At 36.8% G+C, this 72,089-nt stretch overlaps 1 protein-coding gene across 3 annotated transcripts; it reads left to right on the top strand.

The window, feature by feature from the left end:
* The first annotated feature begins 15,576 nt into the window (after window positions 1-15,576).
* On the top strand, window positions 15,577-38,955 carry PEX2 (peroxisomal biogenesis factor 2). 3 transcript variants are annotated; one of them, XM_064706252.1, is made up of 3 exons: window positions 15,577-15,834; window positions 33,932-34,010; window positions 34,493-38,955. In XM_064706252.1, exon 3 carries the CDS (start codon window positions 34,512-34,514, stop codon window positions 35,424-35,426), a length of 915 nt encoding a protein of 304 aa, XP_064562322.1. In that variant the 5' UTR covers window positions 15,577-15,834; window positions 33,932-34,010; window positions 34,493-34,511; the 3' UTR covers window positions 35,427-38,955. The 3 variants fall into 3 exon arrangements, with proteins under 3 accessions (XP_064562322.1, XP_064562324.1, XP_064562321.1); XM_064706254.1 differs by lacking the exon at window positions 33,932-34,010 and adding an exon at window positions 31,491-31,630; XM_064706251.1 differs by lacking the exon at window positions 33,932-34,010 and having other exon boundaries at window positions 15,578-15,834.
* The last annotated feature ends 33,134 nt before the right edge of the window (window positions 38,956-72,089 follow it).

Below are 72,089 nucleotides of genomic sequence, written 5' to 3'. Positions count from 1 at the left end.
CTGCAGCTGAGCCAGTTTGGGTAAGAGAGGATGGGTGTCCACTGCCTCTCACCAGAGGCTACTTCACACACCCAGAACCTCTCCTCTTCCACCCTGGGCTGGGAGGGGAGTCTGTGCAAACCTGGCAATGGATAAGTCCGGAGCTGTGGCTTCCACCCAGAAGCTGCTGGACTTGGCCTTCCCAGTGCTCTCCCAGCCTTATCCATTACCATCCACAACTGAGATGCTTTGAACAATAGTGTCCCCTTTTCTTATCTCAAACAGCCTTAGGCAGTTTGACTCACAGTTCAGGGTTTCAGTCAGGAGGCCCATTCCTGTTGTACTTTCATGGGGCAGCTTCGTTACACAATTTTCCTATAATAGGCAAACGCCTCATAAAAATGTTTAAGCCATAAATCAAAACATTCCACTCTCTGTCAATTGGAAGGGACCTTCAAGATAATGTAGCTCAAACTCCCCTGCCATGGGCAATGACACCTTCCACTAGACCAGGTTGCTGCAAGCCCCATCCAGCCTGGCCTTGACCTCACCACCCACACAGCAGAGAATTTCTTCCTAATATCTAATCTAAACTTACTGTCTCATCTCAAGACACTTTTTTTTTTGCATTGCTATTGTAAATTAATGTTACATATGCTTCTCATACAGTGTAAAGCAAAATCAAAAACCTATGTTTTCTAAACAGTGTTGCATATTTAACTACAAAGCTAAAATATTAAATTTAATTGCACATTTATTATTTATATCTAAGCAAAATGGATAAAAATATTATCTACTTCCCTTTGGAAGCTTAAATATACAATTTTTAAAAATTTATCAAAAATATGAGATGTGTGACAAGTGAAAAAATACTGAGCAAAATCTCAAGTTCATATTAAAAAATTTACAAAAGAGGTACACAATGAGATTATGCGTAGCACCTTGTTCGAAATCAAGAAACACTAGAACTCCTAAAATAAATCTTCTGATTGTCTTAAAAGAAAAGCAATACAGGAAGAAAAGCTATTATAATCTACACCAAAAAAATAGTTTACTAAACCAAATTGCTATAAAAATACAGAATAAACTAAAATGGAATAAAAATGAAAACCCAAAATTAACTACTTAATTTATCTTTTCTATTTACCACCTGGGAAGGTTAAAAGAAAGCAAAATAACTGAGATGTTATCTTGATTTTTAACAGCACGTATTCCAAATTACTGTATGATGTTAATTATGTGCTCCAGGAAACATTCTGCAAGAAGCAATATGCAATATGTCTGGCTTACAACAGATGCCAAAAACAAACAAAAAAAATTACCACTCACAACATACAACATGTAACAGAAAGTCTTCAGCTTTGTAAGCACAGGATGAAAATTATCTTAGTTTTAACATATTAGGAAGAAGAACAAATGTTGCCATGTTAAAACTAAACATTAAAATAAATAAACTAGCCATGTCTTGGTTTGACACTAAAGAATAAAACTACCAATTTGTGTAGTACCATATTTTCTGCCCTTGATTTTGCTTTGTAGAAAGGAACACAATCTCTTATGGTATCTCATTTATATATACTGAATTCCAAGTATAAATCACAGAAATAATAGATACATTTATGTTATTTATATAAGTTGTGGCGAATTTAAAATGCATTTAAAGTTTGAATTAATATTTTACATACAAGTTTTTAACCTACTTGTCTTTTAAATGAAGGGACCTAAAGGAATGTTTCAAGTTTTAAGTTTTTTTCAACATTTTTTATATTTTAAGTTTTTCTAGACTTCAGGGCTGAAATGGACAAGCTGTTTTCTTATGCAGGGTATTGCCTTTGTAAATCCATCACTCCACCAGGATAGCTGGCAAAGCTACCTCCTATAATTCTAGAAAATGGTCTCAGGGTAGAAACATCAGACATGCCCAGGAGTGATACACTACTTGTCAGTTCAGCTAAAATTTACACAACACACAGCTAGACCTAAAGAAAACTCTAACAAATTATATGGCACTTGGATAGCATACTCTATCTAGTAGTTTATAAGCACAATGAAAATTGCTTCAGATGGAGAAAAATTTACCTGTTTATGTTTATGGTATTTCAGTTATTTTTATAGATTCTTGTGTTCTTAGCTCTTCATTTTGAATATTTTATTTGAGGAAGCCACATTACAATTAAATGAGGTAGAGGTAGGCATTGGTACCCTTATACAAATGCAAGTCAAGACTTCTTTATAATTTTTTTTTTTGAGACACTTCTAAAAATATCTATCATCCCTTATTCACATTTTGTTTTATGCATGTGTAAAAGTTGTTGAGATGCTGCAAGACCTGGCTGACTATCGACTCTTGCTGCCTCCCCATGAAGAGGAAGTCGTTGTTTGAAAAAATAAAAGTGCCATGATACATTTAATTGACGTTTCTTCCTTGCAGGAAAAGGAGAAATTCCTAAAAAATAAAATCCTTCCAAGAAAGTCAACTGCAACTCCAAGGGCACAGTAAGGCCATGCAACACAATGTTCACATTAGAGACAACCACATTAACACTACATCATCAGCTAATATATATACATGCCAAATTAAAATAATATATAGAAGCAGTAGTTTCACTCCTAATAACTTCATTAGTAGCACATCGTGAATAGGCTTGCATTGCAAGTTGCAGATATGCTTTTGAAATCCCCTTGCATGTCCAATTTTCAGTATCTTCCCATTAGCTGAGTGCCATACCTATGGAACATCATTCTGAGTAGCTATCTAAGAAATGAATGACAGGTCTTCTGACACGATATCATTCATCATTCACAGGTCTACTGTGCTCTTCCTTTACTTGCCTTGATAATTATTTTTGCTCTTTCTCACACAGGTAAGAGGTCAAATTGTAGATTTAGAGAACCTAAGGCTATGAAAATCATCATGACTATCTATGCTGACCTCCTGAATAACGCAGACAACACAATTATATGATTCCAAATTAAATCTCTAAAATCCTCCTAAAGGAACAGTTTATTCTACTGAATGACTTCCAAGTCCTATTTAAAGGACTTCAGATTCTAAAGAGCCTATCATATTCCTAAACCATTTTTCCCACTGGTTAAGTACCCTGAATATAAAATTCTTACCTAAATCTGCTGAATTTCACCTAACATGCATCAAACTGCTCAGCTTTCTACCAGATGAAGGACCCTATCCCCAGAAACCTGCTCCACGCTGCAGTAAGTTTTACTTCACTCTCTTCGTAAACTTCTTTAGAAAAATTAGCATTCTAATTTATCTCAGTCATGATGATAATATTAATCCAATTGAATAAATACTTTTGAGAAACAGTGAACCTAAGCATATGGAGAAACATATGGGCAAAACATACATATCAAACACCGGAGCAGAAAGACAGAACAACAAGCAACCATAAAGCTGGAAAAATTATCTTACATTAGTTATCTAGTGTCAGGAAAAATCATTGAAGGGAGCAACTTCATCATACTATTCTTGTCTGTTTCAAGCAGAATTGTATTTTGATCATTTTAGGTAATTTATAAAGACCTGAAATATTCTTACTCACAAACAAACTGAAAACAAAAGAAAAAAATAATTTAAAAAGTCCTTCGAAATTTTGGCATTTACCATGATTTAATACTCTCATTTGTTCCTAATCTTTCAACATTATTTCATCACTCCTTTCTTCCTAATTGTCATAATAAGCATGACTTTGTAAGTTAATATGTACTGAAAAAAACCCAACTAAACAGAATGAAAATATTTCAAAGGTAGCCCCAAGGAACAGCTTAGGAAAAGGGCAAGGTTTCATACTTTTTAATAAAAGTTTAGACTAAACTACAGGTTAAAGGTTCTGTAACACACTAACAATGTGGTTTCCGTTAGGGTATAGCTTTTGGATGGTTACCAAGACAAATTTTAGCTCCTTGTACAAGTCTAACCCTGTTGGCTATACAAACTTCTTTGCCTCATTCAGCTCTTTCCATAAACTGATGACTGCCACCAACACTGGAAGAAGTAAAATTATTCTTCTAATTCACAGTGAAAATACAATATTTATCATTTTCTGCAGCTCCATCCTTTTCCCCATGTGAACAGGATTTTGTCTCCTTTGCAAAGCACCAACATAATTTCAAGCGTATAACGAATAATTACTATATCAGTATTTTAAAACTTGACGTCAAATGGCATTTTATAAATTTCCTACAAGTGAGCTAAAACAGTATTGTATTTGACCAAACTAGATTTCCATGAAGCTAATAACTATAAAGAGTTAGGCTTGAAGACTAACAGGAATACCTTAAATTTCAATACAGTGACTTAGTTCTACTAAATTTGAGAATGTGAGTTCACAAAGATATTGCAGCTGTTGTGGTAGTCAGTAAATGGGAAGGACCAGGGGATGGAAAAGTGAGAATAATCTCTATTAATTCCCTGACTAATGGCAGGACAGGGAGAGTAGATGTTATTCACTTTGACAACAACCAGCAGCTCATGCAGCACATGCATTCTTTGGAATAAGTACAAACACATGATGCCTTTTGCCCAGCCAATAGAAGCAAAAGGAAGCTGAGGGTATTACAAGCATAAGTTTCAAAAAAACATGAGAAAGATATAAACAAATGCAGAAGGGTTCAAAGTATTTCACAGTGAATATATAAGGATATAAGCAGTACTGGTTTAGAAAGCTCTAAGGAGATCTAAAGGTGCTACTAAAAGATACTAAAGGAAGAGGGAGGTAGCAAAAAGCTGGATTTTACAGTGTCAGGATAGAGAAGATATACAATACTCATTCCCTGCCCCCACCCCAAAATTAAAAAAAAAAAGGTAAAAGAAAATAATTCATTATTTTTGATTGAACAAAATATTACACTACTCTAACAATGGAGAAATAATATAGAAAAGGAGAGGTATGGGTTATCTTGTCCATGTGAATATGTATGCTTTAATTTCATGGTGCTCTGTCCACAAAGGATGGGTAGACAATGGGGTACCACTCACCCTTCCTGCAGCTGCCAGTGTTAGTAGTCAGGAATGCAGGACACCTGGGACCAGGCATGACACCATGAGAAGGCTGCTTTCACATCTTTGCTCCCAATAATGCTTACTTAACTCTGCAAGATCCACTCCTACACTCTCTAAGATTTCACTGTGAAAATGTCAGAAAGTTATCTTTGATGACAATTATGGCATCTTTCTTCAAGACTCATTTGCAATTATTATTTTCTAATAATTTTGTTACTACAGATTCTACCCTATCGGCAAGATACTCCTTATAAGACTCTGTTACATTCTTGCCTTGTACTGGGGGGAAAAAAAAAGAAAGTATTTTACGAATAGAATATTTTAACAAACTAATTAGTATGAACTTGAAAGCTATTAACTTGTTGAAAAAGCTATTAACATATTTTCATTACACTATCTTGCAAATTAAATATCTATGAGACTCCAGAATCAGGTCTTTTTTCTGAGAGGAAATGTCTTTGCTAAGGAGACTAATTTTTTTCCTTTTAATTAGAAAAATAAGGTAACGACGAATGTGTATGTTTCTCTCAGACATATTTGTAAGTGGTGTTCATTGCACAGTAAATGGTTAAAGACATCAGACTTTAACTTATTCTAAAACCTAATACTTCAGCTCCCCAAATAATAAAACCTTGCTTTTTGGCATGTTTCTATGCTCATGTGAGATTACACTTCTCCTTTTTGTTAAAGAAAGAGTTACACATATGAACAGCAAGAAAATTTTTTCATTTACTTAAAAATGTAGTAGGAAGAAAATGCTTTGTCCTTATCGAAAGTGAGGAAGTGTTTTGCTTAAAACAGTAAACCTCATCACAATTTAACACAGAAGTTTAAAAAAGGGAGTTATGGGATTAACTATCTCAATACTGTGCTTTCATGAACCCTGCAAAAATTCTCCCACCTTTGGACAAGCTGTGAATCTTTATAAATTATGTTTTGCATATGCTCAGCAGAAAGTTCCTTCCAAAAGCAAAAGTCTCTTAAAAAAAAAAATCCCTTCTGAATACTCTCCAAGCTGGAGATGAAGGAGCTAATCTAGCCCTTTGTAGTTGCCTCTGTTCCAGGCTCTTACAATGCCAAAGACAAGAAGAGACAGCAAGGGAACATTTCCTTCTGTGCCTTTTGTTCCTTCACTAATTGAGTACTGAGAGTTCATAGATGAGAGAAGCATAAAAGAGGCAAGGGAACACCAAAGACAATTAGGTAGATTAGACAGACAACTGCTATTGGAACAATGATACAAAAGGTCAGAGGGGAAAAAAAATCATCAGAAGGGGAAAAAACTAAGATGAGACAGTTTTAGACCTTTATTTACTTATGAAGGACAATGAGCAAAATCACGACACAAAGTAAGGTGGGTATAATGTCAGGGAAAGAAAAGCTGTGTTAAACAGATGTTGCCAGCTGAGAGGAGGTAGAGGACAATTCTGTACCAATACAACACATCCTGCTCAGAAACTGGGACTCAGTCTGAGTTTGCAAACTCAACCATTGCCAGTGGTCAGCAAAGAATGGCTTTTAACAAACTCTATAAGTTGGCCCCTGCACAGATGATTGTCATTAGTGCTCTCTCAAATTACATACCAGATGTCTGTGTTATCATAAGGAGCTATGTGAAGATCAAAATAATTCCACATCATGGATTTTTTTTTAATTGACTTCACTTTAAAACTTAGCAGTCTATATTGATAAAACTACAATTTTTCTGAGGGATCATTTTCTAACTGGATAATATTATATCCCAAATTACTTTTATCCCTTCCTTCAAATCATCAGTCACTGCTAGAGAAGTACTGGTATTACATCTAAAACTGACGAAGAGTTGAAATGGCACCACTAGTAATGGGGTAAATATTCTTTAAAGATCTTTTTAGTGCTTTGCAGGAAATATCATCATCACTGTCCCAAGCCAATAAATAAACCCCTGTTCCATAAAACATACACTGAATTTGTCCTTCTACAGAAAAATAACATCTTGTTGAATAAATGTGACATACCAAGATCCCACTGATCATACATAAAGAGGTGAAACAAATAATCTATTTAATTCCCTTACCAAATACAAAGTCATTTAAGAAAAATATCTTTAACAGTAAGCCAATTTAAACAAGCAATCTATATCGTAAAAGCAATCTTTGTATTTATCATGTTTTCTTTATCTAGATAATAAAAAATATAAGAGGTAGATGTGTTTTGATCAACGTGACCCCATTTTTTTCCATTCAATTCTTTCTCTATTTTTCATTGTTGGGAGGTTCATAAAAGAGTATACTGTCTTCCTTAGCTGCAACACTAAACTGAGGTTTACAGAGAAGTTTGGACTTGATTGGATATTAATCTTTTTATTATCATCAAATTCAATGCAGACACGCAGTACTGCCCCTGTTCTTGTGAAAACTGACACAAAGTAGGAGACACCTGTATAAAGTGCTGCAAAAGTATGCTAAGAATTCAAAATGAATATTTTAAAATGAAAAGGATGGTCTCCCCAAAATGAATGAGATCCAAATAAGAAAAAATAAGAAAATATACCTTTCTTATCTCTAGCTATTGTTCTGAAGAAGAATCTTAAGTCTAATTTCAGAGAAATGTTGACTGCAAAGCACAGAAAGCATATTTGTTGCATTAATAGGTACCACTTTACACAGTTACTTTCTAGATTAAAACTGCATTTTACAGTGATGCAAAGAACTGCAAAGCTGAAAAGAGGGATTATAAAGCAGAAAGAGTAGTCTTCAGTTTAAGAAATATTTCTATTGCTCTCTGAGGAGATTTATTTCATCCACCATATAGCATGTGTCAAGAGTTATGCTGATCCTTCACTGGGAGCTAAGTACCCAGATAGTTTTTACATTACCATGCACCACAATAGCAAGCCTTGACATTGGTTTTAAGTGTCAGATGCAGCCTTCATTAATTGTCATCATCTTTAAGACATAAAAGAAACCCTCTCTTCTTGAATGTTATTACACAAAAAGTGTACATGTTATCTATATACAGCAAGAGCAAAAAATGTTTTGTATTGTAATAATAATCATTTAGAATATATGGGGTGGAAAGTGTACTATTGTTAAACTGTCAGTCAAAACCCTTGTTATACAAGGATAGAACATCACATCCATCTATAACAGCCTTTTCTGTCAGTCAAATGTGTTGTTCTATACAAATCTAGCATCAATTTGATTTTTAAATTGGCAGAGGCTCTAAAACATTATACTTATGTGATACCAATGTGATCTAAGTTGCTGTTGATATCAGAATATAATGCAGATTTCCTCTAAAATCTAGTTCTGCTTCTGCTTTTAGACATCTGCAGAACATAAATGATTTTGCATATGTAAGTACATGAATAGTCAATTTAAATTTTTCTTCCAATATGTTCCAAAGAAGTGTTTGGTGATAAACTCTAATTTTAAATAATAATTTGAAAAGTTTGTATAAGAGTGATGAAATTATTATTACTATAGACCCCACAAAACCCAAGAAATACTACTGTTTATCTATTACTTACCTTCACTCAGAATAAGATTAGTCCCTTTATCTCAGCTGTGTGTCTTATGAAAATGGAGTTTAAAAGCACTGAAGTTCTTCAACAATTTTTTGTGAAATTAGCTGCAGAATGAACTGAATGGGACACACTATTCACTCACAAAAGAATGCAGAACTGGACTCTGTTCCTTGTCCCATGGGAAAAATGAACAAAAATAAAAAGCACAGTGAGATTTAAATTTTATTGTATAAAAAATACAAAATAGTAAGACAAGCTCTGGTGCTTTTTAGCTTATTCCCATGCACACCCTAACATCTACCATTTTTCTACAAAGTTACTAATTTTCCAACCTGGGTTCAACATAAACCGGAGAAATCTTATCAAATCAATCTTTCCATAGACCACTAACAAATTTAACAACCCCATTTCTCCCATCTCTGAAGTGTGAAAGTAAAGGTAGTAAAAATACAGGCTACCAAAAGCAACAAAAGGTTTAAGGTTTTTAAATGATACTTTTTGATTATTTTTTTTAATTTCATACAGGAATCATTAATCTAGAGTGATTTATTAGCATCCTGAAAATTATTTGAACATATGCAACATATAACACCTTTTCCACAGCCATAATCAGTAGCTTTTAATATACTTGGTATTCACAACAACTCTATGGAATACTACCTAAAGAAAAGGTTCTAAAATCTTCAAGAGCCCTGTGGGCAAGTGCAAACAAATTGCTATCGAGATGATATCACCAGTCGCTTTTACACTTGGAGCAAGTTCAGATGGATTGCTAGTGAGATGGTATCAGAAATCTGTTTTCCACTTGCACTGTTTCAGTAACACCTACAGTCAAAAGTCAAGGGTGCCAATGCCTGAATCTTTTCAGAACACTAAAGCTCACAACTCATAGTTAAGGCACAAAATGCAAGCTCACACTTTAGTTTACCAGCCCAGCTACCTTTTTAAAGAACTGAGGTAAAACAGCTGGCCACACTAACCCTCAGTATATCAGATACAAAACTAAAATATATACAGAATTATTCAATAGTAGTTTTCAAAATCAGTCCATAATTTAAAAAACTCCCAATATCTTCCTTTTGTTCTTAGCTTCAACATGCTAACTTTCCAGTAAAGGACCTAGTATTTCCATGATTCCTTTAAAATTTAACACAAAAACTCTCTTATAAGGTCTTACTATATCATTCACATCAGAACTGTGAATGCTTACTACAAAAGCAGTTTCTAAGGCAATCAAGAGTTTACACATAGAAAGTAATCATGTATAATTAACCCAATTAATATTTACAGCAGTATTTACTTAGGTAGCGTGTCAAAGGAGACTAAAAAAACCAGGCATACTGGTACTATGTACTGTCTTTCCATTCTGAAAAAACTGTGCAAGCACGTTGTATATATGCAATTGTTAGTCTTACATTTCATGTGGCCAGGAATGTTACATTAACTGCTTGAGTTTATGCGCTTTTGAATTCAAGACTGAGTAGTTTTTATCCGTATCTCAATTATCATTTGAAATATCTGAACTGGTATTTGAAAGTTGATCTACAATTAAAATGTGTCAACAAGTCAACTACATAATTTAGAGAATCATGGAATGGCTGAGGTCTTGTCCAACTCCTGACTCAAAGCAGGTCGTAAACAGCTGTGTCCAGTTGAGTTTTAACTGCATGGAGACTCCCTAACCTATCTGGGAAACTTGCTCCAGTATTTGATCATCCTTAAAATACGAGGAACACAGTAAATTACTCACTTTCAGTTAACCATTATATTGACAATTCTGGAAAAAAAAAACCCAAACAACCAAACAACAAAAAACTAACAACCATTTTTTTGGTGCTGTTGCTTATTCTGCTTAGAAAATTGATCTTAGATAGTAGCAAAGCTTGGAGTTTATTTTTCCCCAAAAGAAGCTTCAGTCATAAGAGTGCAATTTTTGATATTGTAAAAATATATAGGACACACCTCCTATTTCTGGAAGTTTACAATATGTCATCAAAACAGAATTTAAGTCAAAGAATCTTAACAAACAGAAACACACATAAAACCTTGTTAATTCATTTTCCCATAGTTGCAAAATAGAACTGTTCATTCTCTTCTATGGATAAGCAAGAATATAAAACTGAAATTAGTAAAGGTTTGTTTTAACTTTCAACTTTCTTCAAAAATATCTTACACAGCCTAAAATATAACACTAATAAGATTAACTATTTCTTCTTTAAAGAGTACTGGAGAACTAATCACAAATTATAAAAAACCCCAAGGAAATTAATGTTTGAAATTTACATCAGGAAGAAAATTTTGATCCATATATTTTACACACTGGAGTCAAATGTAAGGAAATACATTTACAAAACCATTCACAAGATTTTTCCAGGTATTTTAAATTACAAATCTAAAGACATTACCACCACAGTCTCAGTAGATATTTACTACTTTCTACTAGAAACTATGAAATACATAAAGTAAAAAAAAAAAAATTATATTATCAAAAAAAACCCAAAACTCCAACAAATCAACAACAAAAACCCCCAAAACAGACTCTAGGATCTTTAACATCTCAAATAGTAAAACTGAATAGTGAAATTGAATTTATATATTACCTTAATCTGAAAAAAGCAAAAAATATGCCAAGTTTAAAAGTGAAGGTTAGCACATAAATGCTTCTTCTTTTCTGGCATGTAAATATGAAGATCCATTCTTTCCCTAAATTTGTATTTTTAAAGAAAACTGCATCATGGTTGATTTTCAAATGTACAGAGACAGTCACACAATACGATGCACGGATCTCCACACTGACCATCAAGTTCAAATTTTTATTTTGATTGATAAAAATGTGAAACGTCTATACAATGTCAATTTGCCTGTGTACAATCACTTTCACTGAAAAACCTGGCCCAAAAGAGAGATTATATGTATAAAATACCAAAAGTTTTTCATCACCAACACACTGTTTTATGCATCATAAACTATGGAACAGAATCGTTCCTCTCAAGAGATCTGCATCATCACCAGAGCTTCTGCCTGGCTGTATCAGATTGTTACTAAGATTTTTTTCCTCCTTTGGTACTTCAGTGATTATGCCAGCAGAATACAGTTAAAACATACCAATCTTAAAATTTCAAAGCGCAGAACAGATAATAATTTATGTCTGCAACACTAAGAAGCAAGCAGATATTTTACATACCTGGAAATCAAAGAAAGGTGAAGTGCTTTGTCTAAAGGCTCTTGGAAGAAATGAGTAACAAAGCCATAATTAAAATTCAACATCAAGCTTCATGTTAATCCTCTAGACCTAACTGTCTTTTTTCAAAGTGCATGATTTGGAACATCAAAATAAGAATCAATTCAGTCTCTTTTCTCAATACATGCTTTCATGATAAAATAAAAGCTTCTTCCTACATATTCACACGAACAATCATCTTTCTTAGCAATCAAACTCATGAATTCACTTTGGATTACAAAAACAATTACAAAGAAAGTCAAGTCACATGTAAAATTTAAATTCCACATTTGATTTGCCTTCTACCTCTGTGCACTGAGGGGCCCACAGGAAAACACACATACGTGCCAGGTATGCTAGTAAACCAACTTGTACTAGACCAATTTAATTAGTTTGCTTTCAATGCAAAGGTGCAGCACCTCAGCAATTATGAGATCGTTAATACAAGAGAGCATAACAGCACCTTTAGAGATCTTGCCTAACCTCTAGGCACACATAGAACTCCCATTAAGACTAATGGGAGTCACATGTGTGTATCCAAGGGAGAAGAGACCCATTAAAACTGATACAACATATCCATTAATCTTCAGGTCACTCTTAAGGTCAAACATTATAAAAATGTTTATGAACAGTACTTGCTAGGTATTCACAGTGGCTACTTTGGTTTGGTACAGACCTGTGAGCAGTTAAGGCCATGGAAAATGTCTGCATTAAAAGCATCACAGTGTTTCAAGTAGTGGCACAGAAATTTGAGAGTGCTTTTCTATAGTCAGAGGAGACATTTTTCTATCATATCCTGAAAGAATTAGAAGGGTAGAAATGACAGGGAAGGTTAGACACAAATGAAAACCTTGGACAAAGGTATGCTTTAGCTTTTCATTTTTCTTCCATCCCCCTCTCTTTCTTCATATTTCAGTCCCTTAGTTGTGGTTTTCTGCTTCAGGAAGAATATTAACAGCAGTGACTAAAATTCCCAATCTGTGCAGCCTACTACAAAGGCACTACAAATAACATTTTGATAACTGAACCACCAGCAAACCACAATAATTTAAGTACTGTTTGCATGGAGGAAGAGGTGTTTGAAGCGTTTCAAAGAGAAAGGTAATCTTAGTTTGATCTCTATTTCTTTAGAGAGCATACCTGAAAACTCCCTTTTTCATCACTTAGTATATACTACTTTAAGCAAGCATGTTCTTTTCCAGTTTCCAAAATAATGAGTTTATCCAGTCTGTAAAACCAACCTGTTCAGCAATGAAATTGCTGTACTCATCCACATTCAGGCCTGAGGAACGACAGAATTCTCAGCAGCATTAAGGCCAGATGAGCTCCATATGAACAGAGCAGATGTAACAGCAGGAGGAAATGTGATGAGTACAGACATGAGGAAACACTTCAGCTACGAAGTACCCCTATTCGTTTACTGCTTATTTCAGCAACTGGAGTAAACAAAAGGTGTCTTCATCAAGAGTTACTCATGGACTGCTCTGAAACTCAGCCTCCAGAACTCATGTTGAAACTCTTACTGTCCTTGTAAGTCTTGTTCAGCACTGCCCTACGATACTCCCTGTTACGGGGTCTGTAAGTATTCCATGCATTGACAAGTTAGCCCTGCAAGCTTTTGTTCTGCCTCTGCAGTGTGAGGTCAAACAGAGGCAAGGATTCCCCGAGAAAGCATGGCTCCCAGAGACAGCCACAGCACCAGCCTGTCCTGGATTGACTATATGATGCTTCTATCCCCAGTCGTCTCATTCTGTTTATGTTGTACCTTTAAAAGTGTTCCAGAGAGTGAAGGGGGGGAGAGAAGAAGCGCGCACTTCGTTTTCAGACACTGCACTCATTCCCACACGTTCCTGCTCCTGACTGTGTTGTCTGTGGATGAACAGACAGCGGGACAGAGAGCTCTTCTTTTGCTTTTTAGTTAGTTTTTAGCTAGCTGAGGCAAAGAAGTTCCCTGGACTGTTTTTTTTTTCCTTTTCTTTGGACCTCTTGAAACTGCTCTGGACTGCACACCCAGGAGAGCACCGGCAGCTGCAGCTGTGGCCCACCGGGCCGGGCCTGGCCTGCGACAATTCCAGCACCGGAGGGCTTGATCAGAGACTGAGTGAGCTGAGCTCCAACCCAGGGTTTTATCAGTTTGTCATCTCTTTTAGAGCGGCAAGGGGTCTCATTGTTTGATACTGTTTTAGTTTTACTGTTTAATAAACAGATTTTTTCCACCTTTCTCCAAGGAGGTATTTTTTTTTCCCTCCCGGACCAGTTGGGGGGAGGGGCCGATTGGATCTGCTTCTCCCACCGGAGCTCCTTTGGGGGATTCTTCCCCAGATTTGCTCTAAACCTGGACACAGCCCCACCAAGAAACAGCGCCTTGCTTCCCACCTGAGCTGCAGGTCCCTCTACTGCCTTCCTCAGCTGTGCCCCCCTGACACAAAGACTCACTTCACAAGATCTTACATGATAAGCTCTCCACAGTGCCCCACACAAGGAAGTGTTTTCTTTGTTCCTAATTCAAATATACAAGGATAAAATAATGATAATTAATTTCATGGGTCAATTAACTACTTCTGAGCAGAAGGAAATCATTACATGGTTTTGTTTTAAAAACAAAGCAAAAATTACCCTAAATATCTTGGTGTACATAATATAGTATTTAAATATTTGGGGGTGATTGTTTTTTATTAGTGATAATAAGTGTTCCACCTCAATGTCTTTCCATTAAACAGAAGAGTCTTTCTAGCTCAAAAGATAGTTACCTCATTTTGCTTAAAATGCACTTTTCATACAAAAAGATCTAATCCCCTTTTTGTGAAATCATGTGAATTAGCCCTATTCACTTCAAGCAGGTATTCTAAAACAGGAATTACTCATTATTCACAAAGCTATGCATCTGTTTTGCCTAATTGCCTTAACACTCTGAAAAACTACATGTAACTATTGAACAGAACTGTTTTTTCAGGATCCTGATATTCATAAACGTCTGCATTTTGTTTTGTGATACCCGAGGTAGTCCAGAGTGCTATTTAATTTGAGTTACAAAAAAATAGTACAGAACCCAACAATATGTGCCTATGGAATGCCCCCCCCAGCAGAGATAACCTCAGGAAGTTATCTGAGGAACTACAACCCTTAATGTTACCTGTGAATCTGTGCTCATGAATATGTCAAAACTAAAGATAGTTATGGTTTGGAAATGAATAAATCACTATTTGAGTATTTTTTAACTTTTATTAAATAAACATTGACAATTCCCCCCCCCCAACCTGTTCACACAGAGTTCTTTAGTTTGCTTTCCAGAACAGTAACAGCCAACTTCACAGCGCAGTTTGCCTCAGCTAAGGTGCCAAATTCAAAATCACCTAAATAATAATTTAACTGTATCACCTAAAGCACTTTTGAGCCCGTGAGGGAAGACCTGACACCGATGCCAGGTACTAATCGAGCAACCACGTACGGAACAGTGCAGCTGCTGGAGAAACACCGCCTGCAGTGCCTTTGGGCTGCTGCCGTGCTCCTTCCCCACGCTGCTCGTTCCTCCCCTCACAGGCCTGTGACTCCTGCCCGCAGGCCTCCCGCCTCCCCATGGACTCCACCCCGACTGCCCTCGACTCCAAGCCGCCCGGTGATCACGCCACCCCAGGCCAGGAGTCTCCTCACGCCCACACGAGCAGCCCCGAACAGAAGCCGCTCCAGGCGCCGGCCCAGCCGCAAACGGCGGCACCGCCGCTCGGATCCCACAGGGCCCGGAGCCGCCCCGCCCCCCTGCGGCCATTGGCTGCTGCTCCTCACCCCGGGCCACTGATTTGTTGCTTAGGCTGTCAGTCAAGCAGCTCGCAGCCCGCCCAGGCGCGGCCGCTGTGCGGGAAGCCCTTCCCGCGCGCCGTCCTGGTGTCTCCCGGAGCGCTTGCTGCGCAGCCGCGCTGGGCGCTGGCCGGCGCACTGCGCTCCGTGCGGCCGCCGCTCCGGGCAGCTGCCGCTGGCACCCGGCTGCCGGGACGGCTGAGGGGAGAGCGCCCGAGGGGGCTCCGGCCGCGCAGAGCTTCGCCGGGAGGCTCGAGGCTGAGCCCGGCGCGCCCGCGGAGTGGCGCACGGCCGGGCCCGGCAGCGGCGCAGGTCAGTCGGGACGCGGGGCGGGACGAAACGGAGCGGCTGCGGCGGGCGGGAGCCGCTGCAGGGGCCGTGGCCTTCGGCGGAGCCCATCCAGGCGTCTCCCGCGGCCTGGTAGGCCGGGGCAGTAGCTTCGGCTCAGGCCCCGGAGCTCATGCAGGGCCTGCTTGTAAAGACTTGTGTTTGGCCTCTGCACTCCCCGGCCGCCCCCGTTCCGTGAGTCCCGCTGGCGTTCGGCCTCCTGGTGCCGCAGAGTGCGGAGGCGGGGAGCGAGCTTTCCAGCCTGGCCCAGGCGTGCCGAAGGATGGGACAGAGCCTGGTGACGACCTGTGCGGCGAGGAAAGGCCATAATATCCTTTCAGAGGGGTATTATGATCTGAGTTGTGATATCAGCTGAGAGACTGAAACATTTATAATCTTCGAGGGTCATTCCTCTGACTCCCTTCTATAGGTGGCAAAGAAATCCAAAAATGAGGGTGGCAACTTTCCACTTTCTGTTAATCCAGTTTTGTGCAACCTGTAAGTTACAAATCATTGGTTCACTACAAAATAAGTGTGGATGTATTCTGAATGGCCAGTGTGTTTGACAAACAGACAAACTCTACTTATGATACAGTCCATACTGGAAACCCCAGCACTGTATTTGTTTTATGATCTTTCACCTGTCAGTGTGAGGGAGGTGTTCCCTAAGGTCAAAGATGTAGTATGACTAAAATGTGTACTAAATGAAGTGAAGTTTGTACTAAAATATGAGTCCAAAATACTTTGCCATTTGATTTCATTGAAAGTTACTTGTTGTCAGACTATTTTGAAGCTTTACTGGGACATACAGTTTAGCAACAGTTGATAAAAGTTTTCTTTTTAAGACTAATACTATTTTTATTCTTTTTGAAGATGTGTTTTATCATCTTTTTCATCTTCAAATTTTTTTTCATCTTTCTGCTGCAGTTCCTCCTCAGCAGCAGCTTGTTCTTCAGTTCTTGGCTGTCCATCATGACTAGTTTATCTAATGAAGTGATTAGTTGTAAAACAACTGAAAGTGTCATTGCTGGTACTTATATAGAGTAGTAAATAAGCTAATAAAGGGAGGAAAAATTAATGTTTTGGGGTTTTTCTTCAGTGTTTGTTTATACTGCACAAAGTCATCAATATCTGTTACTTGCTATGGGGTTAAATTCACATCTATAAAATGTATAAATTGGCTCATTAAAAGAGAGTACAGAAATAAATGATTGTGTCAGTATTGAAACATCTACTTTGGTGGCTAGTGCCTCTAGCATTAGGTGTTAGTAAGAATACTTTTGTAGAGTTAGTGCTATGTTGATGGTTGGTCTTGATTTTCTTAAAGGTCTCTTCCAGTCTTGATGATTCTAGGATTCTGTGATTTACTCTTTTAATTACCATGATGATTGTAGTGTTCTCTATATTGTAAAGTTTTTGATTGAGTCTGTGAATTAGAAAGTGGAATACATTTAAAGCTGTTATCTGTGAAGGTTTTGCAAGGATCTTATATGGCACCCACTTTCTTGCCTGCTAGTCTAGATTTTTTGGAGAGAGTCTAAAAGAGGTGGGGTGTTTGGGCATTTTTATGTAGTGAGAGTTTGTGTGTATATCAATATTTCAAAAACCTCAGTGTTATGTATACATATTTGCAGTTTTTAAGGTAGGAATTGAAGATGTTTATTATTGAGTACAGCGTATTGCGAAATTGCATTTATCTGGGGCCAAGGCAATTGAAATAACTCTGCTTAGCATTTTGCCTCTATTTTTACATCCTTTTAACTCCTAGGCTTATCTTTGTGCAAACTGGTAGGTTTTTATTTGTCAAGAACATCCTTTTCAGCAAATGAAAAGATCAATTCCCATTAATGTTGCATTAAGTAAATAATTAAAATTAGATCTCTCTGCATGAATGTCAAAATATCTTTTACTTTTCTTAGAAATGTTGAAAACTGTAAAGTAACAGTAGTGAACTTGCGTGTATTTGAATCAGCTCATGCTTATGTATCTCATAGATAATCCTAGAACTCTCAGTATAGTAGTACAGACATATAAAATACCATGTTATTAATTTATTTTTTTAAATATTTATTTCTTAGGCAGTGGGCCTTTAGATGCATTATGGATCTACCCACTTGCTAAAGGGCTCCCACGTAGCTAGAATGGCATACCTCAGTTCATGTTTGTAGAGTATTAGGGACTAGGCTGCACATATGTCTGTTCTGTGCAAGGAGGTGTTTAGATTTGGGAGAGAATGTTTTGTTTGTTTGACCGCTCTGTTTGTCTCCTGTTAGATTCTTTCATTATTCACCCGTGTTGGTAGGTAAAGACTGTAGGTTTAATTTCCTTAAAGACTGTAGAAAGGTTTTGATGCTTAAGATGATCCAAGACATGTAAGAAGTAAATGTTCCTGTAATGGACTAAATTAAATTAAACTAAAACTTTCAAACAAGTATCATTAATATACAAAGACTTGATTGAACCGTTCATGGAGTAGAGTAGGAAAGGTAATTTTTATACTCTGATAGTTTTTGGCACTATTACTAATCGAAGGACCTTAATTTGTTCTTTGACATCAAATGCTGTACTGTAAGTCAAGAAGGACATTTTACTTTCTCCGTTTATAGTCTTTGGAGGTGACAGTCTTGAAAATGGCTAAAAACTGCTACTTAGAGGATATTTGGGGAGGAAGGAAACAGTTTTATGGCTACATAGTATCAATACCAAGAATATGGTGTAAAATAAATGGCTCTCCAATATATAAATCATCAAAGTGCAGGGAATGATATCTGAATCCAGTATTAACATATAGCTGGATGTAGTAATTAAGCACATGGTCATTCAGGGAAAAAAAGCCCTAAATGTTTAATCACATGTTCAAAATGTGACATGGTGGGAATGTCTTTTCTTATTTTTTTAAACATATGAAAGTAGTTTCAAAGCCATGAGCTTCAGAGAGAAGGGAAGGGATGGACAGCTTATTGAAGGAAAATTAGTAGTAGATTAAACAGGAGACAAAATCTGTCAACAATTTGAGACTACAATTCAAGTACCTTGTTGCCCATGTGTTTTATTTCTCTGTTGGTTATAATGGCCTACTCTTGCAAAACTTTCAAAAATTCCACAGCACTGTTGTTGCACTTGGAATTTCTGCATTTATTCAGTGAAAACAACAATTTAGAGGATGTAAAGAAACAAATAAATTGGTTTCAGCTAACACTAACTGATAAGCTTCAGACATAAATACAATTTCATTGAATTAGCTTGTAAGCATGGTATGCTGCAATAATAATAATTAAGATAATAAGAAATGTGAATAAACTTTTGAATTAAAAGATAGCACTGTATTTAATAAGAAATGTTCTGCATATACTACCAATAAATTCATTCTATATTAATGTCAGTCTAACTGAAGAATAAGATATGTTATATTACTTTTCTGATACCTTACTTCTTAAACCTTTTAGGTATTTAATGATATTTTTTTTTTTTGGCAGAGAGGGCTTTTTTTAAGACTCTCTAGGTAATAACTTTTTCAATAAAGTTCACGGTGTTTGTGCCAGTTTAGCAATATTTCCTTTAAGCTATATGGTCTCTGACAGAAACTAATGTAATCTATTTCTTATTCAGTCGGTTAGTGATATTAGTGCTGGCTTTCTCTGAGAGCCTAGTTTAAGAATAAGTAAGATCATTGCCCTGGAATTTAGGAAAGCAGGCTTTGGCCTCTTCAAGGATCTATTTGGAAGATTCCCCCAGGGTCAGGCCCTGGAGGGATGCAGCAAAGCTGTTTGATCCACAAGGATCACCTCCCTGGAGCTGAGGAGCAGTCCATCCCAGCAGTTATGAATTCAGGCTAAAATGCCAGCAGCCATGCACTGATGAACAAGGAGCTCATCATGAAAGTCAGACATTAAATGTCCAGAAGCAGGAACACATAACCTGGGAGCAGTATAGAGACGGTGTCTGAGCATGCATGGATGTGAAAAGGAAAGTCAGACTCTACCTGGAGTTGAATCTGGTGATGGATGTCAAAGACCACAAGAATTGCCTCTCTAAAATGCACAAGTAGCAGGAGGAATACTAGGGAAAATGTGTTCTCATGGCTGAATGAGCAGGGAATGTGGAAAAGGCTGAGGTTATGCAGGCTGCCTTTGCTACCATCTCTGCTAGCAAAGACCTTCAGGAACTGTAGAACACAAGGGAGGGTCTGGAGCAGGGAAGATACACACTTGGAAGAGATTTAGGTCAGAGAATACCTGAATTAAGATGACATAGATAACGCTCTGGGAATGAACCCATGAGTGCTAAGGGAGCTGGCTGATATCATTGTGAGGACAGTCCCAATAATACCAGACTGGGAGATTGAGGAACTGGGAGAGGTGCCTGTAGACTGGAGGAAAGTCAATGTTTCTTCTGTTTTCAAAAGAGCAGGAAGAAGTCCTCCGGGAGCTATAGCCTGGTCAGCTTTACCTTGATGGCCTAGAAGGATGGAAGGTGATACAGCAGCTAATCCTGGAAACCCTTCTAAGGCACATTAAAGAAAATGATCAGGAGTAGTCAGCATAGATTTACCAAGGGGAAGCCATTCTTGACCAACCTGATAATTTTCTACAATGGAATAACTGGCATGGTAAACAAGGGGAGGGAGGAGAGTAGGTACTTGCATGAGTAAGTCTTTCAGCAGTGTCTCCTGTGACATGCTCTTGGAGAAGCTGCTGCACTATGGGCTGGGTGAGCAAATAGTCCGGTCAGCATAAAATGTGCTGAACAGATGGACCACAGGGAATGGCAATCAGTGGTGTGAAGTCTAGTTGGAAGCTGGTAACTACTGTTGTACCCCAGGGGTCAATACTGTGTTCAGCCCTGTTTAACATCTCCATTAATGATCTGGTTGATGCAATGTGCAGTTAGAAGATGATAATTTTTTCAATTAAAATCAGTCTTTCAGTGAAATACCCTAATGTAAATTTCTCCCTAGCAAGGTCTGGTTCCCAAATGTTAGCTATTTAGGAAAAACATCTGAATTCATGCAATTTTTCAGAGCATCCAGAAAGTGAATTAAAATTTTCTGTCTAAATTATAGTACATTGTTTATGAGTTGAAATGGAAATGGACCCTGTGTATTGCTGCTGGAGTGAATGAGGACAGCTGCTACAACTTGTTAGCTCTTATGGACTGCTGAAGTTTACTTCAGTGTGGTGTTTTCAAGCAGGCTGTTTATGCTGTTTTGAGGTTTTTATTGGGTTTTCTTGGTCTGTTTTTTTTTTTTTTTAGAGATAGAGTTGGGCTTTTTTCCTTTTGACAGCTATTAGCATACATACTTTTCCACTTAGACCACTGAAGAGAGTCACACTCTTTCTGTTCGTCTCATTTTAACTCACAAGTGTGCTCTAAACATCACCTGCTATACAGCAATCCCTGTAAAGTTAAAAGCAGCAAATAAAATAAAAAAATTGAAAATGACCAATGTGTTGTGCTAAAAAGATGCAGGCTCATAGTCCAATTGTGCTGTATATGTACATAAAAGGTAGCAGGCTCTCTGTTCTGTAGCTTCTTCAAGAGCTAAACTGTTCCTGCAGCCATACACAACTGCAAGCATCATCAGTTCAAGTCTAAACTTTACAAAAATCTTCAGGAAAGATGCAGTCTTTGTAACATACCTCTCTCAGTGTTTTTTTTGTTTTGGAGGTGGAATATAAGAACTTCAGAAGTTTGAATTTATTTCAGGCTCTTTTGAAAAGGAAACTAAATTCAGATTTTTCATAGTAAGGGGGAAATATAAGAAATAAAGAACTTTGGGGTAGAGGAAAAGGAGGACATACACGCTATAGGAAGGAAGAGAAATTACAATGGTGCAGCTCTTGATTCCAGATGGATTCTGACTGGGCCTGGGCACTTTCTCCTCCTCCTGCAAGGAAGTGTTGTAATCTTTTGCTGCAGTCCCAGCTCTCTCAGGAGCTCCTCTCCTTTCTCTGCAGCACTCTTCTCAGGGGTTCCTCTTGGGCTCTTGACCCACCCCTATTTATCTCAGTTACCCTCACGAGCTACAGCTGTTGCCCAACTAAGGACCCTGCAGCTGCAGCTCGTTTGGAGTAACCTAGACACACACTGATCTCACAATACAACATATATTCAGGCCCCCACAAGGAAGGACTTGAGTTTTTTTGCCTTTAGGAGGAAGTTGAATTGAATGCTGCTAACATTCATTGTGTTTGTATCAGTAGCTGCCTGGGAAGAATGTCCCTAAAAATCACACTCTTTATCTCCTCTCTTGGTTTTTGCTAATATTGCGATTGGAGTTAGAAAAGAAAGGAGTTAATAAAAATTTAAATTCTAAGAAAATTTGAAAAAATAGATTAAAATAATAGTATTCAAAAGTAATATTAATTCTGTAGTCAGAGAAGCAGAAAAAAAATGTCACAGGACGGGTTTGGTAAGGAGGAAAAACTTTTCCTGAAAGGGAAATTAATATAATGCCATGACACTGTGGGGCATAACTAAATCATGAAGGGAAATACACATTGGAATTGCAGAGAGATTTCAGAGGCTGTAACAGCATACAACTGCATACAGGCTGCCTAGCAAGGAAATTATTATCCCTCTTCTAAACTGTTACTTGTAATACCTGTATGCAACCATACAGTTGATTCTAAAATGCTAATGAAGTTACAGGGTTGAGGAGAAGTGTAGTGGAAGTGTATCAGTCTTCCCTTGTGTGCTTAAAGTTCCCACAATTAATAAGTAATAAAATCATCAAGGACTGGGGACACTGAACATATCAAATTTCCCAGCACCCCTCGGAGTCATTGTGTATCCCAGAGGTTACAAGGTACAATCCTACCAGAAAAGCTGAAGGTAGGGAGGAATTGCATAGTGTTACTTATTTGAACAGAATAGCCTCTCACTTGCAAGTCTGCATGAATCCTACAGTCGACTTGTATGAATAATTATTTGTCTTTTCATTTTTGAAAGACAGCTAAAAGTTTCATTATTTGTATTTGCAGTGTTGTGTTTTGCTTGCACACTCAGCACAGTGAGATTGAAGACAGAAAAGAACAGTTCTTAAAGTCAGACAAAAGCCTTGAGTTTCTGTCTTGCTGTTGCCTGGTGGTGGATGTAAGAGTAAGATGCTGAGACTCAAAGGCAGCTGGTTTCACAATTACCTGGTTTTCCTGACTCTGTTGTTCTTTTTACTCGTACTGCATGTGTCTGACCTGAGTCTGTGGTGACCTGTTTGTGTACTAAATCTGCAGAAAAATAAGTTTAAATAGGTTTGGATTTTGCCAGTTAAGCATGCAAAACCGATTCAATTGAAGTTCAAATGAGTACTACTGCTAATCTGTAAGATAATGACAGAATAGACAGTAGAAGGAAAATCTGAGACAGTCAAAGATTACATTACCTTAGATTTTTAAAGAACACAAGCCTGAAAAAACAGAAATTTGTGTCAAGTACTGCTCTTTATCCTTGCACCACTTGGGAGTTTTTGATGATAATTTGATCAAATTATTCATAAGTTATGCCATATAATACAAAACCAAAACTTAAGACATGGAGTGAACAGGTTTGTCTTTTTATTGATGCAGGACTTTATTGGTTCTAGCAAATCATGAATATATAGAGTCTGTAACAACACTGTTTTTACTTAGAGTCCTCCTTTTGGTACAGATGTGAATAGGGGTTAATTATGATTTAGGCATTTAGGACAGCTTTTACCATTCTTATCTAATAAGTATTTCTAATAAAAGGTTAAAGGACCTTGCGTTCCTGCAGTGCAGTACTTGGATCAGCATTGTTACACTCGTGTATTGCTGAATATTCCTAACTGTGCAGTTGGGAACTGCACAGTTCCCAAATGCATATGTATGTGAAAAGGAAGAAAGTTGGAATAAAATCTGGGCAGTGACTGTGTTTCATAAATGATAAGCGTAAAGTGTTTAATGCAAAATTGCAGGGTTCTGTCATCTGTGGTAAATTGTATCAGAGTTTATAGAGCAGGTGTATCTGAATCTCTTGTATATATCTCCTCAATCTTCATCCTGGCATCTCTGTACTTAGCTGGTGATCCATTCGTATGAATCGGACAGGTTGGAGCAGAACAGAGACACAGAGCTATGAAATGAGAATTAAAGTTAGATGACTTTTTGTTTGTTTTTTAGGTAGTTTTGAACGGAAGAAATGTAAGGAGGGGCATGGAAAAGATGCATAAAATTGGGGTTGACATTGTACTTGACAAATAAAGGGATGTGAGATACAGTGCCCTTAGAACAATGAAATGCAAATGTTTCATATATCATGAGGTATAAGACCAACTTTTCAGAAAAGCAACAGTAACCAGCAGAGGAAGAGTTATGGCTATAACTGCACTCACTGGAAGAGTTATGGCTATAACTGCCCTCAGTGTGCTCACAACTGTATGTTCATGTTCAGTCATTGGACCTTTCTGCAGTGGAGCTGCATACCTCTGTCACCAGGTGACATTTCATTCTGCTCTACAGAAAAGATCGCACATTTACTAAGCCTTGTGTTCTTTTCACTGCTGCACAAGCATTGCAGTATTGCTTAGCCATCCTTTTACCAGAGCCTCATATCCTTATCACACCCAAAATGTCTTCAAGTACAAGAGTCTCTCGGTCATCTGTTGATCACATCAGCAGGTGAGACCTACATTATTAACTTAATTCTTAACTTGGCTTAGCTTTTACGCCTCCTGATACTGGTTCAGTCACAGGTGTTGTCCCTTCCTTACAAAGGGCTGTTTCTTCCCAGCTAACCATCACAGTTGCCGCTCTGTTCAGCTGCTTTAACCAAATCTCTCTTTACCATTTTAGTTCATCAACAGTAAAGGTAAAGCACTTCTCCAAATAATTGCCATTACCTAGTTCCAAAGAAAAATGTCTGTTGTGTATGAGACACATATTTTGCTAAGCATCTAGATCAAGGGATTTTTAGCCATGTTTTTTGGAAGTCTTCAAGTTATAATGCAGCTTTGTTTTTTACACTTCCAGGTTTTTATCACTAATTGCTTTAAAAGGAACAACAACTAGATTTCATTTAATGTAACAGAGGATGAGAATTTAGAAGTGAAACTGACATGTCCCTTTAGAGATGAATTTGTATGTAATTTGATGTACTAAGGAACAGGATGACAAAAGAGGAAATAAGATGAGGGAGGAAGAGAAAAGGATATGGGATTAAGAGTAATAGTGATGGAACATTAGCTTGTTATGTGTTTATCTTCCTGTTTATTCCAGTAAATGAAGATTAGGGCTTATCAAAAAAGTTGGTAGGGTGATGGTGTCTCTAGCTTCTGTGCTACAGGGAATACAAATGTACTTGGAGGTTTTATCGCCTTGAATTTAGCGCTGCAAATTTTAAAAGGTTAGTATTTTAAATATTAGTTATGAGGTAACTATCAGATCTGGTTGTTAGGATCTAATAATCTGTCTTTTAAGAGTGCTTACTGATCACAAATTTATCTCAAGTCAGTAGAAGCTTGTAGCATTCAGAATATCTTAGGGAGTGGCCAGTAATTGTCTTGGTTTCTAGCATTCGTCAAGGGGATGTATTGCACTGATGTGGGATTTTCAGTTTCCATCAAATGCTGTCAGAAATGACTGATTTACAGTTTCTAACAGTGCAGCACTTTGCTGCTGCTCTTCATTACTGTTGTATCAATTCTGGCTCTTCTGAGCTGGTTTTGATTTTGTAACTTGAAGCCCTAATATTTTGATTCTGGCAGGTAGTTTATGGAAGATAAATCAATGAACTATCATTAATGTTTCCTTGCTGTCTCCAGGCATTCAGCAGTGGCTTATCTCTTGTATCTCATGTTGTGAAATCTTAGTTTACTGAGTTAAAATTGGAAAAGCAACCTGTGATTTGAATGTGTCTTTGTCTTGTGCTTGGTCTTTGAACCTTAAATGTAACAGTAGCACTTTTAACCTCCATAATAAAATTCTTAATTTTATCTATGGGAATTGTTTGTTACACAGTCATTCAGTGTTTTCCTTGAATTTGTCTATGTTGAGAAATAGTCCTCTCTCCCAGGAATATAAGAAATAAATAATAGTTTCTGTGATTGCAGTGTGTTACTGACTTTTCAATTAGTGTTAGTAGTTATTCCAAACAGTTAAAGAATCAATTTATGTTCTTTAGAAAATGATAGGTATTTGTCTGAAGTATATAGAAATCCAGACAGTAATACAAAATCAATCTATTTTTAAGGTTATTTGAGGTAATGATATAGTGATGAGTTAATTTTACAGTGATTAAGAGACAACACAGTTGGGGCTCCCAATTAGACTTTGATCTGAGGATATTTCTCTCTGTACTTGATAAGCAGGAAAGGGATGTGATTTAATGGTGAGACATGAGGCTTTGAGCAGTTGGGATCCATGTTCTATGTTATGAGAGTTGGTGTAAAGGAAAATTTTAAAGTTAACTGAATATGTATCATTTGGTTTCTCATCTTTAAAATTTATTGATTTTAAATTGACATATAAAATATCCTCTGCTATTGAGAATGCCCAAAAAGAACAGTTAAATGATAAATTTTCACAAAGAAAAATGTAGAACACTCCACATTAAAAAAAATCTCAGCATTCTTGTGATGGGTGGAAAGTTAGTTTTCATTGCTATCTGTTGATACCCAACTTTATGAACATCAAAGGAGGGATAGTAAACCAAGGCTAAGGCTTGCTTCCTTGCTGTCACACACACCCAGTATGGCAATGCACAATACCAAATGTATTGTAGCTCCTGAAGGAAAAAGGGACTGTGTGTTATTGTTGTCTCCGGAGAGGAGATGATTTCTGCACCCTGCTTTCCCATCCTTGGACCATTGATCTCAATGCTGGGACTTGGCAGAGTCTAGTCTGTTGAAAAGGATGAAAAATTGTTACCTTTATGTATATCCTGTAGTTTCTTTGTGTTGAGATACTTTATAATAATAAAATAAAATAAAATAGTAATAGCGAATTTTAAGAGGAACTTTATATCAGGAATTCTTCATGGCCTGGAAATTAAAAGAGTTGTCCAGGCAAAAGTAATACAATATGATTAGTGATGAATATAAAAGAATAGCATAGGAATGTAAGAATAAATTTGATGACTGAGGAACAAAATAAGTTTCAATTTACAAAGCACAAGAAAAGAATCAATGAAAGGTTCCAAAACTCTGAGTAAGAGGAGGCACGAAGGGATAAGTCCATTACCTAGATCTGTTATTAAATAAGAAAGGAGAACAAGGAAAAGACTTTCAAAGACTGATTCTTCCCTTCATACTTTGTAAAAGAGATATATTGTGACCTGTTACTTTCATAAAATTAATCTTAGACAGGAAATAAAAGTGGAACCAAAGCACAGAAAGAATAGCCTAAGGAATCTTAATATAGATGTGCTCAAGTGGCAAATCCTAATAAAATTCATCCTAGAATGATTGAAGAATTAGGCACTGCTGATTTTATTTATTTATTTAATATCCCAGAGGGTGGAAATAGCCAGCAAAATGGGTTTGTGTGTATCTGGTTTTGTACCTCTTTATTCTTCTGTTAAGAGAATTATTGAAACTGTCAGTTTTGATTCCAAATAAAGGTTCAGGAGTAAATAGTTTAGCAATTAATTTGTATCTAACAGTGTGTAGAAGAGAAATGGTAAAACACCCAGTATGGTTTGGTGCGACCTGTTTGTAAGAAACCTCAATATTTTTCTCTTCTAAATAACAATAGCAAGTTTAGTAAGAGGAAAACTTAAAGTACTGTGCAGCTTTATTCCAATAAAGTCTTTTTCCCTACATGAGCAAACTAGGGAAACGTAATATCAATATTGTGTCTCCATTAGATGTTGATCTTATCAGCATCAAGTTGAAAGATTGCCTTTACAGAGTAATTATCTATAGTACCCTGTCAAGATGAAAAGGCATTAGTGAGTTGGATGACGGAAGAGAATACATACTTAGAAAAGTTACTGATGATACAAGCTGGAGAGAGGTTGAAAGTTTAGGATTTTCTTTTTTCCTTTGTTTTAAACATAAGGTCTGAATTCAAAATACTCTTGATGAGTTTGGAAAGTGCAAAATCAAGAAGATGAAAAACAATGCAGGCATTTAACATGAAAAGCTCAAAATATATGAATCCAAAACAAGAAATAATTATTCAGATAGAGAGAAAAAAGACATGAAGATATAGCAGATCTCAAGGTGAATTGCTGCTGAGAAAAAAAGCAAAGTTGTTGTTTTGTTGTGGATTTTATTTGGGTTTTTGGTTTGGATTGTTTTTTCTTGAGGATCATACCAGGCATGTTGTAGAAAGCACGTTTTGTCTAGTTTGGCAAATCTTCTTTGGGTAATTGGTCTTCTCACATGCCTTGCAGCTTTTTGCTCTTGAGAAGATTCAGCAAAATGGAAGTTCTTTTCCGTTGTTCTTGATTTCTGGTATGGAGTGAAAACTGTCCTGATTTTTACTAAACATGCTTTATACTAAATATGAGAAAAAGATTCTTTGGGCCATAAAACACTGGAACAGACTACTTAGAAAAACTGTGGAATTAGCCTTCTTGGTAGACACGTGTCAATATATTCTTGAGCCTGTGTTTGTGCTGTGTTAGAATTTGGTGGTCTTGTGTAGTCCGTTCCATCTCTCCATTAAGTTCAGTGTTAGACTACATGTTTTGTCTACACAGAAGAGATTGTGTAAAAGAATTAAATCACCAACTCAGTGAAGTTAGTGGATATGCTGCTTATGCATCTTAAATGTAATTTCAAGTTCACAAAATGAACTAGGTAGGAAAAGATCTTTGAGCATCAAGTCCAACCTATGGCCTAACACCACCTCATCAACTAAACAAGGGCACTGAGTCCTACATCCAGTCTTTTTTTAAACACCTCTAGGGATGGTGACTCCATCTCCCTGGGCAGATAATTCCCAATCTCTCTTTCGGTGAAGAATTTTTTCCTGATGTCTAACCTAAACTTCCCCTGGCACAGCTTAAGGCTGTGTCCTGTCATTCTGTCCCTGGTTGCCTGGGAGAGGAGACCGACCCCAGCCTGGCTACAGCCACCTTTCAGGAAGGGATAGGGAGTGATAAGGTCTCCCTGAGCCTCCCTTTCTCCAGGCTAAACACCTCCACCTCTCTCAGCTGTTCCTCACAGGGTTTGTGTTCCAGGCCCCTCACCAGCCTCATTGTTTCCTCTGGATGCGCTCAAGTGTCTCAACGTCCTTCCCAAACTGAGGGGCCCAGAACAGGGGAGGGATGACCTCCCTGCTCCTGCTGGCCGTGCTATAGGCTAGGATGCTCTTGGCCTTCTTGGCACCTGGGCATGCTGCTGGCTCGTGTTCAGTCGGCTGTCAGCCAGCACCTCCAGCCTGGACACTGTCCAGCCACTCCATCCCCAGTCTGTAGTACTGCAGGGGCTTGTTGTGGCCAAAGAGCAGGACTCAGCACTTGGACTTGTCAAACTTCATGTTGTTGGACTTGGCCCATCTATCCAACCTGTCCAGGTCCCTTTGCAGAGCTCTCCTACCCTCCAGCAGATCGACACATGGTCCCAGCTTGGTGGACTCAATCCCCTCATCCAGATCATCAGTGATGATGTTAAACAGGACTGGCCCCAACACTTGTCCCTGGGGGACGCCACTAGTGACTCACTGCTAAGCATTAGGAACAAATTTTGGGTTTTATTTTAATAAATATGTTGTTATTTTGCTTCTCAAAAAGTGATTTGACAGATCATACTTAAAATTATTGTAAGGCTTCTGCATACATGTCTATTTGTCATCTAATGATTATGCTAGAAAAGCAGGGAATGCGATTGCAGTAGCTGAGATAGAAACCCCTTGATTACTCATCCACAGTAGAAAAGCCCTGTGGAAAAAAATGGCACCCAAGAGATTACTTGGATTTGTATATTTCTTCAGGCAAAGTTTACAGACCTGTAAATTTAAATGCAGAATTTTTGTGGGCAGAATGCATTGACAAATATGCCTGATGGTAATACATCTCCTACTGATAGTCCCAGAACAGGTCAATAATAATGCTTATATTGATAGCAGCAATGCAGGAGATGTTACTTGGTATTATAGCTAAAATCCATGTTATCCCCTTAATTATAATTACATTAATATTGACAGGCTGTTGACAATACTTGCATTACTATTGATAGATTTCTGTCAATAACATGTTTCCAAATAAAATATATTCATTCATAATTTCTACATTGCTCAATACCAGCACTAATATATACCAGAAGAAATTTCTTTTTCCCTAGTGATATACAGTAATTTTTTTTGTACTGTACAAGTAGGGTTGTTTATTTGTTTGGTTAAAAAAGAAAACAAACAAAATACAGGCTATTTAAGAATGGAACATTTTAGGGTTTTTCAGTTTGTTTTTTTTTTTTCTGGCAGGCAATTCTTTTTTTTTTCTATGCGATATCTTTGACTGTATAAAGGGAGAACCTTACAAGTACCAGCCTTTACTAATTAAAGAGTATTTCTGTAAAGGTTCATCAAACATTGAGTTTATTATGTATGTGAGTGTTGGTATGTGCCGCTTTCATTACTGGGTCTGTGATTTGATGTTCTTATGTTTTAAAAGTAACTTAAAATAAGACTTAAAACAGTAAGGATGACAAATAGAATTTAATAAAATCATGGAGGAAAACATTTTCTATATTCTCTGTAGCTCAGCAAAATATAGAATGCAAAAATAACATTTAAAAAAGTACAAGATAAATGTCTTTGCACTTATAGGGTGTGGTTTTATCTAGTTTTAACCTACTCTAGTTCCCACTAATTTCTACTGTGATACTACTGTGTGCAAAAACAGTATAAACTGAAAAAGAACAAATTTCTAAAAGCAGTTTGTATAGAAGTAATTTTTAAAGGGAAATTTGCTAATATAGCAAGATTGAGATTAAAATGTAGGGCTCTTCTCTCAAGGAAACAGTTGCTCTTATTCAGATCATTAGGACATTTGAAGACAATTTCATAGGACAATGCAGATTTCAAACTGTCCCCTTTAATATTTGCCTATTGAAAATAAATATCTTCCCTTGAAGTGCAATAAAACCTTAGATCAATTCAGAAGAAAGTAGAGTGGATAGCAGAACACTGAGTATACAGAAATGTGCTTACATGTTAAAATCAGAAATATACGGATATAATCTTTAGGTAACTTTCAGGGTCCAGTTAACAACCATGCCCTATGGCAAGCTTTAAATGTTCTTAACAGGAAAGAACTCAGAACAATGCCCAGATTTATTGCTTGAATTGAGAACACTTAATTTTCCATCAAAAAAAAAGCTTTTTTTAATTATTTTTTACATAGGTATGTTACAAGCATAATTTAAAAGATAGCATCCTTATTGTTGTTTGGTATTCTTCCTTTTCCATATAGTGTGCCTAAACTTGACTAAAAGTTCAATCAATTTGCTGGCTGGTAGTTCAGGAAGAGACATTAAACATGACACCATTAGACAACATAGATAGTGTTGATTCTGATTTTTTTAAAAAGAAGACTTGTTGGATTTGGCAAAATTTCAAAGGTTACCGAACAATAGTTGTGCTGTTTGGGCATGTATCTCAAAAGTGGTTCCCATTTTCTGTGTACAGAATTCCAGTGCACTCTGACAGATTCACTGAAATTATTTTCTTCAAATACAGTTCTGTGTGGGATGATGGACGTGAAAAAAAAATCAATTAGATTCTGCATTGAGGCAATGGGAAGGTCAAACTCCAAATCCCAGAGAAGATTTTAGTCTGCTCTCCTGTGAAAATTGGGAATAAATTAATTGCTAAAACAGGTAGGTTCAGGCATCATTTGGCCAAGTTTCAAGAATTTTTGGGGAGAAATTTCTGGAGATTTCAGTCTTGGTGGGCAAAATGTTCCAGCTTCCTTGTTTCCAGTTGGAATTTCTCGTGCAGTGACTTAACACTGAGTTGACTCTCTTTATTTCATTGCATCTCACAGAAAACTTTGGCTTAATATTCTCTGCAACCCTTAGTAGAAGAAGTAGAAGTAGAAGATTATTCATAGACCATTTCTTAGCTGCCTTATCCTTCAAGTTGAACAATCTGAGTTCCTTCAAGCTCTTCTCATGTATCAGGACATGGGGTTCCCTGATGGTATTAGTTGACATTTCTTATGTACTATTCATAGAAAAGAAGCTAAACTGGACTTAGTGTCCCAGGTGTAGACTCACCAATGCCAAGTGGAGGGTAACAGGCACATTTTTCAGTCTGCTGGCTATACAGATTCTAGTGTGCTGCAAGAATGCACTATGTTCAGTGTGCTACCTGTCCCCACATCCTCTTTTTCAAAGCAAGTGTGCAGTCATACAGGCTCCCAGCCTATGTGTATTTCATGATCCATCATAATCCTGTGGATTTGACACATTTTCCTTTGTCTTCAGAAAATTCCTGATGACCCATTCTTCACTTGCTCAGGTTTCTTTAGATAATATAGCTATAATGAGAGAAAAAAATCTATAAATATTTAGTCTACCTTATTTATGAGAAACCTACAATAGAAATTGCTCATAGCATCTGTAGTAATGAAAAACAATTGGCAAAGATGGTTGAAATGATGTTAGAAAATAGTCTTAGTAGATGGATCAAGGAAGTTGTTTGATAAGATATCCCTTTTGAGTAACTAGCATTTTTGAAGGAGGTTTTGAGTGTTGGGAGTTATGTAGAACATTGAAGCAAGTAGAACAAAGTGAAATGAGTAGAAGAGAAAGTGAAGAAGACATTAGACTTTTAGGATTTATGAGTGAATAACCAGTGGCAGGTTCCAGAGTAGGTGGTTATCAAAGGCTCCAGTTCCTAAAATGATAGTGGAATAAAAATATGAGGGATAGAAGGGTGGATGCTCATTGGTGCTGGAGTTTTTGAAGTGATGCAGTAAAATCCAGTAGGGGTTGAATTGACCCTTTGATCATAAATTAGAGGAGGGAAGTTACTTGAATCATACTGGAAAATGTTTCCTGTGCTTTGGTTTCTGCTACAGAAAGGACTAAGTGTGAGGGAGACAGGTTTGGTTATATAGGCTTTGTATCCTGGTTTTTCCAGCTGGTGTGGAAATGAACCCTATGGCTGTTGGCTCAGAGGAGGTGGCCTTATCCCACCTTCAGCCATGTTTTGCCTGCTAATAAAGGAAGGAGTAGTTTAAAAAAGCTAAGTGGAGCTGTTGTGTGCTCTACCCATGTAGCAGTCCTAGTTAATTGGAAACTACTGTTATACACCCTACACTAAAGACAAAGTCATATTTCCTTGCAGTGATAATTAATTATGAATATGGAAAACAGTAGGAAAGCTACAGATGATGTTTTATATTGTGTTTTAAAACTTCTGGGGTGTTATTTTTCAGCAAACATGGTTGTCTCTTTGAAGGGTTTTTTTTTTAGTATTCTTGACATCAGTAGCAACCACTGCTACCAAGAGCCTCTACAGCATCTTTTACTCACAGTAATCTTGTATGGTTATTTTTCTCTTTTAAATAAGAATTTGAGGCACTACCTCCTATACTTTCTCTAGAAGGCTGTGGATTCCTTGCAGGTCTGTTATGTAAAGAATTGGTTTAGAAAGTGAAATATGTTGCATACTCTCTGAAAATACTTCTGAATCACTTTGGGGTTTAATCTGTTGACAAAAGGAAGCAAAAATTGATTACTCCACAATTTTACATTGAGGTGTTGCCTCTATTTTTCTTTCACAATTTACTGCATTTATTTCTCAGCCAGGCTTTCAGATGCAACAACATTTAAAAGAAACCATTTTAAAAAATATTTTTATTTTTTTCTATGATGCTTGAGCAAGAGGAGTATCCATTTGTTGACGTTGCTATTATACATTAATCATCTTGCCTGGAAATGTTATATGACAAGTAGCACAATCCCACACCTGTCAAAAACACTCTAGAAAATATATGCAGACTTCAGTGAAGTACTGTATAATAATTTATGTCTGAATGCTGAATATTTCTTAGATCTCACATGATTTTTCTCTAAACAACTCACTGCCTTTATTGAGAAAATTTTATTCATTCCCACCTTAATTTCATCCATATCTTTATGTAATTCCTAAATTTGTCTGTATTTCTACAGTTTTGCTTTCAGCTGTAGCAATTGAAGTGTTCATATGGCAACACTTGGTCTGCCTCACTGTTCTTTTCCAGATTTTTTGGTTAGTATTTCATTTTCCCTATTTCTCCATAAAACACCATATACTGTTGCGTTCTTCTTTCTGATCTATCTTAATATTTGATTAAATATTACAAATATGCCCTGCAATATTTTAATGTATATATAAATTTATTAATATGTATGTATATGTGTATAAATCTGTGGATTTTTCTGACTATCTAGATAATGTTGAACACTTGTTTATAACCAAATGTTAACATGTTGTGAGAAATGGTCAAGCATAATTTCTTCTAAAAATAAGATTTTAAAATAATTTAAATGTGTAGTAATTTTATATTGATGTAAATCTTCCTGAAATGAATTGTGACATATTAATAACATATTTATAGAGCATTCTGAGAATTTTTTGGTTGCTTATCTACTGCTGATATATTACAAATTTTTATTGTAATGTTATTTTTAATAAAAATAAAAATAGGAAATACTCTGCTATACTAAAATATATTTGTGTTTTATTTCTAGAAAGTTTATTTGTGAAGAAATGGCCTCCAGCCTTGGAAATGAAAAGAGTGTGAATCCTGTGCTCAGAATAAGTCAGCTTGATGCTCTTGAACTAAACAAAGCCCTGGAACAACTAGTGTGGTCCCAGTTTACCAGCTGCTTTCATGGATTTAAACCAGGGGTGTTGGCTCATTTTGAACCAGAAGTAAAAGCATTTTTATGTCTCATATTATGGAAATTCACTATCTATTCCAAGAATGCAACTGTGGGACAGGCCATTCTCAATATTCAATACAAGAATAACTTATCTCAGTCAGAGAAATACCAACCTCTGAGCAAACACCAGAAGTTATGGTATCTTATTTTCACTGTTGGTGGAAGATGGTTGGAAGAAAGATGTTATGATTTATTTAGCAATCGTCAACAGCAATCCTTCTGCAAAATTAAGAGCTATATAGGTTTTGGATCTGGTCTTCTTAAGCTTTGTGGACTTGTAAATTTTCTGTTTTTTCTTCGGAAAGGAACATTTGCAACACTTACAGAACGCATTCTGGGAATTAGGTCAGTTTTTTGCAAGCCACAAAATGTTCGTCAGATAGGATTTGAATACATGAACAGGGAACTCTTATGGCATGGCTTTGCTGAGTTTTTGATATATCTGCTACCACTCATTAATGTACAGAAACTGAAACTTAAAATTTCCTCTTGGTGCTTGCCTATCGCAGGTCTTTCCAATAGTGAAAACTCATTAGCAGTTCACTGCAGGGAGTGTTCACTTTGTGGGGAATGGCCTACCATGCCACATACCATAGGCTGTCCACATGTTTTCTGTTACTACTGTATTAAAAGTAACTTTTTATTTGATATGTATTTTACATGTCCCAAATGTGGCTCAGAGGTACAAAGTCTTCAGCCATTGGAGTATAAAATTGAAATGACAGAATTGCATGGCTGATATGAGATTAATTTCATTTTCATGGTATATATTGAAGAGATTAATGGAAGATTTCAGAAATTATTGAAGACTGCTGAAAGAGGCTTTTGGGGACTCTGTAATTTATGTAACATGTATTTTTACTGGTCTTAGGTTTTTATTGAGTAACAGTGCCAAAATGCCCTACCCCACTTGGCAGGTGAGGGGAAGGTGGTTGGATTTACTCTGGATGGTGTGTGAGAAAAACAACAGCAACATTCTCAGGAGGTTCAAGAAGACCTTTTACTTGCAAACTTTAGACCATTCCAATTGAATAAGGCGCTTTGCAAACTTTGACTTGGCAATCTTTAACTTACCCAGACACAGTGCCATTAACTTACCTAGTAGATGGATTAAGTGGGAAAGTTGTTCTTTTCATGCCTAAAGAATAATTTTAAATTTGAATTCCCAATATGATGTTACACTAAAAAAACACAAAGGCACAAAGAATGTTTAAGGAAAACAGTGCACCTTCTAGACCTTTGTGAGATGACAACTAATTTTCTCATGCAGACATGTCTCAGAGCTTCAATTACATATATGTTGTCTTCCCTCCAAACCTGAGGGGTGAAACCCATCATCCTGTGGAATGTGGCAGATGTTCAGGATAATCCACATTCTTCTGAGTTAGAGACACTGAAGAAAACTGTTCACTCACAAGATACTGTCTGTAGGAATTGCCACTCGTGGTTTTTTGGTGTGGTCTAGGTGGGTGCCAAATCTCTTAAATTCACTTCCACACAGAAAAATATCAGACACAGTTGTGTGCATGTTAACATATTAAAACAGGCAATTTCCTGCTTTTTGCATTCACTATTTGCTTTCTTAGCCTTTGCAGTGCTTTAATTGTTCTTACACTTCATCCATTTACTCTTCAACCTGATTTTGTAGGATTATTTTCTTTTTAATTGCAATCCTGTTTTAACAGGAAGTGTTATTCAGAAGAGTCTCATTAACACAGAAATTCATTACATCCTCTTTTTGAATCCTAATTTGTAAAAAACATATACAGTTAAATTAAATAAATAGTTTTATGGTGGTTCTGTTCTCGATTGGCAATCATCAATAGTCAGTCCCAAAAATAGCAGGATAACAGCTGATTGAGTAACTTTGATCTACTTTTATGAAATGGTTTATTACATTCTTCATTCTGCATTCTGATTAGAACAACCCACTAGTCTATTTGTTTGAAGATCTTAAATTCTAGGTTTTGATCTTTAGAGTGACACACAGTGCTTTCATCTGATGTAATTAGGTATAGTTAGCGGGTGGACAGCTAAAAACTTCATTAATTCTGCTACTCTTCTGCGAGTCAACAGAGACTTCAGAGCAAGTGCTTCCAGATCCTGTGCTGTAATATTTGTTGTCAAATGTGTGTATTAGTAGCCTGCCATATTTCTGTTATTTGCTGTTGCAATTAGAACCAGCAGGTGCAAACCTGTTTTCATTAGAGTATGAAAACTGGCAAGTCATTTGGAGAGCATCCTGAAGTTACTTTTTGATCCTGAAGGAGTTTTGTGTGAATTGTCCTTCCACATCACTTAATAGCTTTTCCCAAAGAAATGTGTTAGCAACACTGACTTAAAGGTGATCTAATGTCTCCAGAAACATCATCCGCATTTTGATACTTCAGTCTTTATCTGTGTTTATTAATAAAGAATTGTATGCATCCAAAATCCAGTGTTCATAGCTTACAATCACAGCAGACCTTTGTTTGCTGTGGAGTCTTCATTTATTCTGAAGTTTCAGAGCAATATTTTATCAAAAGAATATGGATTCTCTGTTTTGGCCTCTGCTAGGTGTCATGCCCTTCTTATGTTGGAGTTCGCTTCTTTCCTATATAGAAATGTTTCATTTTCCTGAATATTAAAGAATGTTATCTTCCTTTTTCATTCCACCTCCCTCTGTCCTGCTGTTTGATGTGCATAAGCTGTATGAATTTCCTGGGGTTTGTTTTGTCTCTTGCAGCTTCATGCGGGTAAAGTTTGTGCTCTGTTTTTCATCCCTGTTACACTATCAATAAAAAAGCAGTTTAGTACCTCTATTGTACAGCTGGTTTCTGCTGGCTCTGCTATATCACACTCTACTGTAGTTTTTTTTTCTTTTTTCTGGAATTAAACTTCTAATGCTTAACTTATGCTGCCTTATTATAGCAAAGCATTGGCCTGCTTCTGTAGCACCTCCTCATCAATGTGTTGGGTTTGTAGCCCATAGTATGTACGAAGTTTGTAAAGTCTGTGTCTTGTGGCATAAACTGTTTTTGTTACCCTAAGAACCTAGATCTTTAGGTGGGGGTTTAGTTATTTTATTTTCCATGCCAGTAAGCAGATATGAAGCATCTCACAGAAGTAGGTGGTTTGGGAAAAGAATGATTGTTTGTGTCAGATACAGATTTTTTTTTTTAATCTCCCATATGGTAAAACCTTTGCTCAGTTATAGTCACTAATGAGACCAGGATTCCAACTTGAATACTGAAAAAGTTTCTACCAGCTTACCTTTTTAGTACTTCAATATTCAGCATTTTCCTGAAGCACTTTAAAATTAAAAGTACACTTCTAAAAATATTTTAATTCTATTTTGTTGTGTCTTGTGATCTACAAGTTGGAGAAGAGTCTTAGTTAAAGATATTACTTGTAGAATAATCAAAGAATAATTAGTTTTACATATGAATTACCTTGATAATTTGTCCTCATAAACATTATATTTTTCAGGTTGAAACTCTACTTTAACAAAGGACTGCTACATCTGGTCCGACTTCCTGTAGTACAGTGAATAAATTTTGTTTTGGAATGTTAATCTTTAAACAAAGGGGGATTAGTATTCAGCTACCACTAGAATGTACTTGTGAGTAGTCATATGTGCATCAGTGAAAAGGGTAAATGCTCACAATTTAAGGAAGCTAAAGGACCAGAACTTCTCTTCAGTCTTTGATAGTAGTTACAGCTTTGTATTACCAGTTTTCTTTGTGCTCTGTTGACTTTGTGTGCTACATGAACATTTTCATTATCAAAAATCCAAATATGAAGGCATAAATGAAACAGACTAATTACATTAATAAACATACTAGGAAACTTTTCATTTTTTCCTTTGAATGAGAATTACCAGTTGCCACAAGGTGTAATGGGAGGCATTCAGATGAAAGGAGTCAGAGGATGCTGTTTTTCACTTCCACACACTACCATTCTATCTACTCTATGTTTTAAGGGAGGTTTTGTATAAGTAATTTTATAGACGACTTAACAGTGGGAGTTTCTGTGAAAGAAATGAGAGGGATAGTATTTGATTCCTGCCTTACCTGGAAACATTTATTTTTTTGTATGTATAAGATACGATGGACAAGGATGATCTCAGCATTAGTAAAGAGACAATGTGAAAAAAGATGAAAGATATGTATTTGCTGAATACAATTCATTATAATGTCCTTATTTGAGAATACTAATGGAATTGTTATCTGGGATGTGTCATTCTTATGAAAACCAAATTGACAAATAAATGATATTTTTCAACAGGAGGTTCTGAGGTTTGCCTTATTCTTAAAAGTTTTTTTCTGAAAGGGTGGTTATTTCTTACTCAGTGGGTGACTTCATACTTTGTCATTTATGAGACTAAAATGCAAAGTGAGAAACTAGTTTAGACTTCTTTAAAAATTTCTTCAGTTTTAGGTTTAAGCAAATTATCTTTTCACATTTCTTCTTTTGAGCAGATTAGTCGTAGCTGTTACACTTTGCTGTGTGTTTGCTAGGAAGCTGTGTTGGCTTGTGCTGAGAACAGAATATTGTGGCGTGGGTGGGCTCAGGATAGGGTCGTGCTTATTGCCAGGACAGATAATTAACTGATGGTCATTTGCTTTTAATACAGTATGGTAGCCTGAGCTGCTGCAAGTCACTGTGTATACAACCAAAACAGCAGAAGCAGTTTCAAAGTGGTGCTTCAACCCCTTACCTGTTCCCTGGAGGAACTCTTAGTAGAATTGGTTGAATAGATTACAGCTGCCTGCCTTCAACCTCCCAAGAGCATTTTACATGCTGACAACATTAAAACATCCACCTAAATTGTTACCACAGTCTTAAGTTTCTCCCATTCCAGGGGAGTCCACTTCCAAGGTGAGGAGCTGGCAAAGTGGCCAAATACCATTCAAGGAAATGACATTAGTGGGCAGAATCTCTCTCAGGCTGGCACCAGATGAATCACAAACATGCGCAGGCGTGTTTGCACAGCATCTGCTAAAGCCAACCAGTCATATTTTCTGTTCTCTAGAGCACAGGGGTTTAGAATTCTCAAACTGTCTGTTGATCTGCATACAAAAATGCAGATCTGTTTCAGATAAGAGGTGTTGGCAGACTTGTACAGCAGCAGGTGCAGTAGTTCTATGTCTTGCAGGCAGTTTTTAATAAGTACAAAATCCTCATCTGCATACCTCTGATCTTGGGGCTCCTAAGAGAACAAATTGGTGCAAAGTATGATAAAGTTGGCCAGTGTGCTACCATTGATCTCATATCTGTCTACTTTGAGGGACATATTTCAAGGATATTTCGGGAGGAGAAAAGATTGTCAGTCTTGTAAATGCTCTGCATTAGGCTATTTTGGAAGGGCTGTGATGGAAAACTAAGCATGTTGGAGTAGCTCAGGAGAGGGTGGAAAGCTGACTCTTCTCTCTTCTGCCATTTTCTGTATTCATTGCAATCTTCTTTCTAACTTCTTGACTGCAGAACTGGCAACTTTCACTAACGTGACTAAAGCATCCCATCATGTTCCCTAGCTTTTAGTCCCTTGCCAATAGCTGGTGTGCCATCTTGTTTAAAGCCCTTACCTAAATAGTCCTTTGGGACACACTGTGCCAAGGAAATAACCCTAGATAGCATCTCCAGATTGTGCAACTGCCAGGGATACCTCTGATGCAATAACTGTGTCAAGGATAATCCTTGGAGATACATTGCCTTAATGGAAAATAGTCACATCTTAAGGTTCAGTAGGAGTCTTCAGGTACCCGATTCTCTAAGAAGGTTGCTTGCCTACTCTCTGTAGTTAGTTCTCCTTTGTGGCCTGGAGACAGAGTGCAAAAAGGATCAGGGTTTTTTGCCTAGAGCCAGGGCACTCCCTGGGGAGAGGGCCCTAGGAGACTGCCTGTTGCAGCAGGCAAAGACAGTAAGTTGCATCTGTGGCAGTACTGACTCTTACATGGGAATATGTATTAGCTCTGAGATCTTACAAAGAGTTTTGAAACTTGTCCTGTTTTGTTAACCTGTTATAACTGGTTATAACATAACTGTATAATTCATTCAGAGTAACCATATAACTGCCTGTTATATGGTTACTCTGAATGAATTCTCTCCTGTTGTACCCAGTTTTGATACAAAGTCTTTTAGTCATGTTTGTGCATGTAAGGGACAACAGGCTTGATATTCTGGATGTTGATATCCTGTTTGTCACTGGTGATCTTCATCTTAATTTCAAGTGCATTAAACCACAACAGAAACTATGAATATACTGTGTGAGAGACAATTATATGGGTAGGGGTGCATGGCTTATGGCAAGGCTTAAGAAGCAGTGTGCGTAATGCAGACCCAGGGCTAGTTAAGCTTTTCTTAAAATGCTTTTGTGTCTGTTTGCACTGAAATAGGTAAGTTTCTTATGACTGCCATAGCCAGTCAACAGTCTCTCTGTAATTAAGAAAAGCTTCTATGATGTATGTGGAGTATTTATTGAAAACTTCTAACTCCAGCCTCTTTAGATGCATGCTGCTACCAAAGATTGTGGATCCCATGGATTGTTCCACCTAATAGTCACATAGTTCAAAATAACTACCATTGCTTCAGGATACTTTTCATAAAGGCTCTAACATCTCCTTGACTGCTACACTACTAATGTTGACAGCCTATCCCTGATTTCGCTGTATTAAAAAGGATAAGAATAGGGCAAAACTGGAGGCAGGTGCTGGACACAAGAATCAGAGCTCTGTCAAGATAGACAACATGAGGATTTCAGAGGTTATGCAAAAACTGTGCACTCACTGCTGTTCATTCCATATACTGGGGACAAAATGATCCCATGTGGTGTGTGGTAATTCTTCTCCAAAAGAATGCTTGAATGGCCAGAGCATGCTGCAGATGCAAGCATGAGATAGGCAATTAGCCAAGTGGCACAGCTCCTATTACATATGTTGTGGGAAACAGGGTAACAGTTCAGTTCTGTTTGGCTGGTTGTCTCCAGGTTTAAGCAAACTGGCCATTGCAGAAGGTATAGATGGACCTGCAGCATGCTGTCTCTTGCATCCTTTCACAATCCCTGTGACTGATAACAGCAACAGCAGTCACCCTGCAACAATTTCCAAGGTGGTAGAGTGGCAAGGCACAAAAAAGTGCAGGTTTCTCATTGCATCATTACTTAGTGCCACAAAAACCCAACTTCATAAAAATATAAACTGATCCAAGAAAAACTGGTGCATTATCCATGCTTGCAGAACCAATATAGATATCAGGACATGGAGATTAGAAGTAGGAAGAAAATGGCATTTGAAAGTTTTTCACATACACAGTAAAACAGCTTTTGCTGCAGAAATGGAAAATGCATTAGTCATTAAGAACAGATACTGCACATTTCCAGTCACCTACAGCTATTCCTGGAAATGCACAACAGGATCACAAAAGAAAAAACATTCAAGCTGTGAAATACTTTACTGAAATATCTCAAAATTCTAAAGGGAATTTAAAGATTGTAACAATCAAACTCAACTCTTGCTGAATGTAAGAATAAAACAGTTTGGTAATTCTTGAAATTTGCTCCACTAATTAATCGGCAGACATAAAACTCTCTTAAGATACCTATGATTGTGAGAAGTTGCTTTTCACAGTGAAATGGTTAGTTCTTACACCTAAGCTATTACTTTAACTCATTCTTTGAAAAGGTTGGTGGGGGACATTCAAGGAAAATAATGTAACTGATTTTCCATTATTACTTCTTGCTTTCTTCCTTCTTGCTTTCTCAGGAACTGCTCATGAGCATGATGTTTTAGGTCTACTTTTTGAAGTAGAACATGTATTTTTTGGTAAAAGCATTAATTATATTTTAAAATATATTAACAATATGTTAATATTGTCCTTGCTTTTTTTTGTTCTCTTGTAAGACCTTATGGAATATCTTTAAGTTTATGGATAAATAGATTTTAATTCTATTACAGAAGTAAAAGCCCCTTTTTGGCATTTTGTAAGTAGATGATGATATTCTGTTAGTAACTGCCTTTTCAGTAATGTGGTGGTCTAAATTCTGAATTCTATTATTTTACATCAGCAGCAACTGAAAGTATATTTTTTATAAACAGCAAACTTCACCTCATAAAAATTCATTACATAAGGGCATAAACAAGTACTTTTCCTTGCAGTCATTGGCAGTAAGTGATTCATCAGTTTTCCACAGAAAACCAATTTCATTGCAGATGTTCTGCAGACTCCCTGAATTGTAGAATCATATCATCCGATCCCAGCACAAGGAATGTAGGAATTTTTTTTAAAGGGTGGAAAAAAGGCTGTGCTTAGTCTTTTTAATAGGATTGAATATCATTTGCTGTCTCATCAGTTTTGTGAAATAACCATAAAGTAATCAGCTTGCCATTCTTTCCTTCCCTGTACAGGCTATCAACTTACTCACAATGCTGATTTCATAGCAAGTGCATAAGTGAATAACTTGCTGGAGAGCAAAATCTTTCTTTGAGGTTAAACAAAATGTAACTGGGTTACATAGTTGTCTCTCCTTTTTTTCTTCATTCTTTCTCTTCTCCTTCATTTCTTCTTGCTTGCTTTTTTCATTCCTTTCTTCCATTCTTTCATTCTTGTTTAATACTTCAAAGTATAGGAATTTTCCATAGTAATCAGCCACTAATTTTCACTGTCCAACAAACCTGCCTTTTTTCTTCCTTTAAAAAAGCATTTGTTTATTTTTCTAAGAACCAGTCATTAACTGGTTAATTGGTTGTTTCAATTCTGTTCTTTCACAATGAGCCAGAAATAAAGGATAGACCTAAAACTACTTCTTGCTAGTGTGTGCAATTTTGTTTATTTCTATTCTGTATAACATATATAATCCGGCCTAATATATTTCCAGTGCATTAACTTATGTAGATAGAAAATTCAATTCTGATAGCTGAAGGAGGGAGAGGAGACAAAGGAATATATTAAGATAAAAGTGAAAAGGTATGGAGAAAGTTTGAAGCAGAGAAACCAGAAAAGTAACTGGCAAGCAGCAGGAACCAGAAAGAGATTTTTTTTCCAGGAGGAGGAATTAATTTTATTGATATCTCCAAGACGGAGTTGAATTTAGCTCATAGAGAAGAAGCTGATGGTAGCAAAATGCCCATTTTGGTAAATGTTCTATACAGCTTTAGGTCTTTCTCTAAGTCCTCTATTTCTCATTTTGTTTTCTCCATTGCTACTATTCTTAACATAGCATAGAGAGAAAATTCCTCCAAACTTGTGAATCAGTGAACTAAAACCAACAAGATCCAGTCTAGAATCATAGAATCAAAGAATTGTTTAATTTGTAAAAGACCTGTAAGATCATCCAATCCAACCATGGCCCTACCACTGTCAAGTCCACCACAAATCATGTCCCCAGGTACCACATCTAAAGGTATTTTATATACCTTCAGGATGATGACTCAACCACTTCCATGGCTAGCCTGTTCCAGTGCTTGACAATCTTTTCCATAAAGAAGTTATTCCTAATATGCAATCTAAGCCTCTCCTGGTGCAATGTGAGTCTGGTTTCTCATATCCTATCACTTGTTGTTCAGGCAAAGAAATTACCCCCCCCCTCAATCCCACCTTGCCACGCTTCCTTTCAGGGAGTTGTAGAGATCAAAAAGGTCCCCTCCGAGTTTCCTATCCCTCAGGCTATACAACCTCAGCTTCCTCAGGGCTCCTCATAAGACTTGGGCTCCAGACCCCTCACCAGCCCTGTTGCCTTTCTCTGGACACGCTCCAGCACCTCAATGTCTTTTTTTATAGTGAAGGGCCCAAAACTGATCACAGGACTTGAGGTGTGGCCTCACCAGTTCCAAATATAGGGGAATGATCACTGCCTTTGTCCTCCTGGCCATGCTCTTGCGGCTATAAGCCAGGATGGCATTGGCCTTCTTGGTCAGCCAGGCACACTGCTGGCTCATGTTCAGCCAGCTGTCACTGTCCCTTTACTCTCCCTTCAGTGTCATCTTCTCCAGGCTGAACAGACCAAGTCACCTCAGCTGCTCCTCAAGGCCCTTCACCATCTTTTTTGCCCTCCTTTGGACACTCTCTAATAGCTTAATGTCTTTCTCATATTGCGGCACCCAAAACTACACACAGGGCTCAAGGTGAGGCTGCCTCAGCAGGTAGGACTAGGTCAAACAGGACCTGCCTTTTACAGACACTGGCTGGCTCAGCCTGATGCTCTGATTGTCCTGCACATGCCATGTGATGGCGCTGAAGATGATCAGCTACATGGTCTTCCCTGGCATTGAGGTCAAGCTGACAGATCTCAGTGCCCGAGATCCTTTTTCAGTCCCTTGGAGATGTGTCACATTTGCCAACCTCCACTGAACTGGGACCTCCCTGGTTATCCAGAGCTGCTGGTAAATGATTGAAGGTGTTTCAATGTGCACTTGCTCAGTGCCTTATCTTGTATCTGTATCCAAAAAATAGTATGAAACTTGATGTTGAAAATGAATGGTGAAAGTCCTAAAGAAGCAACCTTTGTTCAAAGTTTGAGAAAAGAGGAAAATACAGATCCAATTATCTTTTGTTGACCAGATCAGATACAGGAGTTCAACATTTAACAGCTACACCAGAAAACCAAACCTGTCTGGGTTTTTCGGTACTCTGGCCAGTATACATGGCACAGCTCCCATCTATGTTAGTAAATTCACTACCCATCATAAAAAGATGGCTTTGAATGCTTGAGCCCAACTGAGTGTATTTATAAACAACCACAGATTGTATAAACAGACACAGAGAGTTAATTTCTAAGTCATTTCAAATGCATTTCACATAGTAAGTATTCTCCATGTATTGCAAGTAATCTCAGATTGTTGACTGTCACTGAGGTCAATAGTAGATAAAAACAGACAGGATGCATGCTGCCTTCTTCCACTAACCCACATTAAAAAAAGGCATCATAGAATTAGGGAGTCATAGAAGCAGCACCAGTTTCAACTTTGACATCACTGGTGCTGCAGAAGGATCTGTGGGTGCCCCAGCATGCTCTCTACTTCTTTATTGCTTCTCCAGTTCATTTCTTTCCCAGGCAGGATCCATGCATGGTTTCCCTCCTGTGACTATTTGAGCAAAGGAGCTCAAATTCCTGGGTGCCCATGTTTTCAGGGTAGAACCCATGATTTTTTAAAAGCAGTGCCACAGAAATAGTCTCTTCATTCCCATTCAAGTTCTTTCTCTGCAAAGACAATGGGGCAAAGACTAGACTGGGTTTAAGCATGACTTTAGAGCCTGTCTCCTAGGCTCTTTCTTTCTAAATTTATATCTGGCTCCAAACCACACAGGATCAGGATGTTGGCTGTCTCAACAAAGAAAAGAATAAATTTGTCATACCTCCTAGAGGATAGTGCACTCAGGATATCTGTATTTGCCCTATGCATATTATAGAAACAAAAGCTTGAGCCAATACTAAAGCCCTGAGCATATGCAGGCTCTCACTCCTTCAAAAATCTACAGAATTTTTCCTGCATATCTGTATTAAATAATGTTGTAAAGAATATGGATGACTAGCAAATTTAAATTTAAGAACAGGATCAGATACTTAATTTCACAGCTTTGGTTTACATAGATAGGATGAACACTGGTGTTGTCATTAGTCATGCTTTCTCCTTGTGTATCCATAGAGATGGAGATATGGAGTAAGTGCAAACAGCACAAACAGATCTGTTCAGCCCTAAATTCAAGCGTGGTGAAAAATTAGACATTGCACCCTGATAGCAAGGAAGAATGGGTTTCTTCATATGTGAGCTTATACATATATAAAGATATATGGTGGTTTATGAACTATTATTTTTAAGATCTACTCTTGTAGAATTACAGACTTCCCTCTTCTGAAAGCAGTGCAGCTGTCCCACAGGGTGCCAGAGATTGTAAGATCAGGCACCTAAGGAGAAGAGTTTACACAATTTTGTAAGAATGAGCTGTGACAGAACACGAAAATATGTTCCAGGGTAAAAAAAAACTATACATATATGGACATAAATAAAAAGAAGAGGAAGTAATTTCAGAGAAAAGCTTAAGGAGAACTTGAAAAAGGAGAAGGCACTTGGCAACTGGGGACAAGAAAATTTACCTCATGCAGCCACTTGGATTGAGGAGAGCAGCATGCAAAATGAAGAAAAGTTGATTCTTACTGAGGTATTGAAAAAACCTTTTGAATTAAGTTTTTCCTTTAAGATACCTTGCTGGAGTTTTCTGTGTGAGAAACAATCAGCCTGCTAACTGCAGGCTCCAAGGGAATATGTGGGAAAAGATTTTTCTTTCTATGATATAGGTTACACTGACATGTAGAATGGAAGTTTAATACTGCACTTCATCATTAATCCAATGAAATTACAGATATCAACTCCTTTAACAAATTAAAGTTATACCACATGGAGAAAAGGACTAAACCACATACAGAATTAGGGTTATCTTCACTCCTTTCTGGCCTTAGACCATAGAAATGAAAAGGACAGGTTGGAGAAAGTTGCTAGGAGACTGTAATCACAAGTGTCAGAATAATACATTTTTATTTAAAATAGGAAATGTTGATTAATGAACATACTTAACAGATAATGAGTAAAGGCATTGAAAACATCTATGTTCAATCAAATTTTAGGTGAAACATTTAATTTATATGTTGAAAAGCCATTGAGAATTGAAAGTCTTCAAGGTAAAGCTAACCAAGTCAAGCAGTTAAAACTGAAGGACACAACAGTTTCAGGAGTACTTGATTAGAAGCCTCTAGATACTAAGAAGGAAGAGAAAATGTTTCCAATATGTAAACCCAGTAAGTGTAAAACCAAAGAACAAAAGAGGAAATTATTTAGCTTTTAGAGTCTCATGTAGACATGTTGTAGAAACTAAGGTAAGATGAGACAACGGCTTTGGAAGCAATGAGTTAATTTAAAGGTAAAATACTGGAGAAGATGTTGAATATGTAGCACATTAAAATGAGAGAAAACTAAGCAATAAATGAAATCAAGGGTAAAGAAACTTCAGCCTAAATGAAAAGGTAACTTATTAAAGCATGAACAAAAGAGTCCTAGGATTTATTATACCAAAGCCTCAAACAGTGTCCACATGTTGATTTCATTTGTGTCAATTTAAACAGGTATTACACCCTGAAAACACTAGCATGACATTTTACATGCAAGATTTATGAGCCTTAAGTTCTTGGAACCAGGAGTCCAAGTTTGTTACATGGCTTGGAATCTGAAGCTACACGACATTGGCTCTCCTCTCTCACATTTAGGTGTAAGTGGTAATGCATAATAAGCAGTTTACTGTGATGACCATCTCAGCTTCAGGAACATAGAATGGGTTGTGTCCTTATTAATTCATGTCAGTGTCAAGGAAACCAGTCAACAAGATTGTCCATCCAGACCAAGTAAAATAATTTGACTGCCAGGAAGAAATTGCTTCCTATATGTCAATAGACACCTGCAGAAGACAGGAAATGAGATACTGGTCCAATGTCTGGCTGCTGATCACTCAACCTACTAGTAACAACAAAATCTTATGCTAGATACAAATCTTGCTAGCACTTCTAGGGAAAAAAATTCTGTAGCAACAGAACAGGAATCATGAAATGCTCTTGAAATAATGATAGTTTGAAATAAACTAATACTTTCATCTTAAATGTGGAATAATCATAAAAGCATAAAATATTTTTATGGTGCTTTTATTTGATAAATAATATATCCAGACATTCTTTTTACCAAGCTGTTATTTAGTTAATTCTAAACTAACTATTTCTAATGAAGTATTATATCAATATCTAGATACTTATTATTTCTAATAAGCAAGAGTAGCTGCAAGCAATGAGAAAATAGTCATGCCTAAAACAATTAAAGTGCAGGAAAAATACATTGTTGGTGATGTTAGCTGAAATGACAGCTTATACAGAGACAGTGCAATCTGAAATAGTGTTTCACTTCTTAAAAAAATTTTAAAAAACTATTTTAATAGTCAGCTCAAATTTGAAAAAGAATATAAGAAACACAATGTACAACTGATAGTTTGTCCACTATCCAGTAACATAATACCATTAGAAAAAAAAATGTTTTGTCAATTTGTAATGGAGAGCAACAAATGTACCTTGTGTGTACAGAAAAAAAAAAAAAAAAAAAGAATGAGCTAGCCCTAATGTAGCAATAGTTTGTACATCCAAAGTTTATGGTTGCTTTCATTAACAGTTCCAAGCCTTTTTGCTTTTTACCTAACCATTTTATTTCTGATCTGAATAAGGGCTCCTGGCCAAATGGGAAAGGGCTGACACTACAGATTCCTCTCTTGAATTGTGCTTTTATCACCTACCAGAAAGAAAAGTGAATAAGAAAAAAATTACTGTTTATTATTTTGTGAGAGAAATTAAAAACAATAACAAAATATATTTGTTTGAACTCTGATAGTATCACTATTTAGTCGTCTTTATATGGTATGATATTATTCTAGATTGCTTATTTTGTTTATATTCCAATTTCAACTTTTTTTCAACTAAAAAGGTAACAAAGGAGAAAGTTATCCCTTCTTTTTTCAACTGAAAAGGAAACAAGGTAACAGACAAATTGACAAAAATTAATTTTTATCTCTTATTTAATATCTCTTCTTCCTTCTGCTTCTGTTGATTGCTTGTTCTCTATCTTCTTGGAGTTCACAACCTTTGGGAGATGCTGACGACCAGCTTCCATAGATTTCAAGGATAACTGAGTCAACCATAAGAGACAATGGCATTTGATGCACTGTTAAATGTAATAGTTTCTGCATTTGTCTTATTTCTTCTTCATCTTTATCTACTGGACCTAAATTATATTCAACTGCATCATTTTCAAATAATTTTAAAGTTTACCACAAATGGTAAGCTTTTATTTTACTTTGTGCTAATAAAAATTTTAGACTTTTTTTGTCCCTTTTGTTCAAATGTGAGAAATGACAAAATACTTCATTTCATTATTTTTTTGTAACAGCAAAAATACTTGCATTTTGGCTTACAATACACCACTTCACTTGCTTTTGGAGCCTGAGTTCAGAAAACCCTTTGAGAACGTAATATATTGTTTAAGAAAACAGTCATCTACTGTTCTTGAGAAACAAAGTCTTCTATTTTGTGCAATACCTGTTTTAACAAATTAAAGACACAATTCTACTTATTTGCCTGACAGACTGGATCTGCTGTACAGACACATAGCAAACAAAGAGGCTTTACATGACAAGTTTAGAATACTGACTGAAATATCCTGCATATATGCAGCTAACATACAGTATATATGATGCTGGAGGAGTTATGGAGTAGAGCAATGCACACAAAGGACCTTTGATTTTAAGATTTGGTGGCTGAGGAGAATGATTCGCTGTTGTGCTGTTCCTCCTCCACACAATGAATTTGTTCTGAGTCTTTATCTCCACTTGGATCAGAATACCCACAAAATCATTCAAATTGTCTCTGAGCAGCATCGGGAGCCACATTTCCTGCATTTAGGCTGAGGAGTGAGAGTTGCATCAAAGTAAATGTTGCTTTTTCTGCTATTTTCCTCCCACCTTCAAAACTGTTAATAGAGTTCAATTGTTCTCTTAAGCAGCATTTACCCTCCAAACACTGTGTTAATTTCATGCATAAAAGCAAGATGTGTAAGTTGATCTCTGTGAGACATGGAAGGACTGGCAGAGGGAGTAGCTGTGAGTGTTTAGTCAATGTTGAGTGCCATCAATTCAGTTTTACAGGGAACGTCACAGGAGTGGAATTGGACAACATGTAGACTCATGCCAGATGCTGTTTGTACATTTAATTTTGGTACTGTAATTTGTAATTTGTATATCTGTCTGTTAGGGACAGAAGAGAGAAAGAAAAGAAAGAGTTGCCACCTCAGGACACACTACTCTGGGTGACGAGCCTACCTCACATTTTGTCTCAGACTGATTTAATGTAGTGGGTTAGAATTGCAAGGCCAGCTTCCAAGGACACATAGCATTTCCTTTATTGTTTTTTTTTACAAAACTTAAGCATTTTCATGTTTATCCACAAATGTTGGTTCCTGCCCTCCATATGACCAGAATAGTAAAAACCTTACTCGCCAATTGGCTCACCCAAATTGTTTCCAAATACAACTGCAATAATTGTCTATTTATCTTTTTTGTTCAAGTGTCCCAAAGCCTTTTACACAGGCTTATAATTCAAGGAAGTTGAGGAAGACTGGAGATAGAGACTGGTATATTCAATCTCCATTTTTACACAGTTGGCAGTCTTCTTGATAAGAATTTTAAGATTCCTCTTACATGAATTATTTGTACACATAGCTGTCTTCCCTGTACAATGTTCAAATGCAGGTACTAGGTGAGGTTTTAGGTGTTGCAGTTCTGTAAGGACCTACTTTTGAAATGGTAATGACAGTAGGAATGGTTCAAACAGCAGCAGAAGAAAAATCAAGCCTTATGTTCAACCCTTTTCCTTGTTTTTGCTTTATATCTGTTACTATGTTACTAGCATTAACTTATGTTCAGTTCATGTGTAACATATAACTAAACCAATGAAATAGTACTGAGTGAAAAGCTCCTTCAGAATTTAAGAAAAGGAAAATAAAGTTTCATTCTCTGGTGTATGCATTTCATTCTCTTTTAAAAATGCAACACAGAAACATGCCCAGGAACTCCCCAGCTCTCATTCTTCAAAAGAGAAAACTGTATAGACAATTTTCCAGGCTTTTCTAAAAATTGGGTCTGTTGTAGTAAATATAGTCCACACTTCAAGGAGAGGTGTTTGAAAATTTCCATGTTATCTACATCATCCACACCAGGGTCTTTCTCAGCCTCCACTTTTCTCCTGTTGGAAACCAAGCCGTGGCCAGACGGAGCGGAGTGCTCAGGTTCTATGACAACACCAAATCCAAACAGAGTTTTAGCCCTTTCCAAGGGCTTTGGAGAGTACCCTTGAATCTCACAACATAGTTGTAAACTGTAGTTACAAGCCCACTTTAATGTGGTAGCAGTTTTGAGTAGATATCTGCTGTCAGACATCAGACACCTTTTTAAAACACCAGAGGAGGAAAAATGTCTCCATTCCTCCCTCCTCTGCCTGAAACTCAGGCATCTAAGCCCTAAACAATATGACTGGTTTATTTACAAAACCCAGATACATTCTCCAAGACTGTAAATTGCATCGTCTCATATTCTACCAATGTTTAGGGAAGAAAACCAATGAAATTTACACATTCACTAAATTTCTAAATGCAATTTCAAAGCAATAGTGAAGAGGGAGGAACTGTAAGGATTAACTTCTGCCTATTAATATTGCAAACAAATACTTTATACTAAAAAACCGATACAAAAGGATTTGTGTGACTACAATTCATCCTTATAAGGAAAATTTATAATCCATAATGTGCTATATATAACACTATGTCTAACAAGACAACTCAACTGTAAGAGAAGTCCTGCTTGCTCTCTTTGCTTTTCTTTTTTCCAAGTCTAGCTAAATCCTTCTCAAAAATATATTATTTTCTATTTTTTTAAGGCTGAAGAAATCAAATCTTTCTAAAACTGAAATATTTTCAAATGGTGTCAGACGTGAGGATTTTGAAAAGTACTTCATAGTGGGGGGTCCCAAAGCAAGACACACAGACCCTATGGTCACTTCTGAAAACCTTGGCAATCTAATTTTAAAATTTTAATCTAATTTCCTGTGTTTATTTATAGAACAGAGCAAGCTAAGCCCTTTGTTGAACTGCAGCCATCCTGTGAGCTTATGTTATCACTTATAAAAACGTACCCTGCCCCAATTTCACAAGTCCTTAATTACTCATCTCCTCCCACAGAAACCATTAACAAGTGATATATGATACATACTTCTTAAAATATAGCATGAAATGCAAAGCAAAGTGTCAGGCTGTTCAGAAGCTATGCATATTTTGGTGACTCAGAACAATGCACAACAGTGTAAGGAGATTAATAAAATTAAGAGTTCATTTTCATTCCCAGTTCCAATTGGTCTTATTTAAATGCTGGGCTGTCCTAAGGTTAAAAATAAGCCCTTCTAGTTTTAAGCTTTTAAATTGTAGCTTTAATCCTTTGTCTCATTTAAATTTGATGGACTACATTAAAAGTAGGCAGATTATAAATATTCATGACATTTATTTATTTATTTATTATATGTTACCCATTGCAAACCAAAGTGGTCAGCAAAATGCAATTTGATGACCTTCCACTGATTATTGAAATATATTTTCCACATGATCACAAAAAAATGGTGTTTAAGTTCTGTTTTTATATTTCAACTTGTGATTTTCACACAGAAAATTGATTTGGTAGCAAGCATTTTTAGGGAATCCATTGGACTGCAGATGATATTTGTTGCAGGAAAACAAACATGTTGTATATATTTAAGGAAGGGAGATATGTGATCTGGGTAATTACTGACATAGTAATCCTACCTCATGGAGATTTTAGAACAAATATGCATCATAGTATAATTAATTATATAAATCAGAAATGAAAAAATTCTAAGTTCAGCAAAAGCCAATCATGCAGGGTAATTGTACCTTTCATGGCTAAATTAAAGGGTTTTCTAGGCAAAAAAAATGTACTAGCTAAAATATATCTGGGCATTAGACTTACTGCAAAGTAATTCCTGTAGGAAGTTGCTTATTAAGTTAATGTAGGTAGACTAGTGAAAGAACTGTAATATGGGTAAGAAAAGAGTGCAGGTGATACTGCTCAGAGAAACTGTGAGTAGGAGAAGTAAAATCGTTACAGTGATACTAAATTAACAAGGGAGAGGTCCAGACTATCAGAGCAAAATTGACAACTGAACATTGAACTAAAACAGACAGGATGACATACGACAGTAGTAGGTGTGGGGTTTAGGACAAACATCAAGGCTTTGTTGTTTACAGAGTGGAAATAATAGAGGAAGAAGATATAGTTTGGTACTATTTATCAGTCACATAAAATACATGAAAAAGAAATGTGAAGAGGCTGTTGAAATGAAAAATATGATCTGAGGTTGTGGCAAATAAGATATCTGCAGAACAGAGAGGAAAGTAGGATTTCTGTTGTAGAGACATTGGTGAGATCTCGCCTCAAGTACTATTTAAAGTTTCTGCCATCTGTTTACCAGAAAGATGTATGGAAATGAAAAGAAGCATAAAGAAGTGGACCTGTAATATCTGCCTACAGAAAAGGAAGAGTATGTTTAGCCTTACCTATTATATGCAGAATTGCTCACTTTCCTCAGCTCATGAGATGACTTTATAGTCTTGTAATTGTGTTGAAGGATTATTTCGAGCTGACATAGCCAACCTCTGACGTGAGCATGCTCTTATAGAAATCCTTGCATAAGAAAAAGAATGTAGAATGTGTGGGCAGAGAAGTGGTACTTACAAAGGTGGTCCTTACATTGTAAGATTAATTTTTCTTTTCCCTGCAATCTCATAACAGCTTGTGAAAAAAAGAGTTCCTTCAAGGAATGATTCAGAATGCATAACATTAGGCTACTTTCCAAAATGGCTGAAATTGATGACATCGATATTTCTGTGTAGTGTTTCTTCTTTTGCAGTATTCAGACACTTGTTATGTTTAATGTAAATGATTAGAAGAACTTGGAGACAACTGAAAATTATGGTTCTCAGTGGAAGTTTCTGGTATATTTTACTGCCTAGCTAGTTGGGGAATGCAGACATGAGAGACATAGACATAGCCAGATTTTTTTAGAAGATGAAGTGTGTCAAGCTTTTTTATCAGCACACTCATTTATAGTAAACCCATGACCTGATTCGTGGATGGACTGTATGAAATGTGAGCTGTTGGAATTGAGGGAATGGAATTTCTCCCAGAAGAGGGAAGATGAGCTGATATACCACTGTAACCTACATCAAAGTGAAAAATCTAAAGCTGCATGTAGAAGTTAAGGGATGCTTACACTCAGATCAACCACACTAATCTATATCCCCACCTCCTAAAAAACAGGATGTGAATCCAAGTGAAGTTCTACCAGCATTTTGGATTAGATAGAAAATAGCATAAAGCTTAGCATACAATGTTTCTGTGCAGTTAATTATATATTATTGCCTTGAAAATTTTTATTTCTTCAGCCAAACTGTTATTCTTCCTTCCACAAACTTTTAGGAAATAATTTATGTTGCAAGCTTCATTAGTGGAATTTCAATTTAGCACAATCTGAGTGCTAACAGACCCAGCAAATAACTGAGATCACTAGCTGGAAGTGTTTTGTTTTAAAGCATATTTTTATTGGGATATATATCAAAAACAAATAATCCTCAGGCCGAAAGTTTTTTTATACTCTGGAGCTTTTTCTCCCATGAATACATGAGAGATTTGCCTTGATGGCTCCTATTAACACAAGTGGGAGTTGCAAGCCAATCCCCTATGCATTTTTTGAAGAACTTATCTCAAAGCATTGCCCAAAGCAAATTTTTATGATAGCTTAGCACCCCTGGGAACAGGGATTTATAATGGCAACAACTGAAAAAGACCGTAATCTATACTTTAGTGATGGGAATAAGTGTACTGTTATACATTTTCAGTTATTATGCTGCTGAACTTGAACTCCAAATTGTTTCCTTCTTGAAGAAATATTTGAAGTAGTTTTATTGAAATAGCTATTATAATGCTTTAAAGTTTCTAAAGTATTTTAATATTGTCTCAGATTTCAACCTTTCTTTCGATTCCCCAGTCAAGCAACATACATTAATAATAGAAACTATATAAAACCCTTAAAAACCACTATGTAAAGCAACAAACAGTCTTGTAAGCGTAACTTTAAAATAATGTTTTCCTAATATCTATAAATTTAATCTATTACTGGTAATTTTCACTGTGATGAAGGATCTGACTTGTTCTTTGGGTAATCATCTCTGTTTTAAAAACTTCCAAAAGGAAATAAGAAACAGTGAAGACTTAAGCTAAATGGCATGAGTAATGCTCTGCAAATTATCTTGTCAATATTACAGCCCAACATTTAAAAATCAAGGATGATAAAAGCATCTAAATTAGAAATCTGTGTAAGTTGGGTACTTTTAAAAATCATTTGGCATGGTAAACGCTGCCATTTTGTAATTTTAATTTTTTTCTAGGTTTCAGAAAATACTAATGAAAACTTAACAAAAAAAGTTTCAAATGTTAATGAAACAAGTGGGAAGTTGGTACTAGGTTATTCATGGTCATGTTTTTCTCCTATAGAGAGAAGAAAACTTCCATAAAATACATAATGATGAAGGATTTTTTTGCCATATGAAGTAAGAATTTTTATTTACAGAGACAGGTTTTAAAGAAGCTTGAAAAAACGGTCAAATTTTGATAATTTCAATCTAGAGCAATAAATAATAGCATTGTTTTTAGTCTAAGTAATGCACTTTCAGTACAGTTAATTCCTTTCTCTCAAGGTCACAGAATCACTAAGTAGCTGAGGATGGAAGAGACCTCTGCAAGTCATCTGGTCCTTGCCCCCTGTTCAAGCAGGGCTTCCTAAAGACTGTTTTGCAAGATGGCCTTGAAAATCTCTGAGGATGAAGACTCCATAGCCTCCCTGGGCTACCTGGGCCCCTGCTCACTCACACTCCCAGTGAAAAAGTGTTTTCTGATGATCAGGAAGAGCTTTCTGCATTTCTAGCTGTGCCCCTGGCCTCTGGTCCTGTCATGGGGCAGCACTGAAAAGACCCTGACTGTCCTTTTTGTACCATCCATTCTGCAATTTACAGATCTGCATAAGGACACCTGGGACTTCTGAACAGTCCCAGCTCTCAGCCTCTCCTCAGCCTCTTGTCATCTTTCTGGCCTTTTATTGCACTCTCACCAATATGCCCATGTCTCACCTGCACTAGAGCACCCAAGACCTGGCAGAGTACTCTGGGTAGGGCCTCACCAGTGTTGAGGAAAAGGGAAGAATCACATCCCTTGACCTGCTGATTAACATTCCTCCTGAGGCAGACTGGGATACCACTAGCCTTTATTTGCTGCCAGGGCATATTATAGAAATCTGAGGTCCTTCTCTGCAAAGCCGCTTTCAAGGAGGCTGGCACCCAGGAGATACCAGCTCATGGGGTTGTTGCTTGGCAGGGCTTTTTGCTTACCCTTTTTGAACCTCATGAGATTCCTGTCAGCCCTCTGGATGGCTGCACAACCCTCTGACAAACCAACCACTCCTCACTTCAGCAAACTTGTCCCATCATCCAGATAATTTCATGTTAATGTTCTGAATTATCTTCTTTCATTGTCAAGTCTCTTTCCCTCTTTCTGTCCACCTTTTACTAGTCTTTTGTGCTCCCAACAACAGGAGCTTTTACTCTGAGCTCCCAGCAACTCAGACATATAGGCTGGTGTGAATATTCACAAATCAAATTGAACCTTAGACTGTGTAAGGAGGAACAGAAAATCTTAAGTGAGTGGCAAATTCAATATAGGTCATACTGCAATGGCAAGGAAAGCTGTAAAGGAAAGACTAAGTTAGCAGTCAGTTCATTACCTGTTGCCAGCTCATATGTATTCACACATAATACTCCAAACTGCACTATCCTTGCTGGTATCTCTACATAAGGTGTAGAAAACAGTAGAGACATTTCATCATCCATTACTGAGAGCTTAAGAATAAAAATTTTGGATGAGAACTGCACTTTCTGTTATAAATAAATTTTTTATACAACTGAGATGGAAACTAATTTATAAATCACTTCCTCTCAGAACCAGTCCTGGTAGAACATAGGTTAAATACAAAAAATAAAAAAAGAAATTGTGTACTCTCCTCATAGAAATGTATTGGGATGAAACAAAAACTGACCAAATCTATTGCACTTACTGTACAGTTAACAACAATGATGAAATTGTACTGGAATCAAGTTTTAACTGGAAATCAGGAAAGATAAGATTATGACGGTGTAAACTAATTTGGTCCTCTAATATGAAATGTAAATTTGTAAGAATATAATGTCTAAAAATATCTGGAATAATTAGACTATATTAATGCATTGCTCAATTAACTTCCACTTATGGGAGTTTTGATGCAACTGATGTGCTCTTTCCTGCAAGTCGTTATTGTTCTAAAATTATTTTAACCTGGTTTATATATCTGTGCCGTAAGGTTGAACTTTAGGCAATGGTAAAAGCCAGGATGTTAATTTGGTTTTGTTTCAAAAAATTACTCCCTCACTTCTTTGTCAAACTAATCTGTGAGCTGTATGTTCTCTAATGTATGCATAAAATGACACATGCCTTCAGCCTGAACATAAATACCTGTGTATCACTGTTCCCTTCCCTAGTATTAACTTCATATAGTATTAACAAAGGGTAATCTTTCTAACAGAAACTAACAAATTCCAGAGTTTTTCTGTAATGACAAACATATTTTTTCTTTTCTTCTAACAGTAAGAATGATGAAAAATGTTATGTCATAATGCAGATGACCAATCTCTTTATCGTTGAGTGCTGGTACCTACACAAAATGTGATGCACACATATCCTTTTTTGTTATTCTGTACTTGTCTGAAATGGATTATAGGAGATTCATTTTTCTTGGTATCTACATTAAAGTAGAATACTACATAAATAGAAAAATCCCATTGACCCTAAATATATTTGCAGCACTATTTCATATTATGGACATATTCAGATTTCATTTACACTGGCCTCCCCCTAGGAAAGCTGCTCACCAAGGGAATAAATTGAGAAAGAAACACAGTTCACTGTAATGAAAAATCAATGTTAATATATATCCCATACTTTCTGGGAATAGAAAGCAAACAGGTTGCTGTCTGTTTTGAATAGCTGCATAAAAATGTTGTATGCAGAATAATCTGTCATGAGCTTTCTGTATTCGGAATAAATATTTCTGAATTGTTTTAAATATAGTTCTATTACTTCTTGTACCAGTAGAATCCCAGCTTATTTATTAAAACCTGAGGGCCCATCACATGGTAGGTAGTAATCAATAAAACTTATGCCAACTGATGTTATTCTGTATGTCAAGTCATATTGCTACAGTTCTGTCTCTAGGATGTTACAAAGCCGGAGCTTGTTTGCAGTGTTCTTTTCTACCTTCTTGGCAATGACTCAGGAATTGTTTCTCATAACTATAGCAACTGGGAAAAAAAAAACCCAAATCATATTCCATTCATTTCTAACAAAAGACAAAAAACCCCACACCAACAAAAGCAATAGAAAATTCTGCTCTAATGCACTGTTACTGCATTGCCTCAGATGCATTACGCAAACTGAATAAATTACCTTCTGGTAAGAAACTTGCATGATCAGTCAGTCACATCAGCATGTTGCCAGACCTGACTAATCTAAGCAAACAAACCAACCAACCAATCAACCCACAAACTGTATTTGATATTGTCAGATCATCTGAAACACTACAGCACTCATCCAGATTTATTTGGTATTTTAAAGAATGACCTAGATTTTATATATAAGATTTTTTTTATCTGCGCTGAGGAAGCTAATGGAGAGAGGGCTGTTTGGAAGGAAGGAGTTATAAGAAGAGAATAATCAAGGATAATGTGGTAAGTTTTATGGTAGAGATTCACAAGGGAATGATGAGGCCAAGAGAAATCCTGTCCTTAAAATGCACTACTGCCAGTTCTATGACTCTTCAGGGATCAGCTGTTTAAAGCTGGTTTTGTTAATCTAATATGTATTTACATATATCCAGAGACAGGAAAGGATTTCTGTTGCCATTTGGTTTTTGACAACTGGTCTGCTATTTGGTTCTCATACATTCCTTCATTAATGTCTTGGACATTGCAGGAAAAGAAGACAAGACACCAGGAATGTGGTTTAAGTAGGCCGTGACTTCATAAATAACACATCTGGGAACCATCTGGAAATGACTCGTCCAGTGCAGGTCATACTTCCTTTGTAATCCATACCACGTGGTGGCAAACTGCCATCAGCCCTCCACCCTGCTAACATGGCCTTAGCACCACTCCTGAGATCCACGGGCCCCCTGCCCCTGAAGAGGACTGAAAGATGAAAAAGGAGACTGTATCGTAACGCAAATGTAGCCCCAGCTTTCTTTGCAGTCTTCTGTTCCTTTCTAATTTCTGTTTACAGTTTATCATAAACTGGAATCCTTAGTTAATAATTACCTTCATTGGAAATTTGCTGCAGTGAGGCAACAACTTTTCTACCGTAGCCAAATTCCCACATTATCAATAATTGCTTCCATTAGAGCAGCCAGCATTATATTCCTTCTCAAGTCAGAAATTGGAATAGAACATGGAATTCTATTGAAAGCACACTTCAAATGAATAGTTACTTGATTTTTCTTTTCAGTTAATTTATAAATCAGCCAAATTCCTCCTGTGATCACCTAAACTTTCTGGTGTGGTGTACTGAAATCACAGTCATTTTGCTGTAACATGATCTGGCTGTACTTATGACCTCTTGTCCTAATCTCAATTCTGCCATTATTTTCCCCTCCATATGTTTTATCATTATTTTTCTTCATCCATTTTTACGGCCACTCCCTCATCCTGAATTAATCAGAGCTACCTCCTGACTCCCTGCTATGCTCTTCATTTGGGCTAACACCTACCTGAAAGGGAAGGGATGAGCCTCCACAAGAACTGGATTTCTGATGTAAAGCCAAATGCACACCATTAGCCAGAAAATATATTATTAGTTTGACACACCATTGTGAAAAACAGGCTGAACATGGATATTACTGGAACTGTCCCCTCCGTACCCATGTGTCATCTCACAGACATTATCAGTCCCAGTCTTCTGGGTTACTATCGACATGTTGGTTCAGATTACAATAAAATCCACTTAGAATGGATGGGAACCCAGTTTGGGATGATAATGGCTGTAATACCTTTGACATTGACCTAAAATGTTGTATTCTTCATTAATTAACTGCCTTCCATGGAAAGCAACAGTAGCATGACATCCACACCACATGTGAATAGTTTGATAAATTCTTAGTATAATACAGAATTTTTTTTAAAGGGAATATTCTCATTAACAAAGGAACTGTAAGCTACAAAGGCAGCTTTTCTTAATTTTTCATAAGACTTATTTGTAGATGCCTAAGCCAAGGCTCTACTTGAATTCTGTTTGGCCAGTTCTTGAGAAGCTCTGCAACTATCCCAATCTTACACCCACTTAAATTCATATAGTTTCTCTTAGGCTGATATACTCCTAAAATAATAGTGATCAATACTAATGCAAAAGAAAAGAAAAGAAAAAAAGCCAAACCAAAACAAAACAAAACATCTTGCCTTGCATTCCAAAGAAAAAAACATGAAACATGGAAATTTTTCAATATTTCTCCACTTAGGTGAATTAAGTTACTCATGCTTACACACTTCAAGATGTTTAGCATGTTGGCAAAATTTCTACCAAAATCAAGGTTCCAGAGGCCAACTGTAAATAAATAGGCTCTTTACTGGCAAATTCTCTCAATCTTTAGCTCTTTCCCTCTTTGATTTGAGAAATATTTATCTTATTTTTAATTATTTCTAAAAATCAAATTACTACCACTTATGCAACTGGGAAAATTTACTTGCTCTATAAAATATCAGCCTATGTCAAATGGCTGTTATGGCTGACTGTAAATCTGCTCTTCCACTTAAAGTTGAAAAAAATCAGGATTTCTCAAAACTAAATACCCTATTTCTTGTTTTATCTTTAAGAAGAACATAGGGCATTACATAAAACACAGCAGATGGAAAAGTGTCAGTTTCAAAGTGACCAAAGGTACCAAATCTGTAGTTTTGCTTTTTTTTAATCTGCCATCATCTTGATTATTTTAATGACACTACCAGCTTTAATGAATATTTATTCTAGTCTTCATCTGAATTAACAAGTTGTAACACTGAGTAGAGAAAGAAATTCACTATTTTTCATTTGTGGACAGTATCCTAAACTCACTGGCCAAAAGAATATAAAGGCAGCAAACTTTTGTCTTCTTATGAACTCTTAAACTGAGGAGCAGTTCCCTATGGTGACTGCTTTCATAAAACCTTGATCTTTAGCCAGTCCACATATACTGATCTATATTCAATTCACATTAGTGTACTTCTAAGAACCTGCATATCTTTTGGGCTGATCTGCTGAAACAATCTGGACTTTTTACTGAAAGGTGGATTTAGACAGAGGTGTTCTTAACAACGTTCTAGCTCATCAGCACATGGAGGTCAGTGAAAAAAAAAAGAGTGAGTGAGACTCCTGGCCCCTGGGTGATGATGGCAAACAGGCCCTCAAACTTCATCCTGCTGGTGTGAGAAACAGACTCCAATAGACCTCTAATCCTTTGGACACACAAAAGCAGGCAAACACACAAGAGTTTCTGCTCCCTGCCCTTGTCCAGCAGCTGCTTCTTCAAGGACCAGTCAGGTACTGGGAGAGATTTCCCTAGAGCTACAAATGCATATGTGCATATATAAACAGAAAGTCCTCAAGGAAAAACACTCCTTGGATGAACAGGAGCCAAGAAGCTGAACCCTTTAATTCACCAGCCACCTACTTCTGTCTTCTCCATGCCTGGGAAGAGGCTGAGCATTCAAAGAGAAGGTGGGTTGAAAAGATGACATAAAAATCAAGTGTCTGTTGATGCAGATTGCTTGCTGAGCCTCTGAAGATGTGGAATGGATTCTCCAGATGGACAGTGCACGAGGCATCTGTTACAATGCAAACTTTGAAAAAAAATTCTCTAGCATTTCGATTCAGAAGCTTTCTCTTGTTTCTAAAGCTTCATATAATTATATCATTCCCTAATTGCTACTGAGAGAATGTGCTTTGAGTTGCAAACTGATGAGAAGAGCAATAATTAAGAGGGTATAGCAAGTACATCTGCCTTAAGCAAAAGTAATTTGCAATGCTGAATTAATGCATTCTTTGTCTATCAGTGATATTTGGTGCCACATTTGCTTCTGTTATTGTTTTGGGCATATTTATTTATTCTGACTGATTCTGTCTCCCCAGAGTGAGCTATTTCCCCAATCTCACTTCTCTTTTATTTCCTGAATAAATGCAAAAATAAATATGCCAGGAGAATGCCTCTCTGTGATATCCTACACAAAATCAAAAGCCTTTATTTTATTGCTTTCTATTTCCCAGTAACTTATAAAACACATACTTGACAGTGCTGATTGTTGTCTGAGATGTAAATAATTTTAAAATTAATTTTTAAAGAAGCATTATTCTCCTCCTAATTTTATCCATTTCAAACTTGTTTTCCCCTATCAATTCAATAAGCTTGCTTATGATTCCAACAGGCATGATGATTATGAGATCAATTTAATTTTTGAGGGCATGATTTAGGTATTATTTTGTCTAAATATGTCTCCTGAAGATGCTTCCACCTCACAGATTAGCAAAGTTTAAATCTGCAACAGGATTTAGGTGTTGAACTGCAGATCATTACAATAATTTTGGTGTCCTACCACCATCCTGTTTCCCAGCTCAAGGCATGAAGTGAGCTGGGTTTTTAGAGATGACTCAAAGCAGATGAAAGGGAGTGGAGACCCCTCTGCTTCCAGCCTGGGATACACACAGGCTGCTGGCACCGTGTTTCACAGCGGGACTTAACTGAGTGTGGATTTAGACTGCATAAAGTTCTTCCTTCTCTTCTGGAGTCACATCTGGAAACCCTTTCCTGAATGAGGCACCTATACCAAGACAATCATTTCCTGAAAAATAAACACAGTAGGGAGTTTTTGGTTCCATTAAACCTGGCTGCCTGGTTAAGGCAGATCTGACTCCTTCAACTGCATGAAAAGATGCAGGTGATCTGTGTTTAACTGTGTCCTTGCATGCCCCATTCAGAACATAGTCCTGCCTGTTGGGATAGTGCACTAGCCATCAGGGTATAGTAGATTTTGGGGAAAACAATCCTAGTTTAAAGCCTTTTTGTATAAACTACTTTCATATTCACTTGAAGGAAGGAGTAGGAGCTGGATTTCCCTGGTGAGTGATTTAACCACCAGGCATTCTAACTCCCTCTCTGGCCTAATGAATATTTCATATTTTATTCTGTGGAACAACATATTATGCAATCATTCAATTAAGCACTGTCTCATAATGCATATGCACAAGGTGTTATTCATGAATAACACCACTGAAGCTGAGAGGCTTGTTTTGTAAAATAAAAAATGCTGTTCTTCATTATTAAGCACTACGTCTTTATTGTTCTGCTGTTGAAAACAGAGTTCACGTTTGGAAACATTGTATCAACCAGCCATTATTGAAAATATCACTAAATCCCAGTTTACTTCCAAACTAGAATGGAGAGGTTTGGAGAAAAAGGAAAATGGTTGTTCTTCATCACCTGAAGCATCTCCACCTCTCTTTAAACATACAGTCAGCTTCAAGGAGAGAGAAGACAAGAACTGGAGTCCAAAGAGCAGAAATACCAAATGTTTGGGTATAGGAACCCAACTGGGAGGCAGAGATTACAGAAATGAGTGAGGAAAAGGAGAACAAAGAAGAACAGAAATTTCAGGGGTAAGAGACCATTGTCTGACAAATACCCTTTCTCCCCTCCCAATCTGAATAAAGAGAATTGATGCCATTGACTCATCCTCAGGGAAAAAACAAAAGGGAAATATGAGAAAATTTACTTGCCCCATAAAATATCAACCTATGTTAGATGGCTGTTATGGCAAAGAATATTGCTTATCTGGCCAAACCATTTGCTGTTTTTCATTAACTTAACTTGCCCTGCTTCAAAAGAGGACAGATCAAGACTGAAGAGGCCAAAGAAAAGGAAACTACTTGCCTTTGCAAGCGTCAGAAACAGAAGATTTTGAGATCCTGAATTAAATAATCATGCTAGAAAATTTTTAATTTTGCATAAAGCTTAGACAATATTTTTTAAAACACATTTAGTGCCATCTACAAAGATGTTAACCAGGCTTTTAAATGTATTCTAAAATGGATTGAAATGCACTGGAATCTGTCACAGGATGGGTATGCTGGGGTGGCTGCAGGGTTGTATGCTGGACATACCTTCTGGACTTCCTAAACGCCCTCAGTGCTCATGGATCTTGCTGGACAGAAGTGGCACAAGGGTAGGTAGTCAGCCCTTGTGAGCCTGCCACATGAAAAATGTCAGATGTGAGTTGGGCTAAGAAGCCATATTAGAGTTTGATTTGTAGTTTAAGGGAGAGGCAAGGGGAAAGGAGACAGTGACGGGGACAGTAAGTGGGATCAATCTGTCCTTTATCTCCTTAGGTAAGGTAGCATAAGGTCATGCATAAATATTTGTTGCCACTGACAGGGCAATTAAGGGGCCTGATTCCCCATTACAGGAGCTCTTACACTTCAGGAGTGGGATTTGTGCATACAGGAACTCAAGAGCTATGTTTATGTGTTTTCTATAACTCTTTTGTTTAGAAGATAATTAAGTCTTTAAATTTTCAAATAAAGACATACGTTTATATGCAATTTTGACCTTGTAGAAAATAGAAAAATTGTGATAGTAACATCAGTCAATTGTAATCATAAGTGTTTATCATTCAGCACCACTATGAAGAGACAGGGTAGTCAAATGTTTATAAACTCAGCCATGGTTGCAAAAAGATACAAGAATCTGATTTTAAAGTCAGTTTTCTCCTTATTTTAGTTGTATGGTATTACTAAATGCTGGCATGAAATCAAGATCCCTGCTTTTTCTATTCTCATTCCTATACTGCCCACTTTAAGTCATACTAATTTGCTTTTTCAAGTTTTAAAGTACTCTAACCTTTTGTTGTCCTCTTTCAAAAATAGTCTGCTATAAAAAGTTCATATTGATCCTCTGCATTAATCCTTGATGAGAACTCCCGCATTGAGCTAGTTTGGCCAAATTTCCTTTCCAAATTAAGTTACTCAAGGTCAAAACTGCTCCTGCTCCAGCTACTCTCTTCAAGCATAATGTACAAAACTAGACTTTCAGACTTGTGAACTTGGACTAGAAGCATTGCTACAAGTCCCTGTCATTTTGCATTTCAGTTTTTCATAAAAGTTATGTACTTCAGCAACAGAGAACTAAAAACCCCACAACTCTCTAAAAAGAATTAAATACCCCATGACTGTATTACATCAGTCAGCACTTCCTGAAAGTTTCAGAGAATATATTATCTTTTGAGATAGTATTGCAGTGAACACATGATAAGCTTGAAAAATTGGTGATATTATCAGTGACCATATAGAATCCAGAAACACATTTTAGATTGTATTCAAGAGCATCACAAGTTTTGCTGTAAACTTAAAATGGAATGCAATTTATAGAGTTTAATTAGAGTACTTCAGAAAGTGACCAAAACTGAAAAATCCACAGTGCCTTGACTAATTTAGTAGATTTTTATGGCTGCAGCTGTAGGCGCTTCATGCAGGTAAGATTTAGTGCTAAGTTTATCAAGTCAAAGGAAACCTTTTCTTCACTGCATTGATTAGGACCTTTCTCTCTAATTATTCAGTAGTCAAGCCTCACACCATCAAGCCTCACACCATTCTGCACTGTATTTCTGGGAGGCATCACTATTTCCTGAGTGATGCTTTCTCAAGGAGATTCTGTTCACTTTCGTAGTGCAAGGTCTGTGGGCATCAGAGCAAGGCTGAACAATCCACAAAGTAACGGAGTAACAAGTAGTTTGGCACTGAAATTATATTTAGGAGAGTAATTTAAGAATGTGATTTTGCATAAATTAGCATTTAAGTTCAGCTAAGCCCTTTAAAATTCTCACAGGCTGTGGGCCCTTTGTTTCTTAATTATGTTCACAAAAGTATTCTGGCTATAAGAATAAAATGAGAATCAGACATTCAGAAAGAGTAAGGATTATAATCTCCTTTCAGCACATATATTTACAAGCACCAATCTTCACTCTTTTTTCCTCCTAAAAATGAGTTAATTTACAATTAATAATTTACTACTAGCCTTACTGTGTGTTTAATTGTAAATATTTTATACCATCCTTTTAATGGAAATTTTTTCTTGAGCTTATTTTAATGTGATTTTGTCCTACACTATGAGATGGACAAATAAGTAATTTTGGCTGTTCCTTTGTTAATTTTGCAGTAAAACTCTGGTTTTTATTGACATATTGAATCACATTAGAACTGAAACTTTTTCTGCTTTTAGGGGGGATAAAAAACCCTTAGTCAGTATTTTCAATAAATTTAATTTCCAAATATCTTAGAAATAGTCTGACTGTTCCATCTTTCTTTTGTGCTAGAATAGGAAAAAAACCCCTCTTCTCTTTGTATCTCATCCTGTCACCACCACTAGTTGAGGTTAACATATTGTCTGTCTACTTTTAATAGAAACATTCCTCATGTATTCTAACAAATCACATATATCTGAATTCTACATACAAAGCTGTAATTCCATTGAGAGTTTGCAGTGACATTGATAAATGATGTCACCAGAACCCTTTGCTTGAATTACAATCTTAATTATGTACACCTGGGTTCTTAGTATTCCTTATATTATTTCTGTCATAGCACTATCTTGTCCTATTCTTACTCTGATGCTAATTTGTTTTATCAGTAGCCAAAGCACTGCAGCTTAGCAACGCCTGGCCACAGTGATTAAATGACTGTAAATTTCTTCCTTGTTATTACTGTTTTAAAAACTGAGTGCAGCACTAAACAACAAAGTCAATTTTTGCATGAAGATGATGCAGGTTATATGTAAAGTTTTTGGGAGTTGTTTTTGTTTTCCACAGAGTTCTCTTATTAGGACTATCCAGCATTTCTGAGTGCTTCTAGTTGTTTCATGTCTCCTGAGAAAAGAAGAGCAAAAAGGTTTGGTTACTCAGTTATTTTTGTGGGAGAGGAATTCCCATATGGTTGAAGGTGGGAAACACTGCGTATCGTAAGCCTGAAAATGAGAAATACAAGTTTCTTCTAGTTCTCATTCTCTTGGGTTTTTTTCTATATTCACCTTGTGAACCTAACCAGGATTACTTTTGTCACAGAAAATATGGCTTTGAGTAAATGTATGGCCAATGGAATCCCTTTAAAAATGATCAATCAGGCTGTGGCTTGCTTTGCTCCGGAAGCCCCTTGAAGAGACTGGCTTACAACAAAGGTGATTAAAAGTTCCCAAATCCAATTTATCCTCCTAACATTTAAAAAATATGAAGAAAGCATAGAGTTCCAGGATATAACTTGCATCTGCTCATTATGTTTATTTAACTTGAACAATGTATGTCCTATCTTGCACAACACTCACAGTCACACATTTGCAAAAAGTTCAGAGCTAAATGCTAGCACATTACTTTTGAACTTAGTCAGACAAATGTATTCATGATCTGGGTCAGAACTGAAAAAGGACTTGGGAGATTTTGGTTCTTATTCCTTTTATTCTGTTCTCCTCCTTCTTTCATTCCTTCTTTTTTTTTGTTTTGTTTTGGTTTTTTTGTTTTGTTTTGTTTTTTTTTTCTCTAAGTTTTCTCTTACTTCTGTAAAACAATCTGAATTGCACCCTCTAGAAAAATGTACATTTCTGCTTCCTACATGGCCAGACTGGCTGGGACTGAATGTTAACACTTGTCTTCCCCCCATCACTACAAATCACACATTCTTTTTTCTTTCTGTAACAGCAATCTGCAAAAGCCTGAAACAATAGGAATCAAAATGCTCTGAATTTTGGATGACTCTTTACTGTAATATCAGGAGAAAAACTTATAAATAAAAAGTATTGGGGACAGAAATCTGGACAACACTATCATAAATATAATCCTCGTAGCAAAATAGTTTTAAGCAAATATTTACTTACCTTTTAATTTAGTCAGGACGACTAGTGTATTTATGGCAGATATTTACTTCCATATGAACAATCCTACATACTCTCAAGCCTACACTAAAAAACCGATTAGTTCTTGTCTCAACCCTCTGCCACTGACAATTTTTACTTAGATTATTTTTCTTGCCAGTTGTTACATTCATCTTTATGGTCTCAGTTCTTTTTTATGAGATGAATAGGTCCAAATGAGCCTTTGAACTTTTCCCACACTGTTTCTTTAGCATTAGGTCTGTTCTGATGGCTCTTCCTGTCCCAGAAGTACACAAGTTCCTTCAGAAAACATTCAGTCACTCTTCCGTTCCCTGGAGAGACTGTAACTTTTATGGTTCCACAGCCTCTAAAATGCTAATTAGACCCTCATCAACCCATGAGTTTTAATTCTGTACTTTGTAAATTTCTCAGTTAATCCAGCCTCTGTCACTAATCATGACCTTCTAGAAAGTGCACAAGCCACCACAACAATGAAGAATATTGAAAACTCTTGGAAGCTGGCTCAAAAGCCAGTACTGCCAGGTCAGAGAAAATCTAAGCCCGCCTTTGCTTTGCTAATCCTTTAAACACTTGGATCAGTTTTCAATAATCTTTTTCACACTTTGTAGGGATCTGCTTTTCAGGTCTTGGCATCTGAAGCCTGCTTTGGCTTCAGCTGAGGTTTGAATTGCATGTTAGTTGTTTTAAATATCCCATAACACACCAGTTTCCCATTCTGGTCTCCCTTACATTTTTGAGAATGTATAAAAGCCCCCCGTTTTGTTTTTTTTTTTGTGCAGCAGAACATCTGATGAGTATTTTTTCCTCCTTAGTTGATATATATGCATGTGCACACACATGAAAATTTGTGTAGATGCTCTTAGTGAATAATCTTTTTTTACTGTCATTCCAAGGTCTGAGTCATGCAAGTTATTGCCTAAAACTTGGAGCCCACTCTGAAAAAAGTGACTCAAATAAATAACAAGATGAAGCACAGATACTGTTAGAAACTGCTGGCAATATTTGAAAAAGGTAAGCTCTTCCTGGTTTACTAGTTTTACTTTGGTCTTTCTGTGATCCTCAGTAAAAGAAATTGAGAAACTAGGGGGAAAATTTTTGCTGGAAACTTAATATACATGGCCTACTAGGCAGAGTTTAATCCACATAAGGTTCCTTAAAAAGCAGTGAGCCAATAAACCTAAGTTAAATATTTGGAGTTCAGACACGTAAAGCTCCATTGAATTAGAAGTTTTACAGAATCTCAGTGCTAACATACATTTCCACACCTGGTAAAAATTCATGTGTAAAACTGACTCATGTTAGAGAGAAGAAGCAGGGAAACAGATTCCTGTGGCCGGGATCCGGCTCTGTAATTTTCCTATTAATTTGTGTTTGTGGAGATGGAAAAAGTTTCTATGTAACTAGAGAACCTAATGGGACAACTTCCTTATTATTTTAAAATTAGCTTTGTCATTGTTGAGTAGTGCTTAGGGGTAGTTCACATAGAATAGGTATGGCCTGGAACAGAAGTAAATAGAACTGTCCCTGAGCTGCTTATTTTAATAATTTAAATGGGAGTTAAATCTCAGGCTGTGTTTTTCCTCAAAGACTGTGAGTTAAGACCAACAAAAGCAGGCACATGGACTTGTATGGCTTGATTTCTTTCTGTTTATTGTGAGCCATTAACTGATTTTTCTTTTTTAGCTCAGTTTCAAGCCTATTTGCAAGTGGGATCCAAACAAAGGTATAGAACTGACCAAGACTTCACTGCATATTCTTAAAGTCACTTAGCTTGGAAAGAGTTCATTTTTTCCACTGTATCTCTTCTTTCTGTTTTGTTTCCTTCCTTCTTTCAGCTGTCTCCCAATGTTAGAGTGGACTCTTCCTTACACAACAGATTTATTTTTATTCCAGTGTTGAATGGGATCCTAATTAGATAAGGGTCCCTTTAGTGTTCTAGTACTGCAAAACTTTAATAACAGCAACAGCTGATCTTGCAATCAAGCACTTATGACCTGTTCTTGGACATGAGATGTACATAAATTCCACTGAATTTAAGAGTTTTAATTTGTCCATGCTGTTCTCAGGAGGGCTGGAACTAAATAATCTTTAAGGTCCCTTCCAACCCAAACCATTCTATAATTCTAGGAATGCTGATACAGATGTATACTTGAAGAACTAAATCAGATTTTTTACATTTTGTCTCAAATAGTTTGCTTCAAAATTTTTCAAGTTCATCAATGAGTTTTTTGGGGTTGGGGGGACGAAATCTCAAAAGCTAATACTTTTAATATTTTTTTAGTAAGCTCTCTATATACACTGACTAAAAAAACAAAGAAAACAAAAATCCACAAAACTCTACATCAGTCAGCATCTTGGATGACAGGTTTTTTTAATCTCTCTCTGAGATTCTAAAATAAAACAGTAGGATACAAAGAATACATTGGTGAGTGGCCCATGCCCTGACCATATCTGGGATGCAGTTATCAGTCAAAGCTGAGCCACTCTCAGTCATACTGGGTGGCTGCTGCCTCCTCACTCTTCTATCTGCATTTCCTAGTGGGAAGAAAATTATTTCTATCCTTCCTGGTGCACTCAAGTTGAAGGAATGGGAAATGTACTGCAAGCAAATGTCTTACAAAAATGGAGAGACAATGCCATAATACTCTTCTTTTCCCAGAAGTCATGTGTTTGCCATTTTCTCCAATTAGTGCACAGAACTTCTTTCCTCCACATTCTTCCTCCTACTCATTACAATTTCCCCACCTTTGTGAGTCCCAAAACCAGAGGCCCTATCATTAATCTTCTTTCCCAAAGTGTTTAGGTCCATGAGATCTGGCTTTAATTACCAGCCATGAGAAGAACTAATTACCCTGGCCTAACAAAGACAGGATGACGGAAGGGGGGTGGTGTTGTGAGAATCTGACAGTGCACATCTTGGCATATTAGATATTCCCATTGCTGCTTCTCTGTCACTTGAAAAGAGAGATAAAAAGACAAGTATGCAGGAGTTACTCCAAGTTTACAAATGCCTCCAGAGATACCTCCGTGGGAATTTAAGTTTGCCTTGTGGGAGTACTTGTAGAGTGCAGAGAAAACAGATAGCACTTCCAACAGTGAATGCATAATCATAATGAGCTGACCAGTGACTCAAAGCTGAGCTATGAAAGCCTAAAATAAGCATTACAAATGTGGGAGTCTATAATTCTCAATCAAGGGACAAAATGTTTCACTGCTTTAAATGTAAATAAGTTACTTATCCTTCTGTCAGCTGAGGTTGGATGTGGCCACATCACTTCTGAAAAGTTCTCATTTTCTATAGAATTGGGTTACTTCATAATACATTTAATATCTCAAAAACACACTCTTTTTTTAAAAAATAATCTTATTTAGCAAGGAAGACTGGAACACTGACTTACAAATAAACACTTTACATTGAACAAAGCTACAGCTTGTTGAAGTTAAAGCACTTCAATATTTCAGTCAATAAAACCTGTTGTTTCTCTGATCCTTCTATGTGCATAAATGAATTGACTGGGTGATTTAAAGTATAAAGTGTAACACAGGAATAGCATTTAAAGGGAAGGATGTGTATGGCAAATTTATGTTACTTAGTAACTGGGACAATAACATTAAAAATTATAAGTGAAATGGGAGCCATTCCAGGAAAAACACATAATGTCGAGCTTGCAACTAAAGCATCTTGCAGAAGGC

Source organism: Zonotrichia leucophrys, chromosome 2 (assembly GCF_028769735.1).
Source record: "Zonotrichia leucophrys gambelii isolate GWCS_2022_RI chromosome 2, RI_Zleu_2.0, whole genome shotgun sequence".
Lineage (NCBI taxonomy): Eukaryota > Metazoa > Chordata > Aves > Passeriformes > Passerellidae > Zonotrichia > Zonotrichia leucophrys.
Note: the sequence above shows the minus strand (reverse complement) of the source record. Positions and strands in the feature narration are given on the sequence as shown.

Excerpts from the sequence above, each read along its gene's own strand:
- PEX2 (XM_064706252.1), top strand. The coding sequence starts at position 34,512 with ATGGCCTCCAGCCTTGGAAATGAAAAGAGTGTGAATCCTGTGCTCAGA.